Here is a 72,089-nt window from a genome sequence, read left to right as displayed (position 1 = left end):
AGGCCATGCGGCACAATGCGGCACTAATTAAAGTCTATGCAGGAAAATCGCAACCGGCAGCAAAAAAAAAACGGTTGCGATTTTCCTGCAAAGTGCCGGATTGTGCCGCAGAGCAAAAACCGGAGGTGTGAAAGTACCCTAAGTGACTCGCTGATACGTCACGTGACTATGTGAAAGGAGGAAGATGGCGGCGGCGGCTGGGGACACGGTATGGAGGTGTCTGCGGGAGTTCGCGGAGGAAGTCCGGGGTGAGTGCAGGGAACAGAGTTGTTGTCGGGTGTTCTCGCTATTCTCAGTATGTCTTTGTCTACGGCTGGCAGTTTTTCTATATCTGCTGTTTACGACACCTGCAGTAAATGAGATCACACACAGCCGACACTAGGGGGCGCTTACTGCATAGTTATTTATAGCGCGCCCATTCATTTCAATAGGAGCTGCAAAAGGTGTGTGCAGCGAGCGCCCCCTGTTGGCTGCTTCACGTAAACGCACTTGTCTTAGTTAAAGGAAAAAGGGCATTAGAAGATTGGTTTTGTTTTTTAAAAGTTGTAATTTTAAATGCATTTTATGATATATATAAAATATTTTTTTTTCTATATCATTTTTGACCTCTTTAGGCGAGCTTCTTTATTGACCTTAAAGGGGTTATCCCAACTTGACAAGTAATCCCCTATAAATGAATAGGGCTGTGAAGTGCAGCCTAGGAGACTGTTGAGGACGGCGCTCAGCTGACTCTGGTAGTCCCATAAGCAATGAATGGCGCCGTATTTCCAGTCTGTGACCGTACGAGCATTTCACAGACCCTTTTTCGAATTGGGACAATCCCTTTAACAACATGGTCTTTTTTTTTTAAATATTTTTATTTTCTGTCACATTTCAAAAGTCCTAACTTTTATTATTTTTGTTGTGGACACAGTCATATGTGGGAGTGTAGTTTTGTATTTTTGCAGCAGCGTAATTTTTAGTGGTGGCGTTTTGAGTGTGTGTGTAGAATTTGTGTATTAAAGAAGTTGTGTGATGACCAGTCTTTGGGGTGGGGTGCGGCACATCATTGTCTATTCTAATCAATATTGGGCGGATGTGCAGCGCCCGACTGCGGACACTACTGCATTGAAATAGTATTTTCGTCCACCTGCTGATCGGAAGTGGTGTGGGGTGTCAGACCCCCACTGATCAGACTCTGATGACCAATCCTAAGGATAGGCCGACTATGTAAAAGTAATGGATAACCTTGTTAAAAGGCTTTTCTAGAACTCTTAAAGGGACCCTGTCAGGTCCCATATATGTTCTGACCTAAAAGCAGGGCGATGTGTGGCCTAGAAACCCCTTCCCACCCATCCCTGTGTTGTAATTTTATGTAACATGAATGTATAAAAATGTTTTATAACTTATGTGTACCCTATGTAAATGATCAGGGGATCTAGCCCCATGGGCGTCGCATCGCACCATGGACGTTTGCATGCGTTCCGTGGTATCACACCCCTGAGGGCATTATCCCATGGATTTATATGAGCGACGTCCGTGTCGCTCCTTGAGATCCCGCGCATGCGAGCTTACCATTCCCGCAGCCTTGTTATCCGGATGCTAGCTTCTCTGCTTCAGATGCGCTCTGCATATAGTTGGAGCCACAGGAGTCTTCTGAGCATGTGCAGAGCGCATCTGAAGACGAGAAGCAAGCACCCGGATAACAAGGCTGCGGGAATGGTAAGCGCGCATGCGCGGGATCTCAAGGAGGGACGGGGACATCGCTCATGTAAATTTATGGTATTATGCCCACAGGGCCGTGATACCACAGAACGCATGCAAACGCCCACAGGGCCGTGATACCACAGAACGCATGCAAACGCCCACAGGGCCGTGATACCACAGAACGCATGCAAACGCCCACAGGGCAGTGATACCACAGAACGCATGCAAACGCCCACAGGGCCGTGATACCACAGAACGCATGCAAACGCCCACAGGGCCGTGATACCACAGAACGCATGCAAACGCCCACAGGGCCGTGATACCACAGAACGCATGCAAACGCCCACAGGGCCGTGATACCACAGAACGCATGCAAACGCCCACAGGGCCGTGATACCACAGAACGCATGCAAACGCCCACAGGGCCGTGATACCACAGAACGCATGCAAACGCCCACAGGGCCGTGATACCACAGAACGCATGCAAACGCCCACAGGGCCGTGATACCACAGAACGCATGCAAACGCCCACAGGGCCGTGATACCACAGAACGCATGCAAACGCCCACAGGGCCGTGATACCACAGAACGCATGCAAACGCCCACAGGGCAGTGATACCACAGAACGCATGCAAACGCCCACAGGGCCGTGATACCACAGAACGCATGCAAACGCCCACAGGGCCGTGATACCACAGAACGCATGCAAACGCCCACAGGGCCGTGATACCACAGAACGCATGCAAGCGCCCACAGGGCCGTGATACCACAGAACGCATGCAAACGCCCACAGGGCCGTGATACCACAGAACGCATGCAAACGCCCACAGGGCCGTGATACCACAGAACGCATGCAAACGCCCACAGGGCCGTGATACCACAGAACGCATGCAAACGCCCACAGGGCCGTGATACCACAGAACGCATGCAAACGCCCACAGGGCCGTGATACCACAGAACGCATGCAAACGCCCACAGGGCCGTGATACCACAGAACGCATGCAAACGCCCACAGGGCCGTGATACCACAGAACGCATGCAAACGCCCACGGGGCCATGATACCACAGAACGCATGCAAACGCCCACAGGGCCGTGATACCACAGAACGCATGCAAACGCCCACAGGGCCGTGATACCACAGAACGCATGCAAACGCCCACAGGGCCGTGATACCACAGAACGCATGCAAACGCCCACAGGGCCGTGATACCACAGAACGCATGCAAACGCCCACAGGGCCGTGATACCACAGAACGCATGCAAACGCCCACAGGGCCGTGATACCACAGAACGCATGCAAGCGCCCACAGGGCCGTGATACCACAGAACGCATGCAAGCGCCCACAGGGCCGTGATACCACAGAACGCATGCAAACGCCCACAGGGCCGTGATACCACAGAACGCATGCAAACGCCCACAGGGCCGTGATACCACAGAACGCATGCAAACGCCCACAGGGCCGTGATACCACAGAACGCATGCAAACGCCCACAGGGCGATGCAACGCCCAGGGAACTAGACCCTCTGATCATTTACATAGGGAACACGTAAGTAATAAAATATATTTTTTATACATTCATATTACACAATATTACAACATGGGGATGGGTAGGAAAGGGTTACTAGGCCACACATCACCCTGCTTGTAGGTTAGAACGCATATGGGACCTGACAGGTTCCCTTTAACATTGAGGGCTAATACTTAGGATAGGTGACCTATATTAAAGTCCCAGATAACCCTTTTAATGTTAACCCTTTATAGGGGCAAAGGAGAAAAAAAATGAAAATGCTGCATAGTGGTCTTGGTTAGCTGAAGTTTTCCTGCAGATGTTTAGCTCGGGGACACTCGCCGTGCGACATTTCAGGTCTTTTTAGCCTGTGGTATAAATAATGTGCGGTATTTACTTTTTTCATCTCCGCAGATCTACATGGAACGGCCGGTGTCCCGTGCCTGGAAGAGCCGCCGCCTCCGCTGCAGTTTCACAGGGAATGGTTGTGTCCAAACAGACCGTGCATTATCCGCAATGCCCTCACCCACTGGCCCGCGCTGCATAAGTGGACCTTAGATTACTTCCGGTACGGGAGCTGTAGTTCTTATAGATCTCAGGTAGCGGTGATATTTCTACCTTTTTTGTGTAGTGATAACTTTGGCTAATTCCGATAAAGTGAAAAATAACATTTAACCGTCTGATCTTCCGCTGCTTCCACTATCCAGACCCGGCCGACACCTTCCTTCCTCTAGTAGCCCCTCCTAGATGACATGTTGGTGTCACTGTAGAATGGTGAGTGACAGCAGTGGAAGTATCGCCTCAGTCTTGGCCATCACGAATGAACAGAAACCTTCAGACAGACGATGAGACCCTTTGTTATAGTTATTTTATTGTTTACATTTATTTTTAAACATGTCTTAGCTCAGAATTCACTCTTAAATAAGGGTTCTCATAGAAATACATTTATATTACTGACTGCAATGTGGGGAGTGTTGGGGGGGTTATTTTACCCTTCAGAAAATGTAATAAGTGCCCATAGTGCTGATATTTTCTAGTATGTTTGGTGCTCCTTCCTTAAATACCTTTGGTTACACTATATACTGTATTTTGCAGACTATAAGACTCTTCTTTTTTTCCTCCAACTTTTAGAGGGGTGCGTCTTATTGTCTGGATGTACATGGCTGTAGAGGGGGCGTAGGAGGAGACAGAAGTAGGGTCACAAGAGGCAGGAACCATGGCTGATGTTTAACAATGTGCCCGCTATTGAAGAGAATGAATATTCACTGCTCCCCACACCCATAATCCCACCCTCATGTTGGCATTGAAGCCGCTGATGAGAGGTGGGTGGGATTATGGGCGCTGGGAGCAGTGAATATTCATTCTCTTTAATGGAAGCACACATGTTCACCCAGCCGACGGCTTCCTGCAGTGGATGGATTATCACATGTAACCGTTATTAAAAAGAATGAATATTCACTGCTCCCAATGGCTACAGTCCCAGGCGTGAGTAGAAGTGAATATTCCAGCAGTTGTCGTTTTGCGTGAAACTGTGGGCGCATGGCTTAATGTGATGTGCTGCCCGGCGCTTACATTCTGGAGTCATGCTGCACACCAGGAAGAGTGGAGGGAAGGTGAGTAGAATTGTTTTATTTTTTTTATGTGTGCAGTGTGATAGGAGGCATATATACCAAGATGGGCCCATGATGGAGATCATACATATCAGGATGGGCATTATATACACCAGGATGGGGACACTAGTACAGAATTGGGGGACATTCCCCTCATAACAGTCTTAGCAGCAGATCCCCTTCATAACAGTGCATCATGATCACATTTTTTGCTTCAATTTTTTTTTTCTTCTATTTTCCTCCTCGAAAACCTAAGGGTCATCTTATGGTCTGCAAAATACAGTACATCAAATCTAGACTCCATGTCATTATCTTCTTGTTGTTGTTCTTTTTTTTTTCTTTGCTTTTGTTTTGTGCTGCAATGTTTTGTTAACACTACAGATTGGGTTGTTTTTTTTTTGTTTGTTTTTTTCAAAAACTTTTTATTGATTTTCCAATTTTTTATAAACATAACAAGATATTCAAGGTTACACAAGGAAAAACATTTGTCTGACAATAGGTGACATAATAGGGTGCAATGCCCCAACTTGATATTTTAAACTGTTTATCTGATTGATATGGTCTCTATTAAACCAAGGCAAAAGTACTAAGAAATAACAGACGCGATACAAGTCAATTAGAATCATTAAGCCCCTAAGCCAACCCCGAATACTTCCAAATTTTCTGGCACGTCTTGTTGCTACCTTAGCGTCTCGTCTCCCTTTCCTCCGGAACCCACACCTCCGTGATTTTCAATTTACCCAGTTTGTCCTGGCTATCATTCAGAAGGTACCATTCCGATTGTATAAAAGGTGTCATCAGATCATTTATTTCTCCCTGAGTAAATTGACTTTCGTTTAATATTTCTTTATTATTTCAAAAGTTTTCATATAACAGAAGATAAGAAATGTATAAGGGTCTTTCATGTTACCCAATGTTACAGCATATGAAGATTATAAAATAACCTATGTCTTTAAGTCTCGTAAAACGTATGGTACTATGAAATGTATCGCAAATCATGTGGAAGGTAAAATCTGTATAACATCCTATAGAACATCTTAATTTTAACATGTAATAATCTTCTATCTTTATATTTATTCCGTGTAAAGTGTTAAAGGCAACTTCCTTCTGTATAGTCTGGTTCAATAGGTATGAAAACATGACCCTATGTATATCAATTAGGTGAGAAAGAGATATAGAGAGAGGGAGAGAAAGATAGGTAGAGAAAAAGGGAAGGAGGGGAAGACATGAGGAAATGGGGGGGAGGAGGAGAAGGTCTGTATTGTGATGCCGCGCCACTCCTGTGTCCGGGAGCCCATCCCGGCTTCTTGAATATTTATTGTGATAGAGCGCCTGTGAGTAACCAGATTTGGAATTGCTGTGTTTCTCTATACTGAAGCCACGGATACCAAACCGAGAAACACAAGGAGTCTTTCCCTTCGTCAAACGCTCTCAACTCCTCCAGACGCCGCAGGCCATCCATAGCCTCTACCCAGTCTGCTCTCCTCAATGTACAGGGGGATCTCCAATGCCTCGGTATGATTTGCCTCATTGAAATCATAAAGTACGAGAGCAAGCCTTTCTTCGCCTTGGAGACTGCCCCTGTATACATTGATAAGAGGGCCACTTCCGGTGAGGGTGTCACTTCCGTGTGATGTAAATGGTTATAGAGAGCAAAGACATCTTTCCAAAGACCCTGTATCCCTGGGCAGGTCCACCAGATATGTAGCATTGTGCCCACTGAGGTCTTGCACCTCCAACAGGCGTCAGATACCTCTGGGAACATTTTATGTAGTCTGGCGGGTGTCCTATACCACCGTGAGAGGATTTTATAATTGAGTTCCTGCATTCTACAAGAAATGGTGGATTTATGTGTTAGGTTAAATGACTTACACCATTGTGCCTTGGGAAAAGTCTGGCACAATTCTGTTTGCCAATGTCTAACGTAGTCAGGCAAGTCGTCTCCTCCACCCCCCTCGGGCACTGCTATGTTGTAGATTATTGAGACTATGTGAGGGGGTGTTTCTCTAAGGAAGCATAGTTTTTCAAATGGAGTCAGATCCTTATGTATCTCAGATCCCGGAGCCAGAGAATCTATGAAACTACGTAGTTGTAGATATTGGAACCAGTAGCCTGGTTCCCGTGGCCGGTCTCCAAGCAGGGATATCAGTGGTTTGCATCCCTGTTGGGTAATTACGTCTTTAACTCGTGGAATCCTTCCCATTGGCGTTGAAATCAGTCTGGGATGAGGTTCGTGAAACCAGCATTGAAACGCGGGGTTGCCCACCAGAGGCGTCATAGGACCCGGTTCTCCTGTCAATCTATATCGTCTATTGGCTGTCCTCCACGCTGTAGCCAGGGACAAGAGGATCGGGGAAACTCCCAGGGTCCCAAGGTTAGTTCTAGATGACAACCAGAAGATTCCGTGTGCCATATTCGGGCATAGTTCACATTCAATCTCCACCCACAATTTTCTGTCTTTACTGTGCAGGAGATCCAATATGCAACCACCCACCGCTGCTGCGTGATAAGCTTTAAGATCCGGGAGCCCCGCCCCTCCGTCCCAGCGAGATTTAATCAGCATTGAGTATTTCAGTCGGGGTTTGGTGCCACGCCATATAAAATTGCTGATCATCTTCTTTAACTTGAGGAAGACATTTTCTCCTAGGTTCAGTGGGATAGTTTGAAACAGGTATAGTATTTTAGGTAGGACATCCATTTTAATTGTATTGACCCTGCCGAACCAGGAAATGGGGAGGTTATGCCATGCTATGAGGTCTTTGTGGATATTTTTTAAAAGGTCTGGGAAATTGTAATTATATAGATCTTGGTGGTTGGGAGAAACCCTGATCCCCAGATATTTAATGTAATTGCTGGCCCACTTAAAGGGGAAGGCGGGTTTGAGAGTATTCTCTTCTACGGATGGTAGCGATACATTTAGGATCTCTGTTTTTTGTAGGTTTACTTTAAAGTTGGAGAGTCTGCCAAAGATCTCAAACTCCTGCAGTATGTTGGGCAAACTAGTCTTCGGCTGTGTCACATATATCAAGAGATCGTCCGCAAATAGTGCTAATTTATGAGATGTTTGTCCTATCTGTATCCCTTTTATCGAAGGGTTTTCCCTGAGTGCATTTGCTAGGGATTCCATTACCAGGATGTATAGGTATGGCGATAGGGGGCATCCCTGTCTGGTACCGTTTCTAATATTAAATGGAGCTGACAAGCGTCCGTTCACGCCCACTTGTGCCGTTGGTTCGTGATATAATGCTTTTATCCATTGTAGTAAGCGCGAACGGACGCCGATTGCCTGCATCGTGGCTTCTAAAAAAAAAACAATGGACTCTGTCAAATGCCTTTTCGGCATCTACTGTCAAGAGGCACATTGGGATTTGACGCTGACGTGCCTGGGCCACTAGGGACAGGGTTCTAATAGTGTTGTCCCGTGCCTCCCTCCCTGGGACAAATCCCACCTGGTCTTTGTGGATTAGTTTGGGTATGAGGGGGCCTAGTCTCAGGGCTATCATTTTAGAGTACAATTTAATATCCACATTTATTAGTGAGATAGGTCTGTAATTAGAGCAGGTCAGTGGGTCCCTGCCAGGCTTGGGGATTACAGTTATTCGGGCTTGGAGTGTCTGTTTAGGGAACTGGCATGTGTTGGTTATGGAATTGAAGGCTTTCAGCATTATAGGGCTGCAGGCCCCTCCACATATTTTGTAAAACCGGGGGGTGAACCCATCAGGACCAGGGCTTTTACCCACTTTAAGGGTTTTAATGGCATCGCTTAGCTCTGTGTCTGAGAAATCCTCGTCTATGTCTTCAGCTACCGCATCTTCAAGGGGGTCTGGGGCATATTTGTTTAAGTATTCCCAAATGTCGCGATGTCTCGCATCAGGTGATGGGGTATGTGGGGATGGGATGTTATAAAGTTTTGTATAGTAGTTTCTGAATTCTTCTAGTATGTCAGGGGTGGAATGTATCTGGGTAACTGTCTGTGAGTTTAACGCTAATATTGGGGTTTGTGCCTGTCTGGGGTGAAGGGTCCTGGCTAACAATCGTCCACTTTTATCTCCAAACTCAAAGATATTCCTACGAAATTTATCTCTGATACACAGTGATTTTCGGTCAAGGATAGATAATATTTGGTGGCGGATAGTAGAAATTTCCGTTTTAATGGTGTCACTGGATTTGGTTTTGTTTATCGTTTCTTTATGGCCTAATTGTGCTAACAGTTCTTTTAGTTCCCTTGCACTTTCTTTTTTAATTCTGGATCCATGGGATATGCAGACCCCCCTGATCATACATTTCAACGCTTCCCATTTGACCGGGGCAGGTGTGGGATCTGCCATATGATCTATTTTGAAGTTTGCAATGGTTTTATGAATATCCTCCAGGCATTGCTCATTCTTGAGCAGGTTGTCGTTCAGACTCCATGTGTGTCCCACCCCCCCATATCTCTCACCCCAATTTCCCCATATACTGGTGCGTGGTCCGACCAGAGAAAAACATCCATTGAACAACCCGGGGATTTGTCTAGCAGGTCGTGGGATATGAAAATGTGGTCTAGTCTGGTGTAGCTATTATGAACTGTGGAATGAAAACTGTAGTCTCTGACTCCGGGATGTAAGACCCTCCAAAGATCGACTAGTTTAAGGGATGTTAGTTCTCGTTTTAATCTGCGTAGTGCCGAGGAGGGGATTGCAGACCTACCAGAGGACGAATCCATGGCTGGATCCAGCACAAGGTTGAAGTCTCCTCCCAAGATGATACAGGTGCCACCCGCAAACTCTGCCAGCTTCTCCAGAGTCTCCACTCCAAAGGATACCTGGTCCTGATTTGGGAAATAGATGTTAGCGATTGTATAAGTATTATTCAGGAAAGATATTTTAAGAAATAGCCAGCGTCCCTCCGGGCTAGTGAGCGTGTCGAGAACTGTTGGCTGGAATGTCTTGTGATGTTTTCTGATTACGTCCTTGCCTGCGTGATTCTGTCCCTGTTTTGCATTTCCCGGTTTGACCCTGCCTGACTACTACTATCATCGAACTGCAGCCTTCCACAGGTAGTGATCACCTTGGGCCCTATGTAATTCCAAATCCCTGTATAGGGGTTAAAGGGTTTCAGGGTTCTAGGGGTCCTGCTTGGTGAGTGGCTTCCCTCTAGCTTGTCCATTACAGCCTGTCTGAGTCTGTGGATCCAAGCAGGTGTTACAATATGGCATTCATAATCTATCCCAGGCAATATTGCACTCCAAAAATCAAATGTTGCTCTTTCCTTTCTGAGCCCTGCTGTGCATCCAAACAATAGTTTTCCACCACATATGGGATATCGACGTACTGTAGAGAAATTGCAGAACAAATTGTATGGTGTAATTTCTCCTGTTAATATTGTGAAAATGCAAACTTTGGAACAAAAATAAAATTTTTATTGGAAAAAAGTGATTTTTTATTTTCATGGCTTAACATAAAATTCTATGAAGCACTTGGGGGTTCAAGGTGCTCACCACACATCTATATTAATTTCATGAGGAGTCTAGTTTCCAAAATGGGGTCACTTGTGGGGGATTTACTCTCTTTAGGCACATCAGGGGCTCTCCAAATGCAACATGGCATCCGCTAAGGATACATGCACACAATCAGGACTCGCTGTATCCTCGACTCAGCGGGTCCTGACCTGTGGGGCCACAAAACTCCTTCACAGGAGAACGCAGTAGACCGCAGCTGCTTGTACCCACAATCAGGGTTCGGTGCGCTGCGGTCTCTCGCTTGTGTTCTCCCTATGGAGGACACTTGTGCTTTCACAGCAAACAATTTACATGCTGCAGCTTAGAAAGTTGCACCGCAGGTCAGTGTTTACTGCGGGAAAAACAACAAGCACAGTGGGCATGAGAGTTCTAGAAAACCCATCCACTATGCTTGTACTTTACAGTGCAGCATTTCGGATGCAGCTGAAGCATGCTGTATCCAAAATGCTGTGAACACTGATCGTGTGCACTTACCCTGACGATTCCAGACAATTTTGCATTCCAAAAATCAAATGGTGCTCCTTCGTTTCTCTGCTGTGCACCCAAACAGTAGTTTTCCATCACATATTGGCATATGTGACGCCCTGGACTAGCCAGGTAGTCACAGACATAACATACACACCCCCACCCTAGGCAGTTACAACAGTCAGACAAAAAAACCCTTGATGCCTCCCTCCAGGGTCTGATGTCCACACCAGGTGGGGCGGAGCCAGGTGGTTGGCCCCACCCACCAAGGAGTTCACAGGCCTGGAGGCGGGAAAAGCAGTAGATCAGTTTAGAAGGTGAAAGTGAGAGGACACAAACTGCAAGTGTCTGGGTAGGAGCCCAGGCACTGACAGCAAGGTTGGCAGACGGTGGTGGCCATCTGCAGGAGTTAGCGGAACTCTGCAGAACCGTAGGACTGGGGTTGGGCGGTGGCCCACCGGTACCGAACCGGGCTAGCGGAGTGAAGTTAAGCACACAGGCAGGGCCATCGGACCCCGACTAGGCATGGAGCCGCCGACAACGGTCAAATCCGAGTGTGACCGGAACCCCAGGGGTTTCCTAACAACCAAGTCCCGACAGAAGGCAACAGTCCACACCGTGAGGATATACAGCCACCGCCACAAGCTAGAGATCCAAGGGCCAGCGCCTGCGGGCAAAAGGGCTCCTACGGTACCTATACGCTGGGGAGCGGTCTACCGTTGGGAAACCATCGAAGTCAACACAGTTTACACAGGTGCAGGGAAAAACAGCCACCATCAGCCGTCTGGGGAGAGCACAACAACACTGCAGCCAGCTGCGGGACCCGTCCATCCGGCCGTTTGGTTTACCAGAGACTTTGTGACTTTCTGTCTGAGTGAGTACACCAGTGCCGCCTGGCACTGTGCCGCGCTGTCCCTTCAACCCTGTGCCCCAGCCATCCAGCCTCCCCGTTACATCACCGGGCCCCGGGAGCACCGACCCCTACCCACGGAGGGGACAACATCCTAGCTGCTCTCTACCATCTCTCCCAGGATTCCCGTCACCAGCAGCGGTGGTGCCATCATCACCACGTCCCGTGGGTGGCATCACGAAATATCTCCCCAAACCAATCATCCCTTTTCACTCATGGGTGAGGAGCACTCGAGCCACCGAGCAGCAGCAGTAGAAGCCCCGTCCCCGAGCGTGGCGAGCGCGTCCTCTCCGCCCGCGACACATACTCAGAAGAAATTGCACAACACATTGTATGGTGCAGTTTCCCCTGTTACCCTTTTGAAAATGCAAAATTTGGAACTAAGACAACATTTTTGTTGTAAAAAAGTGTTTTTTTTTTTTTCACATCTCAACATTATAACATGGTATAATCGCCTGGGTGTTCAAAGTGCTCACCACACATCTGGATACATTCCTTGATGGGTCTAGTGTCCAAAATGGGGTCACTTGTGGTGGAGCTCCACTGATTAGGCACATCAGGCACTCTGCAAACATGACATGGTGTCGCTAACGATTCCAGCCAATTTTGCATTTCAAAAGTTGAATGGTGCTCCTTCCCTTCTGGGCCCTGATGTGCATCCAAACAGTAGTGTTTTTTTAGAAAAAATGCAGATCAAATTGTATGGTGCAATTTTTCCTGTTACTATTGTGAAAATGTAAAATTTGAGGCTAAAATAACATTTTTGTGGTCAAAAGTTAAATTTTCATTTTTTAATTTCATATTGTTTTTGCTCCTGTGAAGCACATACAGGATTCATAAACTTCCTGAATGTAGTTTTGAGCAGTTTGAGGGTTGCAGTTTATAGAATGGTGTCACGTTGGGGTATTGTCTGTCACAAAGGCCCCTCAAAGTCACTTCAAATGTGATGTGGTCCCTAAAAATGTGGTTTTATAAATTTTGTTGGAAAAATGAGAAATTGCTGATAAACTTTGAACCCTTCTACCTTCCTAGCAAAAAAATTCTGTTTCAAAAATGGTGCTGATGTAAAGTAGACAAGTGGGAAATGTTATTTATTAACTATTTTGTGTGGTATAGCTATCTGGTTTAGGCCATAAAAATTCAAAGTTTGAATAACCACTGGGACCTGTTGAAGCTTTCCAGGATTATTATTGTACTTCATAAAATAATAATAGTCTGATTTAAAAAAAATGAGACTTGGTCGCTAATGTACTAAGTGGCTTCGTTGTCAAGGGGTTAACCTGATCGGTAAACACTGTATAGAAAAATCTAAATTCCAGAAATGCAATTTTTTGGGCCACCACAAAAAAATGTAAAAGTGATCAAAGTGTATTAGTGCCAAAATAGTGTCAATAAATACATCAACTTTCCACGCAACAAACAAACCCTCATACAGCTCCATTGAGTGAAAAAATGAAAATATGGCTCTCAGAAAATGGCGATACAAGGGATTTTTTCAACAAATTTGTTCATTTTTTTCCACCACTATGTATTGCTGTAATCATACTGAATTGGAAAATCACATTGCCAGGTCATTTTTACTGAACATTTCTTCCCCCCCATTTTCTTGTACTCTGCATTGTAAAATGGATAGTGTTATTCAAATGTACATCACAATTAAAAAACAAGTCTTTATATGGCTAAGTGAAATTAAAAAATTTAAGTTATGGCTTTTGGATAAAGTGGAGGAAAACATGAAAACATAAAAAAGCGAAAATTGCCATGTCAGGAAGGGGTTAATTTAATAGGAACTAATAATGGGCGAGTGTGCTTGGCACTCGATTAAGCATCGGGGTGCTCGGGTACTCGCAGTGCGCAGCTGGGTTTCACGGGTGCTTGGATGTTTCGTCTGTGAGGCAATGAACACAAACCACAGGCTTGCTTCACTGCATGATGCGAGTAGGCACCCAAGTGAGAGCCACTTGCTTTGGGGTACGGTAGGAACCTCCAGCTGTGACCACAAATAAACTGAGTGACGTCACCGCTCATCGCTGCGGCTCAGTCAGACTCTGACTGAAGCCACAGTCTGCGGACATGTTCTGTCCCAGCACGCTGTGCCTTCAGTATGTAGCAGAGCCGGAATCATTGTGGGACCTTTTGTGGATTATGTCGGAACTGGATGTTTGAGGATAATAAAGGGGTGAAAGAGGGTGTTTATTTGTATTTCATTTCAAATAAAGTATTTTTTCGGTGTTTGTGTTTATTTCTTTTCACTTACAGATTAGTAATGGGGGGCTCATAGAAGCCTCCCATTATTAATATAGGGTTTAGTGGCAGCTGTATGTTGTCATTACTCCCTTATTACCCTGATTGCCACTGCACCAGGGCAATCACGATGAGCCGGGTAAAGTGCCAGAATTGTCACTTCTAATAGATGTGAGAATTCAGGGTGGCTGCAGGCTGCTAAATTAAGGCTGGAGGGGGGCTCAAACAGCATGGGACTCCCCAGCCTAAGAATAAAAGCCTCCAACTGCCAATCATGGCTGGTTATCAAAATTGTGGGGGGGACCACTCGCCACTTTTAAAAATTGTAATAAGTTTTAAAAAAAGCTGCATAGGAGTCCCTCTTACTTTGATATGCAGCCAAGAGCAGCACACGGCTGGGGGATGGAGACTGCAGCTGTATGCTTTATCTGTGCTGGATATCATAGTATGGGGAGACCCTACACCAATTTTTTATTTATTTATATTATCACCAGTATAGGGACACACACAGCATCTGTGATTCCAGTCAGACACGCTGTCACACAGGGTGGGGGCGCAGTCTGACTGCAACGAGTCACAGATGCTGAGACTGCCGGTGAGCGAGGGATGCAGTGCATATGCATGAGGATAATGAGCTGCCCCGGAAGTAGTGTTACAGCCGTGAGGAGACTGATAAGTATAATGCACCTGCTTTATTTTTATTTTCTTTCTTTTTCCTTTATTTTTTAGCTTTAATTACCTGGGTGGCCAGATCTGGATAGTTACCTGGAGTTCCCTGAAACCTCGGGGCCCAAGGATCAGTGCACGTGTACTAGATAATTCTTGCGGATCTGGACTATTACAGTCCGGGTTCGCCCATCACTAATAGTAATATATTTTGTATGATCTCAACCATTAATTAGCTTGCTTTGACCTCAATCCAAGTCAGGTGTAGAACATTTCAGAACTTGAAAATGTTTCCTTGAAGCTAAATGTACTTTATTGTTTCTTAATCTTAAAACAAATGTAATCTATATATATATATAGAAAGCAGAATCTGTGTGTTGTAGCCTGTGGTAGCCCGTTCAACACAAAACAGTTTTCATCCGATTTGAGTGAATTTTGCATGGCCCATCTTTAACCCCAGACTAAAAATAGTGAAAATATTGAGTGAACAGTGCACTAAAAGTGCACAAGTGCTCTTTACCTGAGTCGAGCAGCTCAGACGGTCTGATGGGCTCAACTCGAGTAACGAGTATAATGGAAGTCAATAATTCGGCAGGTCAGCTCCCCCCACTTACAGCCAGACATAAACAAAGCATTTCTGGGCTATTTTTTTTACATACAGCACCCAGACACGTTTTTACCCCCCCCCCCCCCCCCCGTGCCCCCGTGAGAGCCATTCAGAGACTGCAAGTGGCTCTTATTGGGGTTCTGGCTCTCATCATTCACTGAAGGGAGCTGGCTCTTTGTGTCTGATCGTTTATAAACAAAACATCTGAGCACCCATGATACTTGGCCAAGTACCGAGCGTACCCGAGCACCCAGATCGGGTATTGAGCAGTAGTGAGCATGCCCACTCATCATTAACTGCAAACATTAAAACTCAAATCTCCCCACTTTCATGAGATTTAGTCCCCAAAATTAGGCTCTATACAAATAAAGGAGTAAATGGTTTTCAATGCAAAACCATAGTTTTTGCCCAAAAGGGTCTTAAACAATTAAAGCCATGGTGCCAAAAGAGTTGCTCTTAAAGGGGCAGAAACCATATAGTCGCTAAGCTGGGGCAACCTGATAATTCGCTCTAAAGTCTCCAATTATAGCAATAACTATCAACAATCAGTGCAAAAGTAACTGGGACCTCATTTATCAGAATTGCCTCAAAGCAAGATCATTCTGGTTGCCTAAAGCCACTGCCGAAGTAAATGGGGCCTCATTTATGAGATTGCCTCACAGTAAGACGTTCTGGTTCCCTATAGCCACTACAGAAGTAACTGGGGCCTCATTTATGAGAATTGCCTCACAGTAAGATCGTTCTGGTTCCCTATAGCCACTGCAGAAGTAACTGGGGCCTTATTTATAAGAATTGCTTCAAAGCAAGATCATTCTAGTCTCCTATAACCACTGCAGAAGTAACTGGGACCTCATTTATGAGAATTGCCTCACAGTAAGATCGTTCTGGTTCCCTATAGCCACTGCAGAAGTAACTGGGGCCTCATTTATGAGAATTTCCTCAAAGTAAGATCGTTCTGGTGGCCTATAGCCACTGCAGAAGTAACTGGGCCCTCATTTATGAGTATTGCCTCACAATAAGATCATCCTGGTTCCCTATAGCCACTGCAGAAGTAACTGGGGCCTCATTTATGAGAATTGCCTCACAGTAAGATCGTTCTGATTTTCTATAGCCACTGCAGAAGTAACTGGGGCCTAATTTATGAGAATTGCCTCACAGTAAGATCGTTCTGGTTCCCTATAGCCACTGCAAAAGTAACTGTGGTCTCATTTATGAAAATTGCCTCAAAGTATGATCATTCTGGTTGCCTATAGCCACTGCAAAAGTAACTGTGGTCTCATTTATGAAAATTGCCTCAAAGTATGATCGTTCTGGTTGCCTATAACCACTGCAAAAGTAACTGTGGTCTCATTTATGAAAATTGCCTCAAAGTATGATCATTCTGGTTGCCTATAGCAAAAAGAGTGCAGCTTTCATAATGAAGCTGCTGAGGTAAAGTGAAAGCTGAGTTCTGATTGGTTGCTATGGATAACTAGAACAGTCTGACTGAGGCAGATTTCATAACTGATATTTTACATACGTCAGGACATATTTTGTGGTTTAGATATTTAGATTCACCTATTAGATCTCTGATCAGTGTGAGAAGATTACTAAGGGTCATAAGACTGTTTTCTCCCTCTTCTTTTTTGTGTTATGTTATGTGAAAGGAGAGTACATTTTAATGTTTGATAAAAATGTGTTCAAAAACTAGTTGTTGTTCACCTCAGTATTACAACAAATTTGTAAAAAGAAACAAGTGGCCTGAGGCAATCGTCCACCCATCCTCCTCCATTTCATAAAGAGCCTCGCCTGTGTCAGAATGAAGTGGAGGCGCTGGGACCAGAAGAGGGTCAGAAATAATATGTTCAGATCCGGCATAATGAAGTATATAGCGAATTAGCAGAACACCAGGGCTTCGCTCGCTGAAAACCATATGTGACATTATTGATAATGCTTATAAGATAATAATAATAAGATAATAAGATTACATTTTCAATTTCAACCTGAAGAAGACCTCCTCAGGGTTAAAAATGTTTTTTTTTCAGCTATTCTTTTATTAGTTTGGCGTTAACAATAGCTTAAACCAGCCCAATTCTCCATTCTTCCACTTCATTTTATCCACCCCTTATTGCTGTATTTTGAATGACACCGTCCATTTTATGATGGATGTACTGGAAAGCAGAAAAATCATCCTAAGTGCGGCGAAGTAGCAAAAAAACCCCTGTAATTTAAATAATGCACTGCCTCCAAAGCATCATGCATTCACTCCTTCACTGCTGGCAGAATAGACCATTTCCAAGTAAGCTCCAGCAGGCTGGGAAAGTTCAGTGCAGGGTAACCAGTATCAGTAGCTCAACAAGTTCTAGATTTATCAATGAAACCTGTTTATAGATACCTAGCTACTGATTCTTATAGAGGAGGCAGAAGTGTTAGAAATGGCTACATTACACCCAAGGTTGTTTGTTCCAAAGAGAAAAAATAAAAGTTTTCTAAGCTGCCTCAGTATGGCGACCTCCTCAACATTATTAGAATCCAGAAGTGTGTGAGAAATAGCATTTACTGACAAATCTTTCATTTCTGCAAAAATCTAGAAAAGAATAATGTTTAATAATACATCATAACAACAATAACAAGGCTGCAACTGGCACTCACTGATGAAACTGATGAGCAGCTTCATTAATAGTCACTCACATTAGTGACAACTTCTGGTGGTTAATAGATTATGGGATTTGATAGCCACTCAATAGCCATACCACAGTGCTATTGTTTTATGACCTCTGCCATCAATCAATTAAAGGGAATCTATTGATTCAGTCACTGGTCATTGGGACCCAATAACAGTAAATTATAAATGGATACAGTATGTATATATACTGTATATATATTATACAAACATACAAACACCATATGTATTTATTCTTTATATGTAGTATGTACAAGTATATTCTTGCAAATGGATACAATGTATGTACAGTTACACACACACACACATATATATATATATATATATATATATAATATTATACACACACTAAATGTATATAAAAGTATATACATGCAAAATTATATAATGTGTACACACACACACACAGACACAAATATAAAGCCACACCATGGGTATATATACAGTATATGTACATGCAAAGATATGCAATGTATATACATGCAAAATTAATATATACAAATGGTAGCGTGAGATATAGATATATATTTCAAATCTGTTTTATTGATGAAACTGTTGTCAACATACAAACATATCATTTGTGCAATTACAATACATAAACATCATTTTCTCAATGCCGGGATAATATCCAGAAATTGTTACATTACTAAATTTCTTGGAATTCTTCAAATTATCTTTGTGATATTACCATACAACCACTTATAAATTATAGGTCAGAATTCCCACTTCTTTTGACTTCCCGTATCCTATTATACTCATTCTCCTTGTGTGTCTATTGTCTTATGAATTATTGATAAATCTTTTCATATAAAAAATGAAACTAGAAAAATGCAGATTAATGTTCAGAAATGAAAGAAAGAAGAGGAAAGATACAAGCATAAAGAAGAGGAAATTAGAGAGAAGGGGGGAGAGGGGGGAAAGCAAGAAAAGAAAAGAAAAAAGGGGGGGGGGAAGGAATGAGACTCCCCACCGTTTCTCAGTTCAAAAAGCTCGCCAAACTCTCCACAAACTCTGGGGACTCCATGAACATAATCCATGGTCTCCAAACTGTAGTAAATTTTTCTGTGTTCCCATTTAGTTCTGCTGTCAGCTCCTCCATTCTCTGGAGGTTTGTCATTTCCTCCAACCAATCCAGCACCGTAGGGCATCTAGTCTGTTTCCAAAATCGTGGGATAATCATACGGGCAGCCGCCAGGCAAAATCGCAACATGTCCCTTTTTTGTGTTTTAATAGCTCCTGGGAGCATAGAAAGAAGAGCAACCTGGGGGGATTTTTCTACTTCACCTCCGCTCATCTTTTTGTACAGGTAGAACACTGAGTCCCAAAAGGGTTGCAGCTTAGTACAGCTCCACCATATGTGTAGCATTGTACCTGTGTCTGTGCCACACCTCCAGCACACATCAGACACAGAGGGAAATATAGCATGTAATTTAGTCGGGTAATGGTACCACCTTGTGAGAATTTTATAACTTTTCTCTTGAGCGGCGCACGCCAAGGAAAGCTTGTGGGTCCACAGGTACGCTCTGCTCCAATCGTCCTCTGGAATATCCTCTCCCAGTTCCTCTCCCCACCTACAGACAAAGTGAGGTTTATCCACCCTATTTCTCTGGTTCAGCATTTTATAAATGAGTGAGATGCCATGTCCAGGTGATGAGCCCTGTAAAAATATTTTCTCAAAAGGAGTAGGGGGTGTCCTCATCCTTCTCTCCCTGTCCTGGTACGAGAGGAAAGATTTCAACTGCATATATTCCATCCAGGAAATCTCTTTCCCTGTGGCCTGCATGGAAATATAAGTTGGTAGGGTGTGTCCCTGGAGCACGTGACAAAAACGAGTATCATCCGCCCGAGTAAATCCCCCGAATCATGGGAGTGGAGTCCTGGGGGGAACTTCTTATTACCGAATACGGGGGTAAGTGGGCCCTGCTCCTGAGAGAGAGATCCCTTTTTTATCTCTCCATCCCACATCCCCATCGCTGTCCGCGTGAACTCCATTCCTTTCGCTATCTGGATCCTACTTTCTTTCTCTAACCATGGAAGTAAATGTAAGGGAGTTCCCAGCACATCCTGTTCAATCACCACCCATTGTTTCGAATTACCATGAAAATGCCAGTCCAGTAATCTCGTTAGGATAGCTGCCTTGTAATATAATTGAAAATTTGGGAGCCCCGCCCCCCCGTCACTTTTGTGTCTGGTCAGAGTTTTAATTCCTGTTCGGGGTCTCCTGTTCCCCCAGACAAACCCAGACAAGGCTGTCCGGATCTTGGAGAAGTAACTTAGCGGTAGCTGTATGGGTATTGTCTGAAACAGGAACAGGAACCTCAGTAACACATCCATTTTTATCGCGTTTATACGCCCAAACCACGTCAATCTCTTTTTGTCATATTTCTTTAAGTCCCTGATTGTCCTTTCTAATAAGGGGAAAAAATTGTGATGTACAATTTTTGCTGGATCCCTAGGTACCATAACTCCCAGATATTTTAAAACTGACGGTTGCCACTTAAAAGGGAAGTTTTGTGATACTCTCGCAAGGTCTTCTGCCGATAAAGTCACGTTCATGGCCTCTGATTTGGAAAAATTTACTTTGAAGTTGCTTAAGTTGCCAAACTCTTCGAACTCCTTGAGCAAGGACGGGAAGGATATGTGTGGTTGGGAAATGAACATGAGAAGGTCATCCGCGAATAGAGCCAGCTTACGGTTCTCCCCACCCGCCTCTATCCCGTGGATGCTTGTGTTGTTTCTCAGGGCGACCGCAAGGTGCTCCATGACTATGACGTATAAGAGGGGCGACAGTGGACATCCCTGTCTCGTTCCATTGTGGACCAGAAAGGATGATGATAGAAACCCATTTGTCCTCACTTTTGCTGAGGGTCTCGAATACAGGGACGCAATTCTGCCCAAAAATTTCTGACCCAAACCCACCTGTCTCAAGGCTGCCATCATAAAGCTCCAACTGACCCGGTCGAAGGCCTTCTCCGCGTCCACTGAAAGTAAACACATGGGGAGAGACTGAGCCCTCGACCGAGCCATCAGGAGGAACAATTTGTTGGTGTTGTCCCGTGCCTCCCGGCCTTTTACAAATCCCACCTGGTCCGTATGTATTATCCCAGGCAGGGACAGGGCAAGTCTGTTGGCAAGTGCTTTAGAGAAAAATTTCAAATCTAAATTAATCAGTGAGATGGGTCTGTAATTTGTAACCAGCAAGTGGTCCTTTCCCGGTTTGGGGATAACACATATGTGTGCTTCAAGAGACTGCGCTACCCACTGGGAGTTTTCAGATATGGAGTTAAATACTTTGGTCATGAACGGGGATAACTGAGTCTGAAAAATTTTATAGAACTTGGGGGTAAACCCGTCCGGACCTGGGCTTTTGCCTGAGGGAGAATCCCTGATAATAGATGCCACTTCTGTCTCTGTAAAGTCTGCTTCTAGGTTTTCAACCTCAGTATTGGGTATAGTCGGCAGGGCTGTTTTAAGTATGTAATCATTTATTTTAGTCTCCAAAGCTTCTTGTGGCATATCCCCAAATTTGCCCCTTATGTTGTAAAGGTCACTATAATATTTTTGAAACTGGTCCGCTATGTGGATTGGGTTCTGAGTCAAAAGGCCGTCCGATTTTTTGATCGTAGGGATGTGACTGGGGTCCCCCCTCGGATGTAATAACCTAGCTAGTGGTCTGCCACATTTGTCCGCATATTCATACATAAATCTTTTTAGTCTATTCCTGTGGCGCTCGTATTGTCGGTCCAGAATGGATTTAAGTTCCTCTCTGTTTTTAACTAGCTCTGTCAGTGTCACCGGGGATAATGTCTGCTTATGGATCTTCTCTAGGTCTGAAATATTCTGAAGTAGAGACAGAATAGTTTGGGCTCTCTCCCTCTTAATCCTAGCCCCATGTTTGATCAGAATCCCTCTCAACACACACTTTAGTGTCTCCCATTGAACAGGTAGGGTAGTAGTGTCTCCTGAGTGTATCTCCAAGAATTCATCTATTGTGTTCTGCAGGTCTTTCAAGCATCCCTGGTCCCTCAGCAGACTATCATTCAACCGCCAAGACCATGGCCTCCCAGGCCCATCCGGCATAGTGAGGCTCAAAAATATGGGGGCATGATCTGACCAAGAGATACTGCCTATAGAGGCCTGTATCTGCCATGTCAGGGCCTTCTGACTTACAAGGAATAGGTCTATGCGGCTGTACGAAGAGTGAGCCGGGGAAAAATATGTGTAGTCACGGTCTACTGGGTGTAGTGTTCTCCATGCATCCACTAATCTGAGTTCCTGTATACAACGTTTAACCTTCGTTAGTTTCCTTATTGAGAGAAAGTTATGTCCCGACGTTGTGTCTACCTTAGGGTCCAAAGTGAAGTTTAAATCACCGCCTACGATCACGGTCCCTTCTGCGAATTCATCCAGTGATGACAGGAGAGAGGAGCAGGTCGTCGCCGGATCTCTATTCGGTAGATACCAATTGACAATGGTAAAGATGGATGAGTTAACATTAATTTTCAGGAATATAAATCTTCCCTCCGTGTCCACCCGTGTATCTAGAACTGTGTGCACTAGGGACTTATGGATGCCTATGGACACTCCCTTGGATTTTGACTCTGGGTTGGAACTGTGGACCCAGTTAGTGTAATATCTGTCTCTAAAGATGGGGAGGTGGCCCGTTTTAAAATGTGTTTCTTGGATCAATAGTATATGGACTCTTTTTTTGTGCATGTCAAAAAATATCTGGGAGCGTTTTTGCGGGACATTAAGTCCCCTCACATTTAGTGAACCCCAATTAATCTGCGTCATTCCAATGCGGAGGAACGGTGGGGACTCTAGGGATAGGTTCGGGGATTAGGGAGAGAGAGATGTGCAGGCAAGTAGGATAGGAAGAGCAGGGAAAGAGAAGAGGAAATAAAAGAGAAGAGGTAAGAAGGTCGAGAATACAAAAGAAACTACCAACAAAGCAGTAGAAACCAAAGGCAAGGAGGTCAGAGTGCCTCCCACCTGCAAGGTCACAACAAGACCCTAACGTCGGGTCTAAAAAGACTAAAAGTAACTGTATAGGTATGAGAATACCAAACTGTCTAACCTAGGGATGGTGAGACTACGCCACTCCTTTATGGCGTGTTATCCCAATCAGGGAGGGAACTTTCTACAAAGGAGCCCCCTGCCCCGGACTAACAATAAGCAATTATTCAACTTAGTTTGTCAGCCAGAGCCCTATATAATGTGAGGACACAAGGTCTAGAGAGAATAATGTGCTATACACAGTACGGGGGTGCCCCCCGCCCCCTCTTCCAGGAAGGCGGGAGGGAACCCCCCCCCCCCCCTCATAATCAGAAAGACTTAATCCCCCTGGCAAAAAAATTATAGCAAAACTGGGAGGTACATTCTATTGAGAAACAACCCAATGAATTTTTGTTTATAAACCAATAACTCCTTAAACATCAGACTGGTCTTCCTCTTCGAGGGCCACGCATCCGATCACCATCTGGGGCAGCACCCCATACCCCCATTGGAAACACCGGCCATTCCTCTATAGGCACCAACGGAATGTCCAGGGCTGCAGCAAATGATGGCATATCAGTCGGGTTCCTAAGAACATGCATTCTTCCCGCGTGTCGGACCTGCAGGCGGAAGGGAAATCGCCAGCTGTATTTATACTCATACGAACGGAGCATGTCCAGGAGAGGTTTCAGTGCTCTCCTTCTTTGTAAAGTGAAACGGGATAAGTCCTGCAGAATCTGGACTTGGCTCCCCTCGTATGATGGTGAAACTCCACTGCGCAACTTAAACAGGATGGCCTCTTTAAGGACATAACGGTGGACCCTACAAATCACATCTCGAGGTCTGTCATTCTGTGTAGGTCTAGGGCCAAGCGCTCTATGCACTCTGTCTAGCTCCAGGGGTTGGCTTGATGGTTCACCCAGGATCTCATTAAACATCACTTGGAGGGCTCTCTGGAGATCCTTAGGTTCAACAGACTCTGGTAAACGCCGGACCCTTAAATTGTTTCTCCGGCCCCTGTTTTCAGCATCGTCCATTGCTTCCACCATATATTGTATTTGGCGGGAGTGTTGATCCAAAATGGCCCCTTGTGCCTGAGTGGTGTCTTCTATATTCTGTATTTTAGCTGCCTGTATTTGGTTCTGAGTGTCCACTCTTTCCACCTCCCCCCTCAGGGCCGACAGCTCTGTGCGGTATGCCTGTTCCAGCCTTGCTATATATGTCTCCATATCTTCTCTGGTGGGCATAGAAGAGATGTGTGCCCGGATTTCATTAAGTTCTGTTAGCACTCCTGGTTCATGTGATCTTATTGTACTTGTGGCAGGCTCTAACTCTGCTTGCATTTCCATATCATACACACTTTGACTCAGGCTGTGTCTCACTGAAGATAGATTTCCACTAGCAGGGCCCTGTTCCCCATTTGCAGCATTAACAGCCTCTGCTTGAGATTTATTATTGTCCTCCTTCTGTGACAGGGGTAAGGGCACCTCTCCCCCCTCCTGAGGCCTCCCCACTGCAGGTCTGCAATCAGCAATGGTGGGGGTTGTACCCATGCTCCCTGCTCCAGGGATCTCCTGTACCTGAGACCTTGTATACTGGCTGTCTGGGGTTATCAGCTGCCTCTCCTCCGCTGCCCGGGTGGTTTCCTCTCTCTGTCTCTGCTGCTGCTGGGGCTTCCCCTGCCTCTCCATCTTGGGAGATGTCTGCAGTGCTGTCCTCTGCTTCGGCCCGGTAAGGAAGCCTCTAATTCCCTTCTCCTCTGTCCGTGACGCTCCTCTGCTGGGCCCCTGGGAGCTCTCCCTTCTCCTGCGCTGCATATCCTTTTCTTCCAGGCTCTTGGGCTGGTTTAATTGTCAGTAATGTAGTCCGGTGGCAGGAGCTGAGACAAACACGTCCTCACTCCTCCATAGCCAGGACACGCCCCTCGATATAGATATATATATATATATATACACACATACATACTAGGTTACTATTTGCTGCATTTAAACTCAATAAGTGAGCCATGAGAGGAACAATCCGACTACTCACAATGATGTAACTAAATGAAATCTGCATAGGCACCCTTGTCCAAATGCGTCAGAGCCAGGTCCCTGTGTGGGGGAGGGGGGGCATTCCAGACACATCTCCTATCCAGAGTGCAGTTTTTGTCCCCTTATTGATCGCTTTCATCCAGGGAGTTACTTTTTCCTCCTCTTCTTCTTCAGCTTCACCAATAGGGAGGTGAAGCTGCTGCTCCAGTTGCTGTGCATAGGCTGAGCACACAGCATCTTGGAGGGGATTCCCTGGGCCAGTTAGTGCAGGGTCTCAGGCAGGCTCTAAGACATCAGGGGATTCCTCTGTGTGTGCAAAGTGTTCTTGGTGCCGAGTTTCTCCTTGTGCTCAGGATGCAGCTCTGCAAGGGGCGTTTGCTGGGGATCTCTGTGGCTGGAGCACATGGGGTGTTCTCTGAACATCCTGCTGAAGTTCCTAATCAGCCACTTCTCCTTCCTTACCCTAGTGCATGGCCAGCTCCACCGCAGCCCTCACCCTGGAGGTGCGCAGGCGCTGTGGGAAGATCTCCGGGCCTCCTTATGGGCTGCAGCTGGCTCGGATGTTTGCAGGAGTGAGCATCCTCTCCACCCTGCAGTCCGGCCTGACACTATGGTCTCTGCGAGGACTCAGCTTGCCTATGTACGTAGTATTCAAGCGATGTCTGCCCCTGGTGACCCTATTCATTGGAGTACTGGTGCTCAGGAATGGGCTGCCCTCTGTAGGGGGGCTCGCTGCAGTGTTCATCACCACTTGTGGGGTGCTCTGGCAGGTAAGTGCAATCATCACACCTATTCAATTCAAGCTGCTGCCTCTTACTGCATCTTAGGCAAGAGTCTGCTGTATTAATAAAGTCTGCTTTCTTTATTGGCTCCTACAAAGACATATCAGGCTCCTGAAAGGGTATATGTAGTATTCTTCAACTCAATAAATACCTGGCTATCCAGAAAGATGGACTTCCCCCATTTGATCACTACCTCATTTTATAGGACTTGTGAGTATATTAACAGCTGTTTTTATTGTCACCTCTATAAGCTACAGGCTGAAGCTTTTTCCTCTTTCCCCTCCTTGCCCCCTAGTGTTCTAGCACTTGTCATGCTGCATACTGTACATACTTTACAGTTTAGTGTGACCTGCCTTTTGGGCAACAATATAACTTCACTTACCCTGGGTATTCACATTAGCAAAATGAAATAAATCTCATTTAATCATGAATTATTAATGAACACTAAATAATAGTATAAGTAAAGGACGTCTGGCTCAATGAACAGGTTCTTCTTTAATGATCACTAAAGTTGGTTATACACCTGAAACGCGTAGGTGCAGATGATATCAATACATTTTTAATGTAATGTCCCATATATTAATATTTAAAAATAAAGAAAAACATGTTCATGTTTAGGACGTCCTTTACTTTTTCTATGCTGAATTCAGGCCATGGCGAAGCTCCTGTCCGAGCTCTGAAGAGAAGGTGGATACTTGTATGTTGATCTGGACCTTCTTTGATACTAAATAATAGTGATTTGGTAATTTATAGCAACACTTTACCATGCATCAAGGTGAAGTCAGGATTTTTTATGGTTGAAGTACACATCTTTGGGTGTCCCACTGAAGAAATAGGTGATACAACATATGGAGCATGCAGTAGAAAAGAATGAGTCAACTGACCTATAGGATATAAGATATCAGATTTATCAAACAATTTTGGCACATTATGTAATATAAATATAGTGATACTCAGCCTTGAACACCTATATATACTTTATTAGCCTCTGAAGAAAAAAGTGTGGCATAATGAATTTGTGTCATGTCTCATGTTTTTGTAGACACCCCCGCAACTTGCACAAAATCCCCCATTAACCTGTCTTCTTATGAACTTATTCAGGTTAACATTGTATTTATTATGTCAGATAATACTGTATTTAACACGCTGGATTTTCTGTGGTATTATCATGCTAATTTATAAACCATGAAGGAGAAATCTGCAGAGTCTTGTTTTGTGGAAGTATCGAAAAATAAGTAGTATTAAGAGACACTGGTAGATACTGTTAACATTACTGAGTGTAACCTTTTCTCCTCTATATGGCCAAAACTACTAAAGGAATGTGTGTTCTCCATTGAAACGAAATTATTTAACTTCTACATATTTTCTCTGCAGACTTAGCAGGTACTAATATATATATATATGTGAGGTAAATCCGGAGATATGACGATAAATCATGATATTCAAGTATGTCAGGAAGCCCTCTCCTGGTGTCACCCCCCCTTTCCTTCACACAACTGGTTTAGCAACAAATCCCATGGCCATCTCCTGTGATATGGAGATGAGGTGGTGTGGGAACAATGGACACAGGATGACTCCCTGCCGTCACCCTGTAACAAGAGTTGTATCTCATTAGCAAGGCTATGGAAATAGCCAGACAGAACGACTCCAGTAAAAAATGGTTCATATCTCGCAAGCCATATTTCCGATAAATATGGCAACCATAAAAATGGTGTCTCCGCATGCGGACGATGCCGGCACACCCTTTTTATGGGAGCAGGACATTGGGAAATGCCCCAGGCGTGATATCAGCCAATGGGGAACTGGCAGACAGGTCATGAGTCCCCTCGTTCTGTAGCTAAATTCATAACTGTCACAATGAGAGCATTGGCGTCCGCCTACGACGCTCCCAGGCAAAGTTATGGCCCATATTCCATGTTGTGGATTGTCCATAACTCAAGCCAGGGGTGGAGCAGTGCTCCCTCTGAGGTCACGAAGGTAGGAGGGGACCTGGATTTGTCCAGGTTGATAACCCTACTTCGGCCATTTTCCAGTGTTCTTTCGCTGGGGGTCACGTGCAGGAAACATCTGTGGGAGTTCCTGGAAACCTGGTCTACAGCGCCCCCCTGTGGCCAGACGCACAAGGTAACTGATTGAATTGCATACCTGTTTGTAAACCATGCTTTATCTGTAACTGTACTCTGACATATGTATATTCTGTAGATTCCCTATTGTATATATTGTAGTTTCTAGTGTGCTTTAGGCTGATTAAATTATATAATTAATCTTGGGCTGTTCTGTTATCTCGATCTTGAATCCCACGTCTGTGTGTTCGGCTAATAGTTACCGTAAATCGGTTGGTGGCAGCGAATTGTGCCAAGGATTATTGTGGGGAGGCCAGTGAGATTCGGGGAGATTTTATATATTCCGCCCGCGGAGGTCGGGGGAATATATACCTTACTCTCACCGGGGACCCTTCAATAATCGGCATAAGTAGTATAGCGGCCCCCTGGCTTATGGTCGGGCAATTCCATAATTGGCCTGACTATAAGAGGGGCGCTAGAGAGCGCGTCACGTGCTCTGTCTGTCGGTCGGGAGGTATAAAGGAGGGGTGACCCCCACTTGTTACCCCCCGATTGTGACGTACTGGTAGCCAGCGCGGGGGGATTTCTGAGTGACCCCCCGGTGGTTTGTGACATATTGGTGGCATAGCGGTGGGATCGAGATAATAGTGTGTGTGAGTGTGAGACCCATACTCCCAGACACTAAAGACTGCCTGCAGCAGCTGTGGCTGCTGGGGTCTTCAGACTAGCTCAACACTAGAGTGTCAGAGTGCAGATACTGTAAGGTGTGTGGAGGCATCAGGTGTCAGTTCTGTGTCAGTGACCAAAAGTCTGCAAGAATGGCTGATGGCACCAGGAGCAGAGCTAGGCAACTGGCCAATGCTAAAGCAGGAGCCGAAGAGAGGGAGGACGGTGCTGTGGACAGTAATGAGGAGGTTGCCCACGAGTCCTCCAGGAGCTCGACGCCAGAAAACAGCTCTGCAGAGGACATTGCACAACCTGGCACTGCTGGACAAGAGGAGGAGCAGCTCACCCAAGGGTCCTCAACGAGCCAGATGCCAGCCCTCCGCTCTGCAATGGACAGTGAAGCACCAGGCTCCGCAGCGGGCCGCAGATCACCACGTGCCATTCCACCGAGCCTGGGAGGCTCGGATAGCCTTCTTCAAATGGCTATGGCCCTTCTCCAGGCTGGAGACCAGGAGGGCTACAAGGAACTCCTGGCAGAGCGCAGGGCAGAGCGGCAGGCAGCGCGTGAAGAGCGCCAGGCAGAGCGTGAGGCTGCGGAGCGACGGCAACAGGCAGACCGTGACCACCAGCTGCAGCTAGCTCAGCTCCGGCCCTCATCAGCCACACGTGACCTTCAAGACACCAAACTTCCAAAGGTCCGTGTTGAGGACTTCCCAGTGCTGGAGAAGGATGGAGACTTGGACTCTTTCTTGACTGCTTTTGAACGGACTTGCTTGCAGCACCATCTGGACAAGGAGCAGTGGGCCAAATACCTGACCCCCCGTTTAAGGGGTAAGGCCCTGGATATCCTTGGGGACTTGCCTGCTGAGGCAGATCAGGGCTACGACACCATCAAGCGGGCCCTGATCCAACAGTACAACCTCACCCCAGAGTCCTACCGCAAGAAGTTCCGGAGCCTACAGAAGGGACCAAAGGACTCCTGGGCTGACCACAGGCGGGCACTTGCCCGAGCTGCCGACCACTGGACCCAAGGCCTGCAACTTTCCACCGGACCGGAGATCCTGGACTTGTTCATCACGGAGCAACTCTTGTGGAACTGCCCTGAGGATCTCCGCCAGTTCATCCGAGACCAGAAGCCAAAGGGGTCCACGGCTACAGCTGCCCTGGCCGATGACTACACCAACAATCGGGCTCCTGAAGCCAGGAGAGCAGCCACCAGCAGCACCTGGAGAGGGGGTAAGATGAATTCTGCGACTGCCCCACCTGCCCCTAGACTGCAGGGGGTGTCCCCCTCAACTCCCCTCTCCAGGCCCGTGGCAGAACCAAGACGGTGCCACCAGTGCAACCTACCTGGACACTTCAAGGCCATGTGCCCTCAGCGTCCCAAGGCCCCGGCTCCGTCCCCGTCCCAAGGGCCGCCCAAGGTGTATTGTGTGGGTGGGGGTGGTGGTAGGTCCCTGGACAGCTTCCAACCTGTCACCGTCGGCCGGTCTGTGACCATAGGACTGCGAGACAGCGCCTCGGAGGTGACTCTGGTGCGGCCTGAGATGGTGTCCCCCCAAGACTTGATCCCTGGAAAAACCCTCGCTGTCTCCGGGATTGGAGGCATTGACCCGGCGCTGCCTGTTGCTGACATTTATGTGGACTGGGGCGCAGGGCGAGGGGTGAGGGAGGTGGGGGTAACTGATCGGATCCCCGCAAACGTGCTACTTGGGACAGATTTGGGGCAGATAACCTCCCAGTTTGGGCCCCAACCAAGGGCTGAACCTTCAGCCAGTACTGACATGCCTCCGGACAATGTTAATGTGTTATCTATGAATGATGTAAGGGAGGAGGGAGTGAACTCTGATATTTCTGCTTGCATAGACACCATAGACACACACACAGCTGCAGCTGTGACAGGGGAGGGGGTCAGAGAAAGGGGTGACAATGCCTCTACAAGTAATCAGCCTGTGAGCTGGGATCTGTTGCCCTCTGCAGGGATAAGCAGAGAGCAGGGTGCTGCAGGGGGAGGACCAGTGTGTGGGGTGGGGGCTACCACAGCAAATGTGGGGTCCCCAGAGATTTCACAGCGGGGTTCTGTTGCTGCAGGAGGGGAACAGGCAGGTGAGATTGGGGCCGGTCCAGGAGCGGAAGTGCTCCCAGGTAAGATCTCGGTGCATGGTTCCCCCACAACCGTGGTGTCCGGAAGCCAGGTAGGTCTGCCTGAACCGGCGACTTGGTCAGGAACGGAGGAGGAGCAGGCACGACCCACGGTCGCAGCGGCTGTGGCCGCTGTCACCCGCAGTGGGAGTGCTGGAAGCCAAGGGGCCTCCCGGAGGTCCGATAGCTCTTCCCCTTCTGACCAAGTGGCAGCCGAGTCAGGTGGAGGCCAGGACACAGGTCCCGGGGTACTGACTGAAGATGTGACAGTCTCGTCGATTCTGGCCACATCTAGTCAGGGGTTTCAGGCAGCGTTAGAAGCTGACGACAGCCTGAAAGCTCTTAAGGAGCAGGCGGCACAGCCTCCCTCGGACTCGGACCCGGAGCGAGTGGTCTGGGACCAAGGACGGCTGTACCGGGCCACGGTCCAGCAGGGTTCACCGGAGGCGTGGCCCAGGGACCGACAGTTGGTGGTACCCTATCCGTTCCGGACGGAGTTGTTGCGGATCGCACATGAGATTCCGATGGCCGGACACCTAGGGATCGCTAAGACCAAGGCCAGGTTAAACCAGCATTTCTACTGGCCAAAAATGGGGGCCGATGTGGCTGCCTACTGCCGTTCGTGTGAAACCTGTCAGAGAGTGGGGAAGGCGGGGCCACACCCCAAAGCCCCACTAGTATCTCTGCCAATCATCGATGAGCCTTTCAGGAGGGTGGCTGTGGATCTGGTCGGCCCGCTGGCCATCCCCAGCAGCTCCGGGAAACGCTTCATACTGACGGTAGTGGACTATGCCACCCGGTACCCAGAAGCAGTGGCCTTGTCGTCCATTCGGGCTGACAAGGTGGCCACCGCATTGCTGGAGATTTTCTCCCGAGTGGGTTTTCCCCAGGAAATGCTCACTGACCGGGGGACCCAATTCATGTCCCAGCTGATGGAGGCCCTCTGTAAGCAAGTCCAGGTGCGACATCTGGTGGCCAGCCCGTACCATCCACAGACTAATGGCCTGTGCGAGCGGTTTAATGGCACCTTAAAGCAGATGCTTAAGATGTTGGTCGACTCCCATGGGCGTGACTGGGAGCGGTATCTCCCACACCTGTTATTTGCTTACCGGGAGGTTCCACAGGCCTCAACAGGATTCTCACCGTTTGAGCTCCTGTACGGGCGACGTGTGCGGGGCCCCCTGGCTCTGGTGAAAGAGGCTTGGGAAGGGGATTTGGCCACCCCTGGAGTGTCGGTTATCGAGTATGTCATGCGCTTCCGGGACAAAATGCAGGCCTTGACGCAACTGGTACACGACAATATGGCTCAAGCCCAGGCCGATCAGAAGCGTTGGTACGACCAGAACGCTTGTGAGAGGACCTACCAAGTGGGTCAAAAGGTGTGGGTACTGGTCCCCGTACCACAGGACAAGCTTCAGGCAGCCTGGGAAGGCCCATACCTCGTGTACCAGCAGCTCAACCCTGTGACGTACCTGGTCACCCTGGACCCTGCCCGTGGAAGGCGGAAGCCCGTCCATGTGAACATGATGAAGGCACATCATGAGCGGGAGGCATGTGCGCTCCCCGTGTGCAACCTGCCCGAGGAGGGAGAAGCGGAAACCCTCTTGGATATGCTAGCCCAGGTCAGGGCAGGCGGATCCATTGAGGATGTGGAGGTTGGCCACCAGCTCTTGGAGGACCAACGGTCCCAGCTGTGGGCCACCCTCCTCCCCTTCCGGGGGTTGTTTACCAACCAGCCCGGAAGGACTGACTTGGCTGTCCATCACGTGGACACTGGGGATCATCCCCCGATCCGGCGTTCAGCATATCGGGTCTCCCTGGAGGTGCAGCAACACATGCGCCAGGAGATTGACGAGATGCTGAAGCTGGGGGTGATCCAGGCATCCAACAGCGCTTGGGCCTCGCCTGTAGTCCTCGTCCCTAAGAAGGACCGAACCACTCGGTTCTGCGTGGACTACAGGGGGCTCAATGCTGTCACGGTCGCCGATGCGTACCCAATGCCACGCATCGATGACCTGCTCGATCAGTTGGCCGGGGCTCAGTACCTGACCATCATGGACCTGAGCCGGGGATATTGGCAGATCCCCCTGACTCGCAAGGCCAGGGAACGCTCTGCCTTTATTACCCCATTTGGACTGTACGAGTCCACGGTGATGCCATTCGGGATGAGGAATGCCCCTGCCACTTTCCAGCGGATGGTCAACACCCTGCTCAAGGGACTTGAAGGGTACGCGGCCGCGTACCTGGATGACATTGCCGTCTTCAGTCCCACCTGGGAAGATCACCTAGAGCATCTAGCACAGGTGCTCAGGCGGGTCCACCGGGCAGGTTTGACCATCAAGCCGGGCAAGTGTCAGCTGGCCATGAGCGAGGTCCAGTACCTCGGTCACCGGGTAGGTGGGAGAACACTGAAGCCCGAGCCTGAGAAAGTGGAAGCCATCGCATCCTGGCCCACCCCCAGGACCAAGAAGCAGGTGATGTCCTTCTTGGGGACCGCTGGGTACTATAGGAGGTTTGTTCCATGCTATAGTAGCCTGGCAAAGCCCTTGACGGACCTCACCAAGAAGAAGCTGCCCTCTGCAGTCGATTGGACAATGGACTGCGAGACAGCCTTCCGGGCCCTAAAGGACGCCCTGTCCAGCCCGCCCGTGCTACAGGCAGCCGACTTCACGCGGCCGTTTGTAGTACAGACCGACGCCAGTGACTTCGGCCTCGGTGCGGTGCTCAGCCAGGTGGACTCTGCGAGCCAAGAGCACCCAGTCTTGTACCTGAGCAGGAAGCTGTTACCAAGGGAAGTTGCCTATTCCACGATGGAGAAGGAGTGCCTGGCCATAGTGTGGGCCCTGCAGCGTCTGCAACCCTATCTATACGGGCGCCACTTCATCGTGGAGACGGACCACAATCCCCTCAGCTGGTTGCACACCGTCTCTGGGACGAATGGGCGATTGTTGCGATGGAGCCTTGCGCTCCAGCAATACAACTTCACCATTCGCCACAAAAGGGGCCGTGACCACGGTAACGCAGACGGGCTGTCCCGACAAGGAGAGGTCGCGGACGGGCGCACGGGGGAACACCGGAGTGTGCTGCCCCCTAGCGCCCTCAAAAGGGGGGAGGTGTGAGGTAAATCCGGAGATATGACGATAAATCATGATATTCAAGTATGTCAGGAAGCCCTCTCCTGGTGTCACCCCCCCTTTCCTTCACACAACTGGTTTAGCAACAAATCCCATGGCCATCTCCTGTGATATGGAGATGAGGTGGTGTGGGAACAATGGACACAGGATGACTCCCTGCCGTCACCCTGTAACAAGAGTTGTATCTCATTAGCAAGGCTATGGAAATAGCCAGACAGAACGACTCCAGTAAAAAATGGTTCATATCTCGCAAGCCATATTTCCGATAAATATGGCAACCATAAAAATGGTGTCTCCGCATGCGGACGATGCCGGCACACCCTTTTTATGGGAGCAGGACATTGGGAAATGCCCCAGGCGTGATATCAGCCAATGGGGAACTGGCAGACAGGTCATGAGTCCCCTCGTTCTGTAGCTAAATTCATAACTGTCACAATGAGAGCATTGGCGTCCGCCTACGACGCTCCCAGGCAAAGTTATGGCCCATATTCCATGTTGTGGATTGTCCATAACTCAAGCCAGGGGTGGAGCAGTGCTCCCTCTGAGGTCACGAAGGTAGGAGGGGACCTGGATTTGTCCAGGTTGATAACCCTACTTCGGCCATTTTCCAGTGTTCTTTCGCTGGGGGTCACGTGCAGGAAACATCTGTGGGAGTTCCTGGAAACCTGGTCTACAGCGCCCCCCTGTGGCCAGACGCACAAGGTAACTGATTGAATTGCATACCTGTTTGTAAACCATGCTTTATCTGTAACTGTACTCTGACATATGTATATTCTGTAGATTCCCTATTGTATATATTGTAGTTTCTAGTGTGCTTTAGGCTGATTAAATTATATAATTAATCTTGGGCTGTTCTGTTATCTCGATCTTGAATCCCACGTCTGTGTGTTCGGCTAATAGTTACCGTAAATCGGTTGGTGGCAGCGAATTGTGCCAAGGATTATTGTGGGGAGGCCAGTGAGATTCGGGGAGATTTTATATATTCCGCCCGCGGAGGTCGGGGGAATATATACCTTACTCTCACCGGGGACCCTTCAATAATCGGCATAAGTAGTATAGCGGCCCCCTGGCTTATGGTCGGGCAATTCCATAATTGGCCTGACTATAAGAGGGGCGCTAGAGAGCGCGTCACGTGCTCTGTCTGTCGGTCGGGAGGTATAAAGGAGGGGTGACCCCCACTTGTTACCCCCCGATTGTGACGTACTGGTAGCCAGCGCGGGGGGATTTCTGAGTGACCCCCCTGAGTGTAACCTTTTCTCCTCTATATGGCCAAAACTACTAAAGGAATGTGTGTTCTCCATTGAAACGAAATTATTTAACTTCTACATATTTTCTCTGCAGACTTAGCAGGTACTAATATATATATATATATATATATTAGTTACGTCCGGGTGGTGGAAGCACTGGACCGTACACCGATTTCCCCTGAGAAGGCAGCCAAGCTGGTCACCCCGCCAGAGGGTCCTGATGCACGGCAGCCGGAGCACTATAGGTAGCTGGACAGTCCGTAGAGAAGCAGGAAAGGTGGATGATGCTGAACCCACGGAGTTCTGGACGGTAGTCCGGGTGACGAGGCTCAGGGTCCGAGGCCGGGTTATAGGGTCAGGCGGGATCCGGAACCTGCTGAGCGATGGAACAGGTCACCGAACGGAGCCAGAGACTGGAGACTGGCGGAGCTGTAGAGGTGGTGGGACATCCGCCGAAGTCACCGTCAGGGTCCAGGGATGGACTTGGTTCGGAGCGACTGGCGTGGCAGGATAGGCTCTACGAGACAGGACAGGGTTAACACAAGGCAAAGCACAGGGCAAAGCAATACGGGGACCTGAACACTAGCTTGCTAAACACGTAGAACAGGCCCCGCCCACCAGGAAAGAGAAACCTTATATACCCTGTACCTGTCTATGCAATATCCTGTTTCTGGGTGCTGGCTCTTTAAGAAAGGGTCAATGACCGCGCGCGCGCCCTAATGCGCATGCGCGAGGCCCGTGTGCCAGAAGCCAGTCCAGGAAGTGGTGAGGAGGAAGCAGGAGCGCCCGGCTGGGAGTCCCACGTCGCAGAGGAGCGCCGGGAGCGGGGAGCTGGACGCATGGAGGCCGCAGGCGGGTAAGAGGAGGCCGGGACCGGAGTGGTAAGCAGGGGACGCCGCCGGGGAGCGGACCACGGGGACCGGAAAACGGGACCAGGGGACCGGGAAGCGTGACAATATATATATATATATATATATATATATATATGGTACTGTTCAAAACTATGAGTCGGGGTGTGGAGAAATTGCTGTACAGTAGGAAGATAGTTACGGGTGTAATTATTTTTTTTTTATTAATTACCAAAATACAAAGTTGATGAACAAAAGAAAGATTTATATCAACTCAATATTTGATGTGACTGCCCCTTTTCCAAATCAGCATCAATACTTCTAGCTACAGGTGAGCACAGTTTTTGATGGAACTTGGCACATGGAGGTTATTGCAAACATCTTGGAGAAGTAACCGCAGATCTGTGGATGTAGTCTTGCACAAATCTTTCTGTCTATTTATGTAATCCCACACAGGCTTGATGATGTTAAAATCAGGGCTTTGCAGGGCTTATATTATAACTTCCAGGACTGTTTGTTCTTCTTTACACTGAAGATCGTTCTTAATAACACTAGTTGTATGTTTGGGTTCATTGTTCAAATGCAGAACACATTTGGAGCCAATCAGATTCCTCCCTGATGGTACTGTATGAGAGATATGAGTATCTGACATCTTTTTAGCATGTATTTAAATTGACCAAATCCCCAACTCTCTATGCTGAAATGTAGCCCGACTTGCAAGGAACTTCCCCCAAGCTTGACAGTTGCCTACAGATACTAATTATTGCACAGCTTTCCTGCTGTTCCGTAAACAGACTACATTATATTAGAGCCAAATAGATCAAAATTTTACTTCATCAGAGCACCTGCTGCCATTTTTCTGTTCTTATATTTTCATACATACTTGAGTCACTTGGTCTTGTTTCAGTATCAAATGTATGACTTTTTAGCCACAATTTTTCCATGACAACCACTTTTAGCCAATCCTTTCCAAACAGTAGATGGGTATAGCTGGGTTGCACTGGTAGCTGGCAATTCTGAGCCAATGACATTACTGGATATCTTCTTATTTTGAAGGAAAGTAAACATGTTGAGTCTTTCATCTGCTATATTAAAGGGAACCTGTCAGGTCCCCTATGCCCTCCAACTTAGTAGCATTCACACCTGAATGCCCAAATTCCTTGCCAAACCAGCCCTGTATAATGCTATTCACTAATATGAATGTTTTGAAAAACTACTTTTAAACTTCACTTTCCCTATGCTAATTATGCTTGTTGCAGGGGCGTTTTCTCCCCACGCTAGTCTGCCCTTTTTCCATGTTTCCACTCCACTATGGGTATGGTAACATGATTTCCACGAGCTGGCGCGTCACAGCCAGCTAATGGAAATCTTACACATGCACGCAGCTCATTTTGACCAGTGCTCTTCAGAAGCAGGGTGGATGCTTCCCGGCTTCATTAGGTGCACTACACATGACCGTAAGTTCAGAAGATGTGAATTTGAACCATCTGCTGAACGTCCGGTCATGCACAGTGTGCCTAATGAAGCTGGAAAGCGTATGTGGCGCCTCTGAGCCTTCAGTCGCCATAGAGGTACTGGACCTCAGCCAGATGTGTAGTATCCCATTCTCGGGTAAGGAGGGGGGTCCCAAACCGGTATACACACAACACAGGCACTCTCATTTAGCAACACTCCACTAGACCGTGGTTAGGGCAAGTTGCACCTTTGATGCGCCATAGGAACGCACAGTCCGAAGCCAGGCTGGGAGGTGGAGTCTAGTTAGTGGGAGCAGACTGTAGAACGTTGGCGAGTTAGGAAGGAGCAGTGGAGGCGTAAAGACCTGTGGTCTGGAACTGCAGCAGCTTGGCCCAGGCACACGACAGAAAGAGTCCTAGAGCCCACGGGAAGTGCACCATACTCTCGTGGTCTCGTTCCACAGATGACATTCCGGAGTGGAGGGACTTGGCCGCAGAAGGAGACCGGCCCCTCAACTAGTGGAGAACTTTAAGACTCAGCTAGCAAACTAGAGGCTGAGGTTGCTTCAAGTGCAGAAGCCACATCCACACACATCCAGTGAAAAGGTGACCACATAGGGCCAAGAAATAGAGCTTTAAGCCACCCGACAGGGTCCGCAGACACCGGCTCGGGGCTCTGTGTGTGCAGGCGTGGGACAGGCGGGAGAGGTCAGCGCAGGAAGACGACCAGGAAGGGAACACAGAAGGGTGTACCGGTTTGTGCCTCCGAACTATCTGGCATCGGCTGGAGCCCATCACAGCAGGACTCAGCACCCCAAGGGCAGCATTTGTCTAGATGTGCTAACCTAGAACTGTTAACTGTGAGTAAAGACCTTGTGACTGCATCCCTGTCATCCGGTTATTTCCTGCGCCTCCAGCCTGGCACCCCGCTGTTACAGACTACTACTCCCAACACCCTGGGGTCCTGCTCTACCTGTGGAGAGAGATTCCAACTCTGCTGTGTCACCACCGACCCCAGGGGAAACTGAACAGCAGCGGCGGCAGCGCTCTTGCTGCATACCACAGGTGGCGTCACGATATCTCCCCTGTAAATATTTCCCCCCACCATCATCAGCCATTTATTAAAACAACACCGCCGGGGAGCCGCGGCCCGGTAACAAGTAACCCCCAGGCCCCTGTGCGGGCGTGTCACGTACACCTGGCTTCAAAGGCATACTGTTGCAGCTGAAATGAGCCATGCGCATGCGTGAGATTTCCACGACCTGGTGGTGACATCAGCTCGTGGAAATCATGTTATCACACCAACAGGGGCATGGAAACATGGAAAAAGGGCCAACTAGTCTGGGGAACTAATGCCCCTGCAACTAGTCAAGGCCCTAATTAACATAGGGAAAGTGAGATTTTCATTTTTTCTAAACATTCATATTACTATAGAGCATTAGACATGGCTGGTTGTGTGTTACGTCACCACCGGAGTCCACTCCAGCGACTTCTACTCTGATCGCCAGGCGACGCCGTGTTCCTGCCGTGGATGGTGATGGGAGAGGAGTAGATGCCAGCGGCGCCGGTTGGCGCAGGCTCCACTCATCCACTGGGTTGGGTTTCCTTGGGATCTGCACTGACTGACTATAGGTGGCGTGTGTCTTCCAGCTGAAGTTACCATCATTCAGCTATAGCCAATGGGAAGACACCACACCCTTTTTAATTCCCCTCCTGTCTGCTGACCACTGCCAGAGATAGTTCTGATATTCTTACTCCTGTTCTGCCCTGTTCTGTTTTGTGATTCTGGTGTTCTGACTTTTCCTTGTTTCCTGACTACCTCTTCTGCCTGCTGTTCATGTACCTCGCTGTCCGATCCGGATTTGACCTCTGCTATGTTTTCTGATTACATCCTTGCCTACCGATTCTGTCCCTGTTCTGCAATTCCTGGTTTGACCCTGCCTGACGAATACTCTCTCACACTGCTGCCTTCCACAGGTAGTGATCTCCAGGGCCCTGTGTAATTCCAAATCCCTTTATAGGGGTTAAAGAGTTTCAGGGTTCTGGGGTCCTGCTTGGTGAAGCGGTTTCCCTCTAGCCTGTCCATTACAGCTCGTCTGAGTCTGTGGATCCAGGCAGGCGTTACATTGGGGTGGGAATTTGGGCGTACAGGTATCAATGCTGCTGGGTTAGAGGGCATGGGGGACCTGACAGGTTCCCTCTAAGTTTCCCTGGCAGACCAGTGACTCTTTGGTCCTCAGTCGTGATGGGCGAACTCAGACTGTAAAAGTCTGGATCTCAGGGAATTTCAGGTAAATTTCCAGATCTGGTCATCTGGATAATAAAAAAAAATAATAAAGAAAATAGGAATAAAGCAGGTGCGTTATACTTACCGAGTCTACACGCAGCTGTAACACTATTTCAAGGACTGCTCATTACCCTCATGCATATTTAATGCTTCCCTCACCCACTGTTAGTCCCAGCGTCTCTGATTGGTTGCAGTCAGACCACGCCCCACCCTGTGTGACAACGTATCTGACTGTTTGAAATTGCATACTCTACCTGCCTATGTATAGTGGTGCAAAAATAAAATAAAAAATTGGGATAGGGTCCCCCTATATTATGATACCCAGCATAGATAAAACACATGACTACAGGCTGCAGCCCCCAGACGGGTGCTTATCTTGGCTGTGTATCAACCTACCTAATGTGGCTTTTTCTTTTTTTTAAAAAAAAGTTAAATAAATAGCTTAGAAATAGCAGCCTGCAGCCACCCAGAATTGTCGCCACCATTAGATGTGACAATCCCGGCACTTTACACTGCTCATACCGATTGTCCTGGTGCGGTGGCAATCAGGGTAATAAGGGGTTAATGATAGCTCACAGGTGCCACTAAACCCTAGATTAGTAATGGGAGGCATCTATGAGACCCCCACATTAATAATCTGTAAGTGAAAAGAAATAAACACAAACACCGAAAAATTCTTCATTTGAAATGAAATGCAAAAAAACACCCTCTTTCACCCATTTATTAACCACAAACACTTAGTTCCAACGTAATCCACACTCGGTCCCATGTCATGATGATTCCAGCTCTGATACATACATACTGAAGACAGAACATGTGCGCACGCTGTGGGCTCCACGCAAAGTCTGACGTAGCTGCAGTGATGTCACTCAGTTTATCTGCGGTCATAAATGTTGTTTCCCACGGTACCCCACCTGTGACTGCAGGTAAACTGACCTCAAGTGACGTCATTAAATTCACTGACCTGACCTCAAGCGAGGTCACTGAGTTCACAGACCTGCATTTCCTGGCAGAAAACCAAGGTTTTTTTGTCAAGAGAAACAGATTTGGTGCTGATATTTCCATCATATTGCTGCAGCAAATCTGCATTTTTAGGCAAAAAAACCCGCATCAAAACATGATGCAGTTTTGATACGATAGTGATGTGATTTTTTGCCAGGAGATGCAGATTTGGTTTAGGACTATGGTGTATAAATTTCAGCACCAAATCTGCATGTCTTGGCAAAAAAATGCACAATCTCAGTGCGGTTTTCTGCTAGAAGATGCAAATTTGGTGCTAAGATGGTGTCAAAACTGTTATGGTGTTTTTTTTTAACTACAGATGCAGATTTGGTGCTGAAATTTATTCCTGCACCAAATCTGCATCTCCTGGCAAATAATTGCATCACTACTGCATCAAAACCACATCGTGTTAAGATGAGTTGGGGTTTTTTTGCCAGAAGATGCAGGTTTGGATCAGGAATATGGTGTATAAATGTTAGCATCATATCTGCATCTCTTGGCAATAAAACATGTAGTTGTCTGCCAGGAGATGCAGATCTATGAACTCAGTGACCTCACTTGAGGTGACGTCACTGAGTTTAATGAGATTGCCTGAGGTCCGTTTACCTGTGGTCACAGGGGGAGTACCGTGTGAACCTCCAGCTATGACCACACATAAGCTGAGTGACATCACTGCTCATTGTTGCAGCTCAGTCAGTCTCTGCCTGAATTCACAGGATGCAGACATGTTCTGTGCCCGCACACTGTGACTTCAGTATGTAGCAGAGCTGGAATTGTTATGGGACCTTGTGTGGTTTACATCAGACCTGAGTGGGGTAATATAGGGATGAAAGAGTGTGTTTTTTTTGTATTTTATTTCAAATAAAAAATTTTTTTTGTGTTTGTGTTCATTTCTTTTCCTTTACAGATTACTAATGGGGGGGGGGTCTCACAGACTCCTCCCAATACTAATCTAGAGCCACCATACCAGGGTAATCAGGATGAGCCGGGTAAAGTGGCAGGATTGTCACAGCTAATGGATGCAATAATCCTGGGTGGCTGCCGGCTGCTATTTTTTGGCTCGGGGGCCAAATAACAATGGGCCTCCCCAGTCTGATAATAGCAGCTGTCGGATTTATGATGGTTGAGTAGTAAAATTGGGGGGGGGACCATGCACTGTTTTTTATATTATTTATGTAAATATTTTTTAAAAAAAATCTACATGGGGTTCCTCTTATTTTGATACACAGCCAAGATAAGCACATAGCTGTGGGCTGCAGCCTGTATCCGTATGCGTTATCTGTGCTGGGTATCATAATATGGGGGGACTCTGTGCCAATTTTTTAATTTATTTATTTTTACACCACTATACATATTCAGACAGCATCTGTGATTCCACACAGTCTGAAACGCTGTCACACAGTGTGGGGATGTGGTCTGATTGCAATCAATGACAGACGAGCTTAAACCACGGTGTAGACCTGTAAGAGTTTGCTAATAAGTATTGTAGGGATACGGCTCACTCGGAGGCAGTTGAGGTAGACATGGGAGGCGACATTAAACAAAAATTACTAGGCTGCTTTTTTAAGGCTCCATAAAGCAAGCCACCCACAAGGAAAATAAATGGCATTTCTTTGCAGGACAATAGAATACATAGTCCTAACAAAAACACTACAATATTATTTCAGCACATAAGTCCAAACATGGAGATATCACACAAGAGAATTTCTTACCTCCAGACACAGTTAATGATCACACCGGGACTTTCTTATGTCCACAATACCACACCCCAGGGTGGGGATACGTGAGCAGCCAATCCCACTCATATATCTGACTGCTCATAAACTGCCCCTTGTTAGCCCAATCCCTCTCAGTACCATACGTACTGTGAGCTTGCTTTGAATCACGATCTCTGTGATACATATCTCCCCTCTATGACGTGTCCAGATGCCATCTTGCAGTATAATGAGAATTTTTAAAGTGGAGCCAGATTTCACAATACAAATTGTATACAATATTAAATAGATCTCATAGCTCTGATGAAGCTGGTGTAGAAACTTTGAAGCTGAAATGGCTGTATAATCCTTTTTGAAAGTTTTCTTGCGGGATATTAAAATTAGTATTTAATGCACTGGATTATAAAATGTTCATCTTAACATGGACATTCTGCTGTGGATTATCAAAGTAAGTACACCAGATTAATTGGATCTATAAGATACATTTAATAATGTGTACAATTTGTACTGAGAAATCTGGTGAGAAATCTTTTTTACATAACCACTGACTTTTTTTTTCTGGGAAATCTTATTTTGCTTCCTTTTTGACATTTAATCTACACAATATTTTGGAAAACTGCAATTGAAAAGGACACATTATTCATTAATTAATGCAGGGGGCCTGGCCAGTTACTGTCACTTCATCAGTAATTAGATAGGGTCACATTATTGATTTCTGCTCCTTTTAAGCTACCATCAGAGTTAGTTTTATTGTTCGTATAGTTATATATTACACTAATTTTGCACATAGCATATTCCTACACTAAGACATCTAAAATAGTAATAAACTTCCAGACACCATTTTCTGGCTTGTTTGTAAGCAAATGTGGCACCCTGGACAAGCCAGGACGTTGCAGGTACTGCAACAACACACCCCACACCCCGGTTAGGAACATCAAAGTCAGACACAAATCCTTGTTGCCTCCCTCCAGGGGCTGATGTCCACACCAGGTGGGGCGGAGCCAGGCGGTTGACTCCACCCACCAAGGAGTTCACAGTCCTGGAGGCGGGAAAAGGAAAGAGAGAAGTGAAGTGGAGTGAGAAAAAGTGGAAGGAGTAAGTGGTAGGAGAGGAGCAGACTAACCGTGTCCGGGTACGTGGCCCGGGCACCTGAGAGCAAGGTTGGCACACGGTGGTGACCGTCTGCAGGAGAGGCCGATTGACGCACAACCGTAAGGACCAGGGACGGGCGGTGGCCCGCCGGTACCGGATCGGGGAGCGAAGAGAAGCCAGCACCATCCGGCAGGGCCTACGGACCCCGAGCAGGCTTGGAGTTGCCGTTAAACCGGTCAAATCCGTCAGCGACGGGAACCTCCGAGGTTTCTCAGCAGTAAAGACCTGACTGAAGGCAACCGCTCAACCGTGAAGGGAAATACAGCTACCGTCACAGCTAGGGTTACCAGGGCCAGCGCCTGCGGGCAAAAGGGGCTCCTCCGGCAAATATACCGCTGAGGAGCGGGTTACCGGTGGGAAGCCATCGGGGCCGAGAACATAACACCGGTGCAGGGAGAGACAGTTACCGCCAACGTACCGGGAGTGACCGGCGCAGCCGTCTGTGGGACTCGTCCATCCAGCCGTTTGTTTTACCAGAGACTCCGTGTACGTTACTGGCTAAGTAAGTACCACTGCGCTGCCCCGCGACCCTGCACCTGGCCAAGCCCCGCAATCCACCTTACAGACAACAACTCCGGGCCCCGGGACTACCAAAATCCCCCTACCCACGGAAGGGAGAGAAACATCCAAGCTTCTCCCTGTCATCGCTCCCGGGATCCCCGTACAGAGCAGCGGTGGTACCTCAACCTCACCACACACCGTGGGTGGCGTCACAAACCGACATACCAAACACCAACAAACCACCCCTTTCACTCACGGGGGAGGAGCGACGCTCGTATCCCCGGATCCAGCCCACCGCTCGAGCCACCGAGCAGCAGTAGCAGCAGCGCCGGACCCGAGCGTGGTGAGCGCAGCGCCCTCCCCGCCCGCGACAACTTGGCGTCACGAACAGGATCCTCCGTTCTACCGCCCGGTAGAAGTGCGCCTTGTGTCCCGCCGGAGGTGTCCGGCCGAAAATATTCGGAAGCCGCCATCTTGGGCGCGAAAAGTCCCCGCTCGAGCGTCTTCCCGAGCAGTGGAGGCGCGAAAGCCGTAGCTCCGCCCCTGAAGAGGAGGTGCCGGAAAGAGACCAAGGAGGGCACGGAAGGCGTCTGGCCGCATGTGGACCACGGCTATGAAAGCAGGGACGCCAGGACCCTGCGGCCATCTTTTGGTTCCTGGAAGAGGCCGCCGCAGCGATGCACCGTCCGATCAGCAACACCGTAGTTCCCGCGCCCGGCACCCATCCTGCTGCCCCAAGGATCGGCCCCCCCATCCTGCTGTCCCAAGGACCAGCGCCCCCATCCTGCTGTCCCAAGGATCAGCGCCCCCATCCTGCTGCCCCGGGGTCAGCACCCCCATCCTGCTGTCCCAAGGATCAGCGCCCCCATCCTGCTGTCCCAAGGACCAGCGCCCCCATCCTGCTGTCCCAAGGATCAGCGCCCCCATCCTGCTGTCCCAAGGATCAGCGCCCCCATCAGGCTGTCCCAAGGATCAGCGCCCCCATCCTGCTGTCCCAAGGACCAGCGCCCCCATCCTGCTGTCCCAAGGATCAGCGCCCCCATCCTGCTGTCCCAAGGATCAGCGCCCCCATCCGGCTGTCCCAAGGATCAGCGCCCCCATCCGGCTGTCCCAAGGATCAGCGCCCCCATCCTGCTGTCCCAAGGATCAGCGCCCCCATCCTGCTGTCCCAAGGATCAGCGCCCCCATGCTGCTGCACTGTGGTCAGTGCCCCCATCCTGCTGTCCCAAGGATCAGTGCCCCCATCCTGCTGTCCCAAGGATCAGTGCCCCCATCCTGCTGTCCCAAGGATCCGTGCCCCCATCCTGCTGCACTGTGGTCAGTGCCCCCATCCTGCTGTCCCAAGGATCAGTGCCCCCATCCTGCTGCGCCGGGGTCAGTGCTACAGGCCACAGCAAGGAGAAGACACCGGTGTTACCTAGCCGATGCCCCAGGGTCAGCGCTACAGGCCACTGCAAGAAGCACACGCTGGTGTAACCCCACCGACACCCCAGAGTTAGCACTACAGGCCACAGCGAGGAGCAGAGACCGGTGTAACCCAACCGATGTAACCGCCACACCTGGACTGATCCCCATGTGCACTGGTCAAACAGTGAAACCTGTGGAGCACAGCACAACAGGACGGCTCCACACCTCACTCATCATAGCAGCCTCGTCCACAGGCACCGACCCCTCCAGCTCCTGCACAGGGGGAAGAGAGCTGAAGACGTTTGTGGGGCCATGTCCCAGATGTCAGGGACGCGAGCGACCATGATCTCAGAGACATGCCTAAATACACCCAGAGAAACAGCAAGTTTGCCCCACAGCCAGAGGAGGGTCCACGCGGAGGGGACAGAATAGAAGGGTCCAGTGTGAGAGAACACTAGGGTCCAGAAATAGGGGGAGAGAATAGAAGGGTCCAGAGAGAGGGGGCTGAGAATAGAAGGGTCCAGATGAAGGGGCAAGATTAGAAGGGCTCTAAAAAAAGAAGGGGCAAGAATAGAAGGGTCCAGAGGGAGCAGGCAAAAATAGAAGGGTCCAGAGGGAGGGGACGCCTAGGAGTCCTGAAGAAGGTGGGGGGAACAGAAGTCTGTATGCACCACACTAACAGAGGTTGCTGCACCGTGGGGCCGTGCACCCTCTTGCAATTGTGCTCCTCAGATTGTCGTACATGGGCTTTATACAAGGCGCCTGCTATGTGGAGATTACTTGCAGATAATTAGGAGGACCAGTCGTCTTCTGCAGACGTCGCACACAGGCCTGCAGGGTCCGGTGGGGACTTACAAGCTCGTTCCTGGTGGCCATCTGGCGCCCCAGCTCCTGGTAGATCTTCTGCTGCTTCACCTCCTGCTGCAGAGACTTGATAAGCTGGTCCTGGCTGTGGAGCTCTCTGGCCACATTCGTCTTCTGACTCTGCAGCTCCTCGATCTCCTTCATCTTCTTCTCCAGGTCTGTCTCCAGCTTCTCCACCTCCTCTACAAGAACAGTTCAGACTGCCAGGACCCCAGCACATACTCCCCCCCTTTAAGAGACACCACGACACAATTTTTTCTTTAAAACAAACTTTTTATTTAACTTTGCTTTGGAGAGTCAAAGGAAATCAATGCTCTCATCTTTTGGGATAAAATTATGGTCACAGCTCTCCAAACAGGCGTTAAACCAGCCAAATATACCAGGGGTTTAGGTAAAGTACTGCCACTCGGCCGTCCGGTGCGGGTATTTCGCCTCCATTTTTCCTTATTTCCAACCCCTTCCGCCAAGGAGCAGCCAAATATCAACGAGCTGCGACCCCACCCACCAGGGACTGGAGCGCTTGCACGACACCCTCACGGATTCCTGCCATGAACACATCCTGCCCACTATCATTCAGATGCACTCCATCCGCCCGCAGGTAAGCCGCATTATCACCCTCCAGCTGGTGATGGCGGACGACAACCCCGTTTTTAAACCGGATGAATTTGGAGATACGCTGATTCAGTGTTCGCCGGGTTCGTTCTATGGCGAAACCTTCCCTAGCGCCATGCCAAACGAGCCGTGGAATTACCTCGGACCAAACCAGCTTCATTTGGGGGAAGAAGCAGGGGAATTTGTCCATATCTGACCGCATAAGGGTCAGTAACTCAGCCAACGGGAAAGAAACCAGGTCGTTACCCCCGGCGTGTATCACCATAACCACTGGGGAAGAGACCATCCTTGCTATCTTGACCACCTCCGGTAAAACTTGCGGCCAGGACAGGCCCCTGATACCTCTCCAGTTAACATCGATGTCGAGTAATCCCAAGGACCGGCCACCAGGTCGAGAGTCCGCTCTCCGAGCCGCCCAGTACACAAATGAATGACCTAGGGTCCACACACTCGGACGGCTTGTATCTGAAAGGAAAACAATGTCAACCGCAGAAAAACAAATAAAACAGGTACCTTCGCCTTTGCAATGCTCCAGCTAACCACGTCCCGCTAGATCAGCCGCATGTGTTCCCAAACCACAGCGGCGTGCCCCTGTTACACCACCAACATGACAAGTTTACTTAAATGGAGACAGAACATTTATTATGTCTGAAGGCAAAATGTGAGTCACTGGTCTCAGTACAGACATCATTCACTGCAGCTTTGAAGACCGGCTGAGTCACAGGACAAACGCAGTTTCTGCGATTGACCGCCGGCTGGTCAGTATTATGGCAGAGCAGCGGATATGAGGCCTGTAAAGACTTCAGACATCCGAGAACCAACCACCAAAGCATGAACTCTATATAATATACACCGTGTGCAGAATTATTAGGCAAGTTGTATTTTAGAGGCTTTTTTTTTATTATTGTTCAACAGCTATGTTCTCAATCAACCCAAAAGACTCAAATATCAAAGCTTAATATTTTTGGAAATTGGAGTGTTTTGGGTTTTTTTTTATTTGGCTATCTTAGGAGGATATCTGTTTGTGCAGGTAACTATTACTGTGCAGAATTATTAGGCAACTTAATAAAAACCAAATATATTCCCATCTCACTTATTTATTTTCACCAGGTAAACCAATATAACTGCACAAAATTTAGAAATAAACATTTAAAATTAGTGACCAATATAGCCACCATTCTTTATGATGACACTCAGCAGCCAACCATCCATAGATTCTGTCAGTTGCTTGATCTGTTTACGATCAACATTGCGTGCAGCAGCCACCACAGCCTCCAGACACTGCTCCCAGAGGTGGACTGTTTTCCCTCCCTGTAGATCTTACATTTTATGAGGGACCACAGGTTCTCTATGGAGTGCAGATCAGGTGAACAAGGGGGCCATGTCATTATTTTTTCATCTTTTAGACCTTTACTGGCCAGCCACGCTGTGGAGTAGTTGGATGCATGTGACGGAGCATTGTCCTGCATGAAAAAAGAGAATTTTGTTTACTTACCGTAAATTCTTTTTCTTATAGTTCCGTATTGGGAGACCCAGACCATGGGTGTTTAGCTTCTGCCTCCGGAGGACACACAAAGTACTACACTTAAAAGTGTAGCTCCTCCCTCTGAGCTTATACACCCCCTGGAGAACCAGATCTAGCCAGGTTAGTGCAAAAGCTGAAGGAGAATAGCCACCCACAAGTAAAAACAGAGCAAAAACCGGAACAACCGGAGACTCTGTCAACAACAACAGCCGGTGAAAACACGTGGAACAAGAAATTGCCAACAGGCAACAGGGAGGGAGCTGGGTCTCCCAATACGGAACTATAAGAAAAAGAATTTACAGTAAGTAAACAAAATTCTCTTTTTCTTTATCGTTCCTATGGGAGACCCAGACTATGGGACGTCTCAAAGCAGTCCATGGGTGGGAAATAAACAGAAAAACTAAGAAGTAGGCAGAACCTAACTTCACAAATGGGCGACAGCCGCCTGAAGGATGCGTCTACCCAAGCTCGCATCTACCGAAGCATGAGCATGCACTTGGTAGTGCTTTGAAAAGGTATGCAGGCTAGTCCAAGTGGCAGCCTGACTGACTTGTTGAGCCGTAGCCTGGTGCCTGAAAGCCCAAGAGGCACAGACAGCTCTGGTCGAGTGTGCCTTGATCCCCGGCGGGGGAGGCACCTGAGAACACTGGTAGGAGTCCGAAATGGTCGACCTAATCCAACGGGCTAAGGTCGGCTTAGAAGCAGTGAGGCCCTTGCACCGACCTGTGGTTAGCACAAAAAGAGAGGTGCACCGCCTAAGAGCAGCGGTGCGAGACAGATAGATCCGGAGAGCACGCACCAGATCCAGAGTATGCAGCGCTTTTCCAAAGCGATGAACAGGAGCCGGACAAAAGGAAGGTAGGGTAATGTCCTGGTTAAGGTGGAAAGGAGAGACCACCTTAGGAAGAAAGTCCGGAGTCGGACGGAGAACCACCTTGTCTTGATGAAAAACCAAAAAAGGTGACTCCGAAGAGAGCGCAACCAAATCGGAGACTCTCCTGAGGGAAGTTATGGCCACTAGAAAGACCACTTTCTGTGAAAGACGAAACAAAGAAACCTCCCTAAGAGGCTCAAAGGGGGGTGTTTCTGCAAAACCGTGAGGACCAAGTTAAGGTCCCAGGGATCCAAGGGCCGCAGGTAAGGCGGAATGATGTGAGACGCGCCTTGCATGAAGGTGCGGACCTGAGCCAGCCGGGCGAGACGCCGCTGGAACAGCACTGACAGAGCTGAGACTTGTCCCTTGAGAGAGTTGAGGGACAGTCCCAGCTGCAGACCGGACTGTAGAAAGGACAGAAGGGTCGGCAAGGAAAATGGCCAAGGAGGATGGCCGGAAGAGCGACACCAGGACCGGAAAATTTTCCAAGTCCTGTGATAGATCTTGGCGGAGGAAGACTTACGGGCCCGAGTCATAGTGGAGATGACTTCAGGAGGGATACCAGAAGCCGTCAAGATCCAGGACTCAAGAGCTACGCCGTCAATTTGAGAGCCGCAGAATTCAGGCGGAAAAACGGACCTTGTGAGAGAAGGTCTGGACGGTCCGGAAGATGCCACGGCACCTCTACGGACAGATGGAGCAGGTCTGGGTACCGAGCTCGCCTGGGCCAGTCCGGAGCAATGAGGATGACTCGACGGCCCTCCATTCTGATCTTGCGCAGGACTCTGGGCAAGAGAGCTAAAGGGGGAAACACGTAGGACAGACGAAACTGGGACCAGTCTTGAACCAGAGCGTCCGCGGCGAATGCCTGAGGATCGTGGGAGCGAGCCACGTAAACGGGAACTTTGTTGTTGTGACGGGATGCCATTGGGTCCACGTCCGGAGTGCCCTATTTGCGGCAGATTGACTGAAAAACTGCCGGGTGCAGGGACCACTCGCCACTGTCCACGGTTTGACGGCTGAGATAATCTGCCTCCCAGTTTTCCACGCCTGGGATGTGGACTGCGGATATGGTGGACTTGGAGTCCTCCGCCCATTGAAGGATGCGTTGTACCTCCAACATTGCCAGGCGGCTGCGTGTCCCGCCTTGGTGATTGATGTAGGCAACCGCTGTCGCGTTGTCCGACTGGACTCGGATGTGCCTGCCCGCCAGCAGACGGTGAAAAGCTAGGAGAGCCAGAAGCAAGGCTCTGGTTTCCAGCACATTGATCGAAAGGGCTGACTCGGACGGAGTCCAAGTGCCCTGCGCTCGGTGCTGGAGACATACCGCTCCCCAGCCGGATAGACTGGCATCCGTGGTGAGGATCACCCAGGACGGGGCCAGAAAGGAGTGCCCCTGGGACAGAGAGAGGGGCTGAAGCCACCACTGAAGAGAGCTCCTGGTCTGTGGCGACAGAGCCACTAACCTGTGCAAGGAGGAAGGCCGCTTGTCCCAACAGCGGAGAATGTCCAGCTGCAGAGGGCGCAGATGGAACTGGGCAAAGGGAACAGCCTCCATTGACGCCACCATTTGACCCAGCACCTGCATCAGGCGCCTGAGGGAATAACGGCGGGGCCTCAGCAGAGAGCGCACCGCCAGTTGGAGGGACTGCTGTTTGACTAAGGGCAACTTCACAAGTGCCGGCAAAGTCTCGAACTGCATCCCTAGGTACGTGAGACTCTGGGTCGGAGTCAGAGTGGATTTGGGAAGGTTGACAAGCCACCCGAATTGGGCTAGAGTGGCGAGAGTGAGCGACACAGTCCGCTGACAGTCTACGCTGGATGAAGCCTTGACTAGAAGGTCGTCCAGGTAAGGGATCACTGCCAACCCCTGTAGGTGCAGGACCGCAATCACTGCTGCCATGACCTTGGTGAATACCTGAGGAGCTGTGACCAACCCGAAGGGGAGAGCCACGAATTAGAAATGTTTCTCTCCGATTGCAAAACGTAGCCAACGCTGGTGTGAAACTGCAATTGGCACATGCAGATAGGCATCTCTGATGTCGATGGATGCCAGGAAATCCCCTTGGGTCATTGAGGCAATGGCTGATCGCAGAGACTCCATGCGAAAATGCCGCACCTGAACATGCTTGTTGAGAAGCTTGAGATCCAGGATGGGCCGGAAGGAACCATCCTTTTTGGGGACTAGGAAGAGATTTGAGTAGAAACCTCTGAACCGTTCCCGGGCGGGAACCGGTACAGTTACTCCGTTGGCCTGCAAGGATGCCACGGCCTGTGAGAAGGCGGCGGCCTTGGAGCAGGGGGGAGTTGAGAGAAAAAAATCTGTTTGGCGGGCTGGAAGAGAATTCTATCCTGTAGCCGTGGGAGATGATATCCCTCACCCACTGATCGGAGACGTGTTAAAACCACGCGTCGCCAAAGTGGGAGAGCCTGCCACCGACTAAGGACGTTGCTGGCGCGGACAGATAGTCACGAGGAGGCTGCCTTAGCGGCAGCACCTCCTGCGGTCTTTTGTGGACGCGCTTTTGGGCGCCAGTTGGATTTCTGGTCCTTGGCTGAGTTAGTGGACGAGGCCGAGGACTTAGAGGAGGACCAGTTGGAGGAACGAAAGGAACGAAACCATGACTGATTCCTGCCCTGGACAGGTTTCCTGGTTTTGGTTTGTGGCATGGAAGTACTCTTCCCGCCAGTAGCTTCCTTAATAATTTCATCCAGCTGTTCCCCGAACAGCCGGGACCCTGAAAAGGGAGTCCAGCAAGGTACTTCTTTGAAGAAGCATCTGCCTTCCACTCTCGAAGCCACAAGATTCTGCGGATAGCGAGGGAATTAGCCGAAGCCACCGCAGTGCGGTGAGAATCCTCCTGCATGGCAGACATGGCATAGGATGAAAAAGCTGAAGCTTGGGAAGTTAAGGTAACCATTTCGGGCATAGATTCCCTGGCGAGGGAATGCATCACCTCTAGAGAAGCAGAGATGGCTTTGAGAGCCCACATTGCTGCAAAAGTCGGGGAGAACGAAGCCCCCGCCGCTTCATATATGGATTTGGCCAGAAGGTCAATCTGGCGGTCAGTGGAATCCTTAAGAGAGGTGCCATCAGCCACCGATACAATGGTCCGGGCTGAGAGTCTAGACACCGGGGGGTCTACCTTTGGGGAATGAGCCCACTCCTTGACCACCTCAGGTGGAAAGGGAAAGCGGTCATCAGAACCACGCTTTGGGAAGCGTTTGTCAGGACAGGCTCTGGGCTTGGTCACAGCGGCCTGAAAACTGGAGTGGCTAAAGAACACACTCTTTATCTCTTAGGCGAGGTAAACTGGTGCTTTTCTGCCAGAGAGGGTTGCTCCTCTGATACTGGCGGATTGAGATCCAGTACAGAATTAATGGACGCAATCAAATCACTAACATCTGAGTCACTTTCGGACAGATCAATGGGGTACATGGAGTTAACCTCCGAGCCCCCCGTAAAGACATCCTCCTCGTCCTGCGAGTCAGCTCCTGAATTAGAGCCGCGGGACGAGGAAGGAGAGGGAACCCTGCGTCTCTTCTTAGAAGGACGGGGTCTGGGACCAGATGATGAATCCTCTGTGAGCTCCGGTCCTGAGAGACCCCTAGCAGCAGAGGCACCCTGTGAAAGGGGCTGATGCATGTTCAGCAAAGTCCTGGACAGAAGTCCCATGGAGTCAGCAAAAGACTGGGAGATAGACCTAGAAAAGGATTCTACCCAAGCCGGGGGTTCAGCCACAGGAGCAGGAGCAGGGTGAAACTCCAGGCTGAGGCACCGCCAGGTTAGAGCAGGCATCACAATGTGGGAAGATGCTCGGTTCAGGCAGCAGGAGCTTACATGCAGTGCATACTGAATACAGCTTTGGAGCCTTGCTCCTCGTGTGAGACATGCTGCTGGAGTGGGGGCTCTGCCAGAGAATGAACCCCAGAGAGTATAATCAGAGGTCCACAACCGGAGACCGGTTGTGGCTTACCAGACCGCTGGAGCGGTGTTGTGTGCCCTCCAGATCCCGAAGCCTGGACCCCCAAGCACAGCAACTCAGCAGAGATGCTGCAGACCAGCGCTGCAATGCAGAGAGAACGCTGAGAAAATGGCCGCCGGAGCAAAGAGAGGGGGCGGGACTTGCTTGAGGAGCGGGATCTGAAGGGCCATAGAGATCTACAGGGGAGGAGACACACACTGCAGTAGGGAGTGTCCCTCCCCTTGCAGAACGGCCGCCAGGCGGAGCCGAGCCTGTCCCTCTGCATGAGTGACATGCGAGGGCAGTGAAACCGAAAGTAGGCCTCCGGCGAAGCCGGGGCCTAAATTTGAGCGGTGCGGCCGGCGCGCAGGCACCATCGGCGCGGTTCTCAGGCAACAGCCAGAGAACCCGCCGGAAATGTCATAAAAACACATCAGCACACTCTCCCACAACAATAAAGTACAGGGACCCCCAATATATAAACGTCTCAGGTACTTAGCTTGCTGAGACGCCGGGTTCCAAGTCCCTGGGGATGAGTGCTCCGGTCCAGCAGGGTCCTGAAGGGCTGCGGATGGAGACCGGTCTCCTGCTAAGCATGGAGACCGTGCTGGCTCCCACTTCAAGCCAGAGCCCAGGAGGGATGGTGAAGGAGCGCGGCATGTAAGGCTCCAGCCTTGGAATCAACCTTAACAACACCGCCGACACAGTGGGGTGAGAAGGGACATGCCGGGAGTCCAGACTTGGACCCGCTTTTCTTCAAACTCTTTCCAAAAATCAAAAAATCAGATGAGAATGCATGTGTGGATGTATGCCTCCTGAACACAAAGCGATAAACTGGCTAGATCTGGTTCTCCAGGGGGTGTATAAGCTCAGAGGGAGGAGCTACACTTTTAAGTGTAGTACTTTGTGTGTCCTCCGGAGGCAGAAGCTAAACACCCATGGTCTGGGTCTCCCATAGGAACGATAAAGAAATCATGTTTTTCTTGAACGATACCGACTTCTTCCTGTACCACTGCTTGAAGAAGTTGTCTTCCAGAAACTGGCAGTAGGTCTGGGAGTTGAGCTTCACTCCATCCTCAACCCAAAAAGGTCCCACAAGTTCATCTTTGATGATACCAGCCCATACCAGTCCCCACCTCCACCTTGCTGGCGTCTGAGTAGGAGTGGAGCGCTCTGCCCTTTACTGATCCAGCCTCTGGCCCATCAATCTGGCCCATCAAGTATCACTTCTTATTTCATCAGTCCATAAAATCTTTGAAAATCATTCTTAAGATATTTCTTGGCCCAGTCTTGACGTTTTATCTTATGTTTCTTGGTCAGAGGTGGTGGTTTTTCAGCCTTCCTTACCTTGGCCATGTCCCTGAGTATGGCACACCTTGTGCTTTTTGATACTCCAGTAACGTTGCAGCTCTGAAATATGGCCAAACTGGTGGCAAATGGGATCTTGGCAGCTTCACGCTGAATTTTCCTCAATTCATAGGCAGTTATTTTGCACCCTTTTTTGCCCAACTTGCTTCTTGCGATCCTGTTGGCTATTTGCCATGAAACGCTTGATTGTTCGGTGATCACGCTTCAAAGGTTTGGCAATTTGAAGACTGCTGCATCCCTCTGCAAGACATCTCACAATTTTGGACTTTTCAGAGCCCGTCAAATCTCTCTTCTGACCCATTTTGCCAAAAGAAAAGAAGTTGCCTAATAATTAAGCACACCTCATATAGAGTGTTGATGTCATTAGACCGCACCCTTCCTCATTACAGAGATGCACATCACCTAATTTACTTAATTGGTAGTTGGCTCTCAAGCCTATACAGCTTGGAGTAGGACAACATGTATAAAAATGTGATCAAAATACTCATTTGCCTAATAATTCTGCACACAGTGTATATATATGTTTCACAACCATACCTGCTCAGCAGTGCGGAAGTAAATGCTTTTATCTGCTCCACAGCTGATCATTCGCATCTTGCCATCGTTAGCTGAAAAAGTAGCAGATTCAGGTTAGCAGTACGACAGTCGCCATCTTGGCAAAGATGATCAGTCTTCTTTACAAGGTATATAGCATTGTACTAGTCTATATGACTGCACATCAGAGCTCACCAGTAAATTTTACAGCAGTGATTGATGAAGAGTGGTCATCCAAGGTTTGTTGAAGGCTGTAATCTTTTGATGCATCTAGGACATGAATCAGTCGGTCACGGCTGGCAGAGGCCAACAGGTTCATTCCTAAAAAGGCAAACAAAAAAAAAAGCATAAGATATTGAAGAAATAAAATGAATCACAATACATAAATGCACGTATAAAAGGTTACCTTGCCACGGTTGATCGGCTCACATGAATTGGCCAATTCTTGTGTGCCACCTATTCTGACTGTGTTTTCCGCCTATCAGCCACAGGGTGATTTTAATTAGTGCCAGATCCTATCTCCCCATACATTTGTAGAATTATAGCCCAGGAGAGGCAGGACACTAATATAGGGTCCCATCAAAGAAAGGTCACCTTGCCGTGGTTGATGAGCCAACTTTCATTTTTTTATGTATATTGCATATAGCATTAATGCAGTTTAGATTTCACATATTCTATGTTTGGTGCTTACAGAGGCTGCTGTATCCTTTTGTTTGTATATTTACCTGTGTCTGGTTTAGAATATTCTAAGCAAAGGATTTCCGAATCATGAGCTTCTACTTTCAGTAGCTCCGTCAGAGACTGCAGCTCATGAACCCTGTAATAATGAAGAATAAGCATTCAATCCCCCTAATATAGTGAGAATTTCGATGCCAGATATCCCCTCTGACCCTATACCTGAGTGTGCCGGTTCTGTCGCCTGAGGCCAAGTGTTGGCCATTGGGGCTCACACACACGGAGCGAATCCCGGCCTTGGTGTCCAGGGTCTGCACATCGACCTTGTCCACCAACCCAGTGCAGTTACAGTCAGTGTCGAGCAGAGCTTGTGTGTTACCATCAATCAGAAGAATTTTCATCAAGTCCTGGTAAAGTCAAAGAACGTGAGACAATAGAGTTGGTCGTGCTGTACATGATACAACCCCCCCCCCCCACAACCAAATACACGCACATTGCTGAGGATGTTCCGGTGTAACGCCGTGCCATGGATGTTAGACGTCTCCATGTTCCACAGTCGGATGGTGCTGTCAGAAGAGCCGGTAATGAAGGAGTTTGGGGGCAGGCAGGCCTGGTTGCTGTCCTTCATTTCAGGGTAAACCTAGACAAAAATATATAAAATTGGTATATAAGAAGCAAATGCTACCATTTATAAGATGAAACGGCTTAAATAACAATTCCTTAATTGTAGAGTCACTCACTTTACAATCAACAGAAAAAATGTAAAGTATCTGCGGCTTCAAATCAGCCCAGAATAAGATGTACTGATGTGATTCTATAGATCAGATCACTGCAATTTATAATAGCCAGTTTTATCTTAAAAGGAGATGACTCCGCACATATAAACGCCCTCAGAGCGGCGCTCGCTGAACAAGGCAGCACATCAATACTATAAAATAGACATCTGTGTTGTATTTTTATCTCGGTCGGCACGCTCATACCTCAGCGCTCCATACACAGGAGGAGTGGTACAGGGCAGAGTAGACTTTCCCCACTTTCTTCAGATCTTTAATGTCCCATACATAAAGACTGTGGTCATTGTACACACAAGACAGCCACTGGTTGGTGGAGTCAAAAGTCATACCGACGGTGTCCGGGTACTTGGCATCCGCAGCATTGGAGAAGAGGCGGCTGCAAAGAGAATAGATTGCATGAAAAAAACAAACAAACAGATATGGGAGATTTAAAGGAAAACCTATATAAACTATATATAAATGGAGAGCGAGCACAAGGCAGAAAGCGGAGGCCATCCAGAGGCACGACGCTCCCCAACACTGAAAGCGGCACGACGCTGCCCAACACTGAAAGCGGCACGACGCTGCCCAACACTGAAAGCAGCACGACGCTGCCCACCACTGAAAGCAGCACGACGCTGCCCAACACTGAAAGCGGCACGACGCTGCCCACCACTGAAAGCAGCACGACGCTGCCCACCACGGAAAGCGGCACGACGCTGCCCAACACTGAAAGCAGCACGACGCTGCCCACCACTGAAAGCAGCACGACGCTGCCCACCACTGAAAGCAGCACGACGCTCCCCCTGCAGCATTGGAGGAGAATAGCATAATACTATTCCAAAGCAGAACATCATATATTCATATACGAATCCAGAGTCCAGCCCCACAGAAGTCTACTGGTCTTGTATAGAAGATAGTGAATGCACGTGGAACAGATTGTGCTGCAAAAATTTGTCCCATTCATCCTCATGCATAACAAATTTTCACTTGTATAAATTTTTGCAACAAAATATTTAGTGTGTGAAAAAAAAAGTTGTAGGCCCTGTACTGATTAAAGTTGTCCAAACCTGCCGATTTTGACAGAATTATGACCCTGATATGAATAGGGGCTACCTGAATTCTGTTGGAGAGAAGATTTTGACATGTGGAATTACAATGCCTCGTCCCATTGTTCTATTGGTAGATGAGCTGCTGGCGGAAATATTTGGTAGAAGGTTTTCCTCCACTTCACCCCAATAAAAACACAAACAATGGAGACTTTGGGAGAGAACGCTGCACATATCTGGTGTATGTACGGGCACCTTTAAAGCTCCGTACGACTCAGAGGTTGTGCCTTGGGTATGCAGTGGATAATCTTAATATAATGTATTTATATATACGATTTCACACATGCCTATCACACATTTAGCCCTCTGTAGAGGACATATAATTTTTATCCCCGGATGTATCACCACAGTTGGCCGATAAGCAAATATAACACCGAGACTGAAGACCGAGACAGATGGAAGGTTTCTGAGAAGTTCCTCTGTGCCGTCTGCAGACATGTGAAAATGGGGCCGGGAAGAGACATCACTCTACAAATGATAGTAAAAACTATCAGCGCAAGTAGCTTAAAAGACAAAGCTGTAACACCAAGAGGTCAACTAGAAGAAAGCTGAAGCACTTCATGACTGCTGAGACCCCAACAACCCAAAACTTATCGTCCCATGTAATGAAAAGCCACACTCAGATATATAAAAACAGAACTCTCTTTATTTGGAGATTTAATAACCAAATCTCATCTTTCAGTGGATGGTGGTCGGTCACAGCATAAAATATTAAGATAAAACCACGTAAATAAACCACCGTAAACCAGTACAAAGCATTATGCCGCCGCTGGACTCCCAGCACAGGTAGCTTTCATACAAAAACCATCAACGCTGTTAAATTGACCGCCAAGGAGGAGCAAAGTAGCAAACTGCGCTCCGACCCCCACCCATAAAATAAGGAACACTCGATAGAAAGAAATAAGTCAGCTCTAATTTCCGTTAAGTATACCATCGGGAAACAGAAGCTGTGAAAAAGTGCGCTGCAAAGCGAATAAAACGTGACACTCCAACATGAACTCCATGATTCCTAAATAGCCGTCATGTCATACACGCGAGGACTGACCTCTGACTAAGCCAAAGAAACCATGGAACACATCATAGTGGAAAGTTGCGTTAAATAAAGAGGCAGGAGGTCATTCCCAGCAGCATAGAAAAACAAACTAAGAGGTAAAGAGGCATCCTGGAGATCCCAACTATTGGTCCTCGATGCTTTTCAGGGAACATCCAAAACCTGAAAAACCCAAATCCTCTTCCACGTGCATGGTTCTCCCATTCTCCTGGCCGGCCAAGATAAAAGAATGGCCAAAAACGATACCACATGTTTGACACCATATGTAATAGAGAAAATTGTTACCAAGGCAATAAAAACCGGTCTAAAATACATGGAGAAAACTCAGCACGGCAACTATAAATACGTCGAATTTCAGGATTGGCAAGTAATGGCACCAATTATGAATTAGCACCAATCTCCTAGCCTCGAGGCTGAGAAACACAAAGGAGCAATTAAAATAATATTTATGAGAGGGGAACCATTGTCATGAGGTAAGAAAGAAGGACCTGAATGGCGAAAGAAAAGGTAATTGCAACTAGAGACGGGAAACTTTTCCAAGGAAGCAAAAACAGGTACCCAAGAACAAATATCTGGAGGCTCGGTTGTTTGAGCATCAAATCCGAATGCAAAAACCCCCGATCACTAAATTGATGTTATCACGATAAAGACCACCGGGGCTTGTTTGGGAAACAAAGTTATATTATCCCACTTCTATTCCTGTAATCGGGACTCCGCATGTCCCCAAGTATGCAGGAACCAGTGCAATGGTGCTGTCACGCTCCCCGGGTCCCCTGTCCAGCTCCCCGGCTCCCCTGCCACGCTTCCCGGCTCCTCTGTCCGGCGTCCCCCGCTCCACAGCCTCCAGGCCTCCTCACCTATGAGCCCCAGGCGTCCCGGTCCCCGCTCCCAGCGTCCGCTGGCAGCTTCGCTCCAGCCCGGCTCCCCTGCCTCCTGTTCGCCGCTCCCTGCCCTGGCTTCTGGCACCCGGGCCTCGCGCATGCGCATTAGTGCGCGCGCGCGGTCATTGACCCTTTCTTAAAGGGCCAGCGTCCACAGACAGGATATTGAACACACAGGTACAGGGTATAAAGGGGTTTAATGTCCAAGTGGGCGGGGCCTGTTCTTCGTGTTTCCTAAGCTAGGAGTCAGGTCTCCTTGTGTCTCTGTGATATACTTACCTATCTCTCTCCTAGAGCCGCTCCTGCCTCGCCATCCGGTCCTGCCGATTCCCGAACCTCGAACGCTGACTATCTGCCATCCAGTCAGTCCGTACCATCTCTGATCCCTGTGGTGACCCGTCCTCTCGCTCCATCGGTTCCGGACTCTGCCTGACAACATCTCTGCCTCCGAACCTGAGCTCCGTCACCCGGACTACCATCAGTGACTCCGTGGTCCCAGGGACTTCTCCATTCCACTCTTTTGCACGGACTGTCCTGCTACCCGTAGTGCTCCGGCTACCGGACCCCTTGCCTTCATTAAGGTGTTCGGCCCAGTGGATCCACCTCCTGGGTCTGCCCGTCCACCTGGCCCTAACAGTAAGAACAGGCCATGGATCCCGCCCAAGCACTAGCGGCCTTGCAGGAGGAACTCACACGCCAGCGTGAGACCCAGACCCGCATGCTGAACTTCATGTCTTCTGTGGACGCCCGCCTGAACACGCTGCAAGCGTCGGTCACATCTTCGGCATCTCGAGCTTCCACTGTACCATCCACGGCCACAGCTCCCGTGGCAGCCTCCTCGGATGCTTCCAGACTTCGTTTGGCCTCACCACCCCGGTACGCCGGAGATCCCAAGACCTGCAGGGGTTTCATCAATCAATGCTCTCTCCATTTCAAGCAGCTGCCGCACTTGTTTGCCTCCGACCAAGCAAAGGTCGCGTTCATGATGTCCCATCTAGAGGGTGAGGCGCTGGCCTGGATGAACCCCTTGTGGGAGAAGGAGGATCCGGTGACCACCAACATCCAGGAGTTCCTGCAGGCATTTCGTGGCACCTTTGACGAGCCCGGACGCACCTCCGCGTCTGCCTCATCTCTCCTCCGGCTACGTCAGGGGACTCTGACGGTGGGTCAATATGCCATCAGTTTTCGTACCTTGGCTTCGGAACTCGGGTGGAACAATGAGGCTCTAACCGCCGCCTTCTGGGAAGGTCTCTCGGGTCGTATCAAAGATGAGCTGGCTGGTCGTGACGTGCCGTCCACCCTGGATGCCCTGATTGCCCTAGCGACTCGAGTGGATCTTAGTTTTCTGGAACGATCCAAAGAGGTGTCCCGTGAGAGACGTCCGATACGGCATTCCTCCCCTCCGCAGAAGCCCGCCGTACTTCAGTCAACGTCATCTGGTGTCTCCATCCACGAGCCCATGCAGATCGACCGTTTGCGGCAGTCTGAACAACGCCGAGCAGAATGGCTCGCCAAGGGCCTCTGCTTCTACTGCGGAGAGGGCACACACCTTCTACGCTCCTGTCCAGAGAGGCCGGGAAACTCCAAAGCCTAGGGTTGGTAGGAGAGGCCACCCTAGGTGCTGGGACTCTCTCAGACCCGGTTACGTGGACTGTTCAAGTGACAACGGGAGAGACGCGGTTCACGGCCGAGGCGTACCTCGATTCCGGGGCAGCAGGCAATTTCATCCAGCAGGCCACGGTGGACAAGTACCAGGTGCCTGTTACTCCACTCGACAAACCCCTAGTGATTGCCTCTGTGGATGGGAGACCCCTCTCTGACACCATCTCGTGGATCACCAAGCCGGTGGAACTGCGTATCGGTGCCCTGCACACCGAGAACATCGCTATCTATGTCCTCCCACACATGTCCCATCAAATCCTGCTGGGACTCCCCTGGTTACGGACACACGAACCCTCAGTCAGCTGGGGTACTGGTGAAATCACCCGATGGGGCTCCTCTTGCCACGAGAACTGTCTGAAGACTATTCAACCCATCCGACGACCTCCGATTCCAGAGTCCCTACCGGGACTGCCCTCGGCCTATTGGTCCTTCGCGGACGTCTTTGATAAAAAGGAGTCAGAGGTACTGCTGCCACATCATCCTTACGATTGTGCCATCGACCTGCTCCCGGGAACTACACCCCCTCGAGGACGGATATATCCACCGTATCCTGCCGAAACAAGGGCCATGTCTACCTACATCACAGAGAACCTGGCAAGGGGATTCATTCGGAGATCCTCCTCTCCTGCTGGAGCAGGCTTCTTCTTCGTTAAGAAGAAAGAGGGCGACCTACACCCATGCATTGACTACCGGGGATTGAACCAAATCACCGTGAAAAATAAATACCCCCTGCCGCTCATCCCCAAATTGTTTGATCGGCTTAGAGGAGCTCGTGTGTTTACCAAGTTGGATCTTCGGGGTGCCTACAACCTGGTCCGCATCCGCTCTGGGGACGAATGGAAGACCGCGTTCAATACTCGCGATGGGCACTATGAATACTGTGTGATGCCCTTCGGCCTGTGTAACGCACCAGCAGTCTTTCAGGAATTGGTGAACGACGTGTTCCGGGACCTTCTCTACATCTGTGTGGTGGTGTATCTTGATGACATCCTGGTCTTTTCTCCGGACCTCCAGACCTACAGAGAGAACGTGCAGCTGGTACTACAAAGACTGAGGAAAAATCGTCTGTACGCCAAGTACGAGAAGTGTGTCTTCGAGCAGTCTTCTCTTCCCTTCCTGGGTTACGTAATCTCCGATACCGGACTGCAGATGGATCCGGAGAAGGTCTCTTCCATTCTCAACTGGCCCCCTCCTTCTGGACTGAAGGCAATCCAACGCTTTCTGGGATTCGCAAACTATTATCGTCAGTTCATCCCTCACTTCTCGGCTCTGACTGCACCTCTCTCCGCCTTGACCAAGAAGGGGGCTAATCCAAAGGACTGGTCACCTGCGGCCGACGCCGCGTTTGGCTCCCTGAAACAGGCATTTGCTTCCTCCCCTGTGCTCCACCGTCCGGAGTTAAACCGACAGTTCACCTTGGAGGTGGATGCCTCCTCCTCGGGAGCCGGAGCAGTGCTCATGCAGAAGTCCTCCTCCGGGAAGATGGTGACTTGCGGTTTCTTCTCCAAGAGCTTCTCAGCGCCTGAACGCAACTACACCATCGGTGACCGAGAGCTATTGGCAGTCAAACTGGCTCTGGAGGAATGGCGCTACCTTCTGGAGGGAGCAGTGTACCCCGTGATCATTTACACGAACCACAAGAACCTGGAATACCTGCGGTCCGCTCAGCGACTGAACCCACGGCAAGCCAGGTGGTCCTTGTTCTTTGCCAGGTTCGATTTCCAGCTCCATTTCCGACCTGCGGACAAGAATGTACGCGCAGATGCCTTGTCCAGGTCATTCATGCCCATGGAGCAGGAGGAGGAGACATCCCAGCCCATCATCTGCCCTAGTGAATTCATTCCGGTGGCCCCTGTCACCCTGGCCCAGATACCGCCCGGGAAGACCTACGTCTCTGAGACTGACAGGCAAAAAGTGTTGCACTGGGGCCATGCCTCGAAAACAGCTGGCCATGCTGGTCAGAAAAGAACATGGAGTACGATTGTACGTCATTACTGGTGGCCATCCCTTCGTACGGACGTCGCTTCTTTTGTCTCAGCCTGCTCCTCTTGTGCCAGGAACAAGACGCCCACACATCTGCCATATGGCCGTCTTCTGCCTCTGCCTATACCCTCAGTTCCGTGGCAACACATTGCAATGGACTTCATTACGGACTTGCCCCTGTCCTCCGGACACACAGTCATATGGGTCGTGGTGGATCGGTTCTCCAAAATGGCTCATTTCGTCCCTATGGCTGGACTGCCCTCAGCCCAGGAACTCGCTGACGCCTACATACAGCACATCTTCCGGTTGCATGGCTTTCCATCACACATTGTGTCCGACAGAGGAACTCAGTTCACCTCCCGCTTCTGAAGGGCTCTCTGCAAACATCTGGGAGTGACTCTGGACTTTTCTTCAGCCTACCATCCTCAGTCGAATGGCCAAGTGGAACGAGTCAATCAGATCTTGACCTCCTTCTTACGTCACTGCGTCAACGCCCATCATGACGACTGGTCCACGCTTCTTCCTTGGGCTGAATTCTCCCATAACCACCACGTCAGTGAGTCCTCCTCCAGCTCTCCCTTCCATGTCGTTTACGGACTTCAGCCTTCCGTCCCATTGCCTGTATCCTCTTCCTCGGATGTCCCTGCTGCTGATGCTGTAGCCCGTGACTTTGCAACAATTTGGGACTCTGTCAAGGCGTCCCTTGGACGTGCTTCCCTGCGGATGAAGAGACACGCAGACAAGAGGCGTTTGGATCCTCCGTGTTTCTCTCCAGGAGATCTCGTCTGGCTTGCTTCCAAGTACGTCCGATTGAAGCTACCATCATACAAGCTGGGTCCTCGCTACATCGGGCCGTTTAAAGTCCTCTGCAGAATAAATGAGGTCTCCTACAAGCTGCAGCTCCCGGCCACGATGAGGATACCCAACTCCTTCCACGTCTCCCTGCTCAAGCCGGTTGTCCTTGGTCCCTTCTCCGCTGCTGCCAGTTCGGCTCCTCCTCCTATCGCTGATGATGACATCTATGCGGTAAGGGATATCGTGGCCATGAAAACCGTACGGGGCCGGCAGTTCTTCTTGGTGGACTGGGCGGGGTATGGTCCTGAGGATAGGTCCTGGGAACCCCGGGAGAATGTGGGTACTCCTCTGATTCGTGCCTTCCTGTCCCGGTTGCGGGGAGGGGGGCGTGGGGGAGGGGGTACTGTCACGCTCCCCGGGTCCCCTGTCCAGCTCCCCGGGTCCCCTGCCACGCTCCCCGGCTTCCCTGGCTCGCTCCCCGGCTCCTCTGTCCGGCGCCCCCGCTCCACAGCCTCCAGGCCTCCTCATCTATGATCCCCAGGTGTCCCGGTCCCCGCTCCCAGCGTCCGCTGGCAGCTTCGCTCCAGCCCGGCTCCCCTGCCTCCTGTTCGCCGCTCCCTGCCCTGGCTTCTGGCACCCGGGCCTCGCGCATGCGCATTAGGGCGCGCGCGCGGTCATTGACCCTTTTTTAAAGGGCCAGCATCCACAGACAGGATATTGAACACACAGGTACAGGGTATAAAGGGGTTTAATGTCCAAGTGGGCGGGGCCTGTTCTTCGTGTTTCCTAAGCTAGGAGTCAGGTCTCCTTGTGTCTCTGTGATATACTTACCTATCTCTCTCCTAGAGCCGCTCCTGCCTCGCCATCCGGTCCTGCCGATTCCCGAACGCTGACTATCTGCCATCCCGTCAGTCCGTACCATCTCTGATCCCTGTGGTGACCCGTCCTCTCGCTCCATCGGTTCCGGACTCTGCCTGACAACATCTCGGCCTCCGAACCTGAGCTCCGTCACCCGGACTACCATCAGTGACTCCGTGGTCCCAGGGACTTCTCCATTCCACTCTTTTGCACGGACTGTCCTGCTACCCGTAGTGCTCCGGCTACCGGACCCCTTGCCTTCATTAAGGTGTTCGGCCCAGTGGATCCACCTCCTGGGTCTGCCCGTCCACCTGGCCCTAACAGGTGCCAAAAACACACCTTCAAGAAGTGAGCACCTACCGGAATATATGATGCAAAAAGCCTGCATACCAATATAGACCGGTGTAAAATAAATAAAACAATTGCTAATTCATATTTCCTTTACTTAGAAATTTCGACTTGACGTAAGCAGCAAGTATATATATATTTTTGTGTTGTTTTACTTTTATATAAATATATTTATCAGGTCATTTCACTTCTAGAAACAAACATTTAATAGTGAATGTATGAAGAAATAGTGATCGCCCACACATACGACTCTCACCATGTTTTACTGTGAGCTTACCATGTTGCACAGCCACCAAAAAACCTCACCAGTGTTATCGTCTGTATTCACCACTTCCCACATGAGGGATGGAAATGGACACTCAGGCATTGGGGCGAAACTCTCAGAACATAATGAAAACGAGAAAGTGTCAGCAATGATATTTCACCAACTAAAATGTACCGGACCGGACTTCCTGTTCCGGTCCTGGCTGAGGAGGCAGCATAGAGGAGAAGCTCCCGACACCCCTCTGAGAAACCGACGATAAACAGCATACCCGGGCAAGTGAGCGAGCAGAGAGCAGCACGTCTGGTAGCAGGAAGCACACAGCTATGGAGCGGTACTTACTGAGGAGTGCTGGTGGTGGTGAGGGGCCCTGCAGGAGTGGAGATCCTGACTGCCGGCGTGGAGAAGAGGAGACTGTCATGGCACCGACAAGCCTGATGGAGGAGGAGCCAGAGTCCCCAGTGCAAGATGTGGTAATGGAAGCCAGGAGAGGGAGAAGTGAAGGAGATGAGAGCGGGGGGGGGGGTTTTGTCGGGGGAGGATGGAGCAGGAGAGAAATCGCTGCAGGGGATTGCAGAGGGAGAAACACAATGGATAGAGGAAGGGGACATGGAGGAACAAGAAAGAGAGGAGGAGGAGGAGTGCAGCAAGCAAAGAGTGGCCAGAGACGCAGGAGACCGGACTGATCACTTAGACATGCAATATAAGGTGTCTAATCATGATAAATGCCAGCAGAAGCTGCATGTCAGAAACAGTAACATTCCTTCTAAGGCTGGTTTCACACTACGTCTTTTTAACATCCGTCAAAAACGTTTTTTTAACGGAAGTACGGATCCTGTGCAAATCCGTTTTCATGTCAATGCATTTTCAATGGACTCGCGTCCACCTGCGTTTGCGTGCGTTAGCGTCCGTTAGACACAGGATCCGTCCTTTTGCGTTATTTTAACATGTTTCAAAAACGCAACATGTAGCGTTTTTGAGCTCCGTCCAAATACTGCAAATTGCTGGATCCTGACTATAACGCACGCAAACGCAGGTGAACGTTGCATGCTGATAGACAGGATCCTGCTTTTGGACTGAGCATGCCCAGAACCAGTCAGTCAGTCAGTGTCTCTCTCTCTCTCTCTCTCTCTCTCTCTCTCTCTCTCTCTCTCTCTCTCTCTCTCTCCTCTCTCTCTCTCTCTCTCTCTCTCTCTCTCCTCTCTCTCTCTCTCTCCCGGCTCCGAGCAGCTGACTCGTAACCAAGATATCGGGTATCCAAGGCCGATGTTTACCTTGGTTACCAGCGTCTGCAGAAGCCTCCTCCCACTCTAGTTACCCTCACTCCCGATCACATGACTACAATGCCCGCCCCGAAACATCCACTGCAGGATCCTGCAAAATAACATATGCGTTTGCATACGTTATTTGCTGTAAAAGCAGGATCCGTACTTCCGTTAAAAAAAACGTTTTCAACGGATGTTAAAAAGACGTAGTGTGAAACCAGCCTAAAGCAAACAAGAAACTGCCGGCCACACCATTATCTAAATACTGTAAACAAATGGGGGAGGGTGGAAAATCCCCAGCTCAGAATAAGAGAACTAAGAAACCAGCACCACCTGCAGGCCAAGACAAGCATGCACAAGAGCTCAATGTTGATTATAAAAAATTGGCTGCCGAAGTGACATCACAGCTGTCAAAAGAGATTAAAGTGGCCATTGAAACAGCCATACAAACATCCCTAGCAGCTATGCAAAAGCAGATTAGTGGACATGCATCTAGACTGGCAGAAACAGAGCAGAGAATATCTGACTCAGAGGAGAAAATAATGGCTATGCAAGAGCAAATAGCAGCTCTAGTGAAATCTAACGATTATTTGAGAGATAAAGCGGAAGACTTAGAGAACCGATCGAGGCGAAATAATCTGCGCATTGTGGGGCTGCCAGAATCGGTATCTTTGGGACAGCTGGATAACATATGTGAACAGGAGTTACCTCAGGCCCTGGGCATTAAGGCTAAATTCAGAGTGGAAAGAGCGCACAGAGTGGGACCACTGAGACAACAAGAAGCGAATAGGGGAGAGGATCCAAACCCAAACAAGAAAGCCCCGCTGAGGGCTAGACAAGTGATAGTCAAATATCTTGATTATAAACATAAAGAGGAAATACTGAGGGCCTTTAGAGACAGACAGCGACCATTGCATTACCAAGGCAACAGACTGCTAATTTTCGGCGATTATTCAGCAGAAGTCTCCAGAAAGAGAAAAGAATTCAGCAAAGTATGTTCATTCCTGTATAACAAAAAAGTCAAGTGCCAACTGCTATACCCTGCCACACTGAAAGTCAGAAATCTTAATGGCTCGTTTGCATATTACAAAGACTTTAAAGAAGCAGAGCGTACTCTCATGGCAGAACAAGATAAGAATCGGGCTGATGGACAAAAAAGAGGAAATAATGGAGAAGGGACCAGCAGAGGAGGATCTCCAAGAGGCCCAGGGAAAGACTCGAGAAGCTTTGAGGAGCAATCGCGGGTGGAGAGTAGAGAGGAAAGGAGATTGAGCCCAAAACAACAAAATAATCCTCGCTCGGAACACAGAGACTAACTGTTGGAAATGGTTCATGATAACTGAACTGAACTAGATATTGCTGGTCCTGTTCTCGCACTCTCTCACTCTCTTGATTTCACTCTCTCATGTTCAGTTTTGCTTTCACGCTTGCTATCAGTTTCACTTTCAGTCTTACTCCTAACGTTCAGTCTCACACTCTCACACTCACTCTCAGTCTCACACTTTTTTTTTTTTTCTCCCTCCCTCACATATTCAGTCTCATTTTCAGTTTCACGCTTACTTTCAGTTTCACACTCACTCTCATACTCAGTTTCATTTTCAGTCTCACGCTCACTTTCAGTACCTCACGCGCTCTGTCTCACTCTTTTTCTCTCGCATATTCAGTCTCACGCTTACTTTCAGTTCCACTTCCAGATTCACTTTCATTCTTACTTTCACTCGCCTTTGTCCAGGAACGACTTCCAGGCGTAAATGAAGTGGATCTGTCTGCTCTGAGTGCGGGGATGACCACCAGAAAATAGAGCTAAGTTGGACTTGAAGTCCTTATAGAGTTTTTGTCATACTGTACTATTTTTGCCATTATTTAAGGCTTGTTCATGTGACTCATGTGAATCCGGGGCTAGAACGTATACTCTAAGGGGGGTGACTAGGGAGCTCAACAGTTTGGCTAGGAAAAGGGGAAGTCATCAGCATGGCGAAAAGAGCCAAAAATTTCCCAGAAGGGAAAACGTGTTCTACAGTTACTTGTTTATTGTTATATTTGTTATACATACAAGGTGGGGAAAAGATATATCAAGCCTGGGGGGCAAATTCTATACCTGGTAATAATTGTCTCGTCTCTTGTGAGTTCAGGGCCCACAGGGGAGGAAGTAGTAAGAGCAAAATACAAAGGCAAATATGGTACAAATAACTACATGGAATGTGAAAGGCTTGAGATCTCCTTAGCAAACGAGCAATGATACTAAGACATCTGAAAAGACTAAAAACAGATATTGCATTATTACAGGAAACGCATTTGAGGAAGGAGGACTTTTTCCGCATGAAGAAATACTGGGTGGGTACTGTATATGGGGCAGAGGCACAAGGTAGGAAAGCGGGGACAATGATTCTAATACATAAACAGCTCAGCCATGAAGTAGTGACACACGAGGCAGACGACCAGGGACGGTGGCAGCATTTAACAATCATTAGTCCAGCGGGTAAATTAAGTATCTATAATGTTTACGGTCCAAACTCCCAACAGAGCATATTTCATGATGGCATAAAGGCCAGCATACTAGCAGATGGGGAGACCAACATCATAGTAGGAGGTGATTTTAACACAGTTCCAGACTCAGCTGAAGACAGGAGGAGGGGGAAGGAGAGGACAGGGGATGTGGACAGAAGGCCGGACCATAGGGATGTGACATTAGAAGACGTGGGTTTGAAGTACATCTGGAGATTAGCTCACCCGCATGATAGAGAATATACACACTTCTCGCATCCTCATGATAGCTGGTCGCGTATTGATCAATTTTGGATTTCTCAAGGCCTAGTTAATCGGGCACAAGAATGTGTGATAGAAAACATGGTGATATCTGATCATAGTCCGTTGAGATTGGGTATCAGAGAGCAGTTCAAGAGAGGTACAGATATCATATGGAGATTTCCATCATTTCTTCTCAGACAAGATAATTTCCACAGGGTATTACGAGAGTGGTGGGGAGAATTCACAGAGGAAAACAAGGAACACAAAGGGAACCCAGTGCTATACTGGGAAACGGCAAAAGCGGTCTTGAGGGGTCGCCTGATTGGATATGCGGCCATGATCAAAAGGAAGACCAATGAGAATTATAATGCCCAGAGTGAAGCAGTGCGGGTAGCATACACAAAGTATTTGGCTAATAGATCTCCCACGACGAAAGACAGATGGTTGGAGGCAAAAAGGGGGTTCGACGAATGGGCAAAAAAAAAGGAACAATTATTTTGGTCGCACAGGGAAGCAGAGCTACATAGATTTGGCAACAAGGCGGGGAGGATGCTGGCAAATTTGGCAAGGGGTAGCAGGAAAATGACAGTGATTTCCAAACTAAAAAGAAAGGGGGGGGAGGTGACCACAGATCCTAAGGAAATTAATAAATTGCTGGGACATTTTTATAGAAAACTATATGGGCCAGGAAACAATGACATGACTGACGAGGCAGAGTGGGTAAGACAAGCGCACTTGCCTAGCGTAACAGAGGAAGATCTGAGTGACCTAAATGCAGATATCACAGTTGAGGAGGTGACTAGAACAATCGGGGAGCTTAACACCAACAAGGCACCAGGCCCCGACGGTTTTAACAGCGAGTTTTATAAGGCTATGAGGGATCTGATCTCGCCAGATTTAACTGCGGTATTTAATGCATTTTTGGAAGGAGAGGAAATTCCTAAAAATTCAAACGTAGCATATATCAAATTACTCCCTAAGGGAACTAAAGACCTGGATGATCCCTCTAGTTATAGACCCATATCACTTATAAACCAGGATTTAAAAATAATATCTAAGATTATGGCTAATAGATTGGCCATGATTCTTCCAAGGATCATTACAGAGCATCAGGTAGGGTTTATTAAAGGGAGAAATGCTGTCACTAATATCCGGAAGACAATACTAGTGGTGGATGCGGTGAGATTGGATCAGATAGAGAGGGGGGCAAGACCCGCTCTAGTTACACTCGACGCAGAAAAAGCGTTTGACAATGTAAATTGGAGCTGGCTGGACAAAGTACTAGAGGCCACAGGGATTGTAGGCAAAATGAGGCTTTACATTAGGAATCTTTACGCTAACTCGGGAGCTAGGGTACACACTCCAGGTTTTTTATCAGACGTGTTCCCTTTGATGAAGGGAACAAGACAAGGCTGCCCGCTATCTCCCCTCCTATTCGACTTGGCCATTGAACCATTGTCAAGAATATTGCAGGGCCCGAATAGTTTTAAAGGGATTAAGGTAAGGGGAACTGAAATAAAGGCAGCACTTTTTGCCGATGATGTCATACTATATATGGGGGACCCTAGCGTGGATTTGCCACAGACTCTAGCCCTAATTGAAAAATTTGGATTAGTCTCAGGATTCAAATTGAATAAAAAAAAGTGTGAGATCCTGTTCCTAAAAGGGGGGAATGTAAGGGATGGTTGTATATGTGGCATTCCTATAGCACAGACATCACTTAAATATCTGGGAATTCATATAGGAAGAACGGTGGAATCAATTTACGAGATGAATTATGGCCCACTAATTAGGAAAATTATAGCACAACTAAAGGGTTGGAAGGGTCTGCCTCTACCACTACTGGCAAGGTGCCACCTGATAAAAATGATGAGCTTTCCTAGACTGTTGTACCCATTCCAGACGATCCCGATATTGCTAAAACTGAGGGACGTAAATAGGCTCAACTCAGCGTATGCGGATTTTATATGGCGGGGAAGGAAACCTAGAATAAAGTTACGAACATTGATGAAGTCAACGGAGGAAGGAGGTCTTAGTTTCCCGGATGTTCGGGGTTATAACCTGGTGTGTATAATGAGACATGTGTTTGATTGGTTGAGAGGAACAAGCAGGCACTCAGACTATGGCATGGAAGCCAAGTATGCATCACCGTGGGATTTGGCGTCCATTTTACACTCCCCATTGTCCAGGGCGGATGGGCATATAAGGAACTCAATCTTATTCCGAGACACTATGCTAACATGGAAACTGGTAAGAAAGAAATTGGGACTGTCATGGAAAGTATCTAAGTACTTAAATCCCTGGGCATCTCCGAACTTTCCCATGGGACGGGAAAATAAGCTATTTACTAGATGGAAAGAGAAGGGCGTCGAGAGAATGAAGGATGTCATGAATGTGGAGGAGAGAAGGTGGCTGACAGGACGGGAAGTGCTTGACAAGTATGAACTTAATAGCTCACATATCATCCAGTATGAACAACTGAAGCATGGAGTATTTGTAGATTTGGGGGAGCTTGGAAAGGAATTGAATAAGAGTTTGATTGATGAGCTTATGGAAAGTGATGTAGCAAGTGTAAATGTTTCCAAAATTTACCGAACATTTCGGGGAATGCTTATATCTGGGGAGGATAGCCGTACTCTAACAGCGTGG

At 48.7% G+C, this 72,089-nt stretch overlaps 1 protein-coding gene across 1 annotated transcript; it reads right to left on the bottom strand.

The window, feature by feature from the left end:
- Window positions 1-46,469: 46,469 nt before the first annotated feature.
- LOC142281755 (mitogen-activated protein kinase-binding protein 1-like) lies at window positions 46,470-56,901 on the bottom strand. The gene is made up of 7 exons (XM_075332892.1): window positions 56,686-56,901; window positions 56,199-56,345; window positions 55,928-56,112; window positions 55,756-55,847; window positions 55,226-55,351; window positions 55,034-55,104; window positions 46,470-47,229 (listed from the first exon to the last, which is right to left on the bottom strand). The coding sequence occupies exons 1-7, from the start codon at window positions 56,824-56,826 to the stop codon at window positions 47,200-47,202; spliced, it is 792 nt and encodes a 263-aa protein (XP_075189007.1). The 5' UTR covers window positions 56,827-56,901; the 3' UTR covers window positions 46,470-47,199.
- Window positions 56,902-72,089: the final 15,188 nt, after the last annotated feature.

The sequence above is a fragment of the Anomaloglossus baeobatrachus genome, unplaced genomic scaffold (genome assembly GCF_048569485.1).
Source record: "Anomaloglossus baeobatrachus isolate aAnoBae1 unplaced genomic scaffold, aAnoBae1.hap1 Scaffold_483, whole genome shotgun sequence".
Classification (NCBI taxonomy): domain Eukaryota; kingdom Metazoa; phylum Chordata; class Amphibia; order Anura; family Aromobatidae; genus Anomaloglossus; species Anomaloglossus baeobatrachus.
Note: the sequence above shows the minus strand (reverse complement) of the source record. Positions and strands in the feature narration are given on the sequence as shown.

Excerpts from the sequence above, each read along its gene's own strand:
- LOC142281755 (XM_075332892.1), bottom strand. The coding sequence starts at position 56,826 with ATGACTTTTGACTCCACCAACCAGTGGCTGTCTTGTGTGTACAATGAC. Across the intron at positions 55,352-55,755 it reads ATATTCTAAACCAGACACAG|GAATGAACCTGTTGGCCTCT; the intron begins GTAAATATACAA and ends TTGCCTTTTTAG. Across the intron at positions 55,105-55,225 it reads CACTGCTGTAAAATTTACTG|CTAACGATGGCAAGATGCGA; the intron begins GTGAGCTCTGAT and ends CTACTTTTTCAG.